This window comes from Carassius carassius, chromosome 27, assembly GCF_963082965.1.
Source record: "Carassius carassius chromosome 27, fCarCar2.1, whole genome shotgun sequence".
NCBI lineage: Eukaryota > Metazoa > Chordata > Actinopteri > Cypriniformes > Cyprinidae > Carassius > Carassius carassius.
This window is the reverse complement of record NC_081781.1, coordinates 17,506,432-17,578,520: the sequence shown is the minus strand read 5'-3', so window position 1 is coordinate 17,578,520 and position 72,089 is coordinate 17,506,432. Positions and strand designations below refer to the sequence as shown.

The 72,089-nt window shown below is 37.5% G+C and overlaps 3 protein-coding genes across 4 annotated transcripts; 2 read left to right on the top strand and 1 right to left on the bottom strand.

The window, feature by feature from the left end:
• Positions 1-16,259: 16,259 nt before the first annotated feature.
• Positions 16,260-24,990, top strand: si:ch211-142k18.1 (uncharacterized). Its single transcript, XM_059513004.1, has 3 exons — positions 16,260-16,442; positions 20,225-20,890; positions 24,154-24,990. Exons 2-3 carry the CDS (start codon positions 20,379-20,381, stop codon positions 24,299-24,301), a joined length of 660 nt encoding a protein of 219 aa, XP_059368987.1. The 5' UTR covers positions 16,260-16,442; positions 20,225-20,378; the 3' UTR covers positions 24,302-24,990.
• A 662-nt stretch (positions 24,991-25,652) lies between these two features.
• Positions 25,653-37,630, top strand: chrna2b (cholinergic receptor, nicotinic, alpha 2b (neuronal)). Of its 2 annotated transcripts, none has more exons than XM_059513003.1 (6): positions 25,653-26,192; positions 31,792-31,943; positions 32,691-32,735; positions 32,937-33,046; positions 34,900-36,043; positions 37,042-37,630. In XM_059513003.1, exons 1-6 carry the CDS (start codon positions 26,126-26,128, stop codon positions 37,165-37,167), a joined length of 1,644 nt encoding a protein of 547 aa, XP_059368986.1. In that variant the 5' UTR covers positions 25,653-26,125; the 3' UTR covers positions 37,168-37,630. The 2 variants fall into 2 exon arrangements, with proteins under 2 accessions (XP_059368986.1, XP_059368985.1); XM_059513002.1 differs by having other exon boundaries at positions 25,653-26,201.
• Positions 37,631-38,447: 817 nt separating this feature from the next.
• On the bottom strand, positions 38,448-61,626 carry ptk2bb (protein tyrosine kinase 2 beta, b). The gene is made up of 31 exons (XM_059513001.1): positions 61,506-61,626; positions 57,895-58,127; positions 57,204-57,382; positions 57,019-57,106; positions 56,856-56,935; positions 56,547-56,609; positions 55,046-55,100; positions 48,943-49,083; positions 48,768-48,842; positions 48,558-48,659; positions 48,326-48,458; positions 47,994-48,033; positions 47,791-47,819; positions 47,630-47,677; positions 47,447-47,541; positions 47,188-47,269; positions 44,854-44,954; positions 44,144-44,259; positions 43,256-43,356; positions 42,968-43,057; positions 41,839-42,043; positions 41,502-41,610; positions 41,345-41,404; positions 41,001-41,123; positions 40,668-40,817; positions 40,547-40,579; positions 40,392-40,416; positions 40,197-40,243; positions 39,589-39,723; positions 39,421-39,501; positions 38,448-39,236 (listed from the first exon to the last, which is right to left on the bottom strand). Exons 2-31 carry the CDS (start codon positions 58,084-58,086, stop codon positions 39,000-39,002), a joined length of 3,015 nt encoding a protein of 1,004 aa, XP_059368984.1. The 5' UTR covers positions 58,087-58,127; positions 61,506-61,626; the 3' UTR covers positions 38,448-38,999.
• Positions 61,627-72,089: the final 10,463 nt, after the last annotated feature.

Here is a 72,089-nt window from a genome sequence, read left to right as displayed (position 1 = left end):
GTGGGAGAGCTTTCCCTAGGTAGAGCCTGATTAAGCGAAACAGAAAAGTCATTGTTTTTAGAGGAAATCCTATAAAAGCTAACTGCTTTAATGTAGTGTAGTCAATTTTAAGTTAATATCTTCAACCCTATTGGAAAAAAAAACTTACATTGCCACAGTAGTGTGTTATATGTATACATGTGAGTGACTTGAGAAACAATTGAATCCCCAGTGTAAGCAAACACACAGAACATGCAATAAAAAATAAAGCCTAAAAACAATGACTTTTGGACTTAAGCTGCATGGTTTTAAGTTGAGTTTCTTTAATTCTCTTTAACAGTAAAGGATGGATCTCATTTACAAAAGATTTATGCTTTTCTTGACACACTCATTAGATTTCGTTGAGGATTTCGACCCTGATTTTGACACAAAGTGATATAGAGTACTCTATAAAACCTTGTATCGTACTGACACTCAAAAGATGAACAGTTAAAATTACTGCAAACTCTCAAACTGCCCTTGAAATGTGATAAGTGAAAATGGCGGTACCAGAAAGCATTGACTATTGTGGCTCTCACTGGTGGAAGAGGAGAGAATAATTTTAATTGCAGTTGTAAAAGTCATGTCACATGCAATCAGGGAGCTGACGGGTCAATATAAATCATCCTGGATTCCTCATTAATTTTCCCACGCAGGGACAGTAAAACATCTTCATTCTATCACTTTCTGTGATGAGGATGGATTAAAGGCATGCTTGAATATGTGAAATCAATGGCACCTAAACAGCATGTAGCATGAAGCAATCAACCAGTTTGCAACACAAATGACACAACATCTGCAGTACATCTGTAAAGCAGCCTGTCTGTGTCTTCACATTGTGTGGGCTGTTTGCTAGTGTCAATAAATTGATTTCAAAATTAAACTCAATTTCAGGTCAGGATTAATATATTCGAATGGTGAAATTCACAAAGTCCTTGATCCAGAATTCATCGACCTGTCAATCAATGAAGGCTGTTAACCAGTGGTCATGATGTACACTGTAAAGATTTTTTACATTTAAGGAACTATTTTTGTACCTTTTCTGGGTTACATACACTGAACAAAATTATAAACACAACACTTTTGTTTTTGCCCCCATTTTTCATGAGCTGAACTCAAAGATCTAAAACTTTTTCTATGTACACAAAAGGCCTATTTCTCTCAAATATTGTTCACAAATCTGTCTAAATCTGTGTTAGTGAGCACTTCTCCTTTGCCGAGATAATCCATCCACCTCACAGGTGTGGCATATCAAGATGCTGATTAGACAGCATGATTATTGTACAGGTGTGCTTTAGACTGGCCACAATAAAAGTCCATTCTAAAAAGTCTTACTATATTGGGGGGTCCGAAAACCAGTTAGTATCTGGTGTGACCACCATTTGCCTCACGCAGTGCAACACTTCACATAGAGTTGATCAGGTTGTTGATTGTGGTCTGTGGCATGTTGGTCCACTTCTCTTCAATGGCTGTGTGAAGTTGCTAGATATTGGCCTGAACTGGAACACGCTGTCGTATATGCCAATCCAGAGCATCTCAAACATGCTCAATCTGTGACATGTCCGGTGAGTATGCTGGCCATGCAAGAACAAGGATGTTTTCAGCTTTCAGGAATTGTGTACAGATCCTTGTAACATGGGGGCGTGCATTATGAGGTGATGGTCGTGGATGAATGGCACAACAATGGGCCTCAGGATCTCGTCAAGGTATCTCTGTGCATTCAAAATGCCATCAATAAAATGCACCTGTGTTCATTGTCCATAGCATACACCTGCCCATACCATAACCCCACCGCCACCATGGGCCACTCGATCCACAACGTTGACATCAGCAAACCCATCACCCACACGCCGCTCTGCCATCTGCCCTGTACAGTGAAAACCGGGATTCATCCATGAAGAAAACACCTCTCCAAAGTGCAAGATGCCATCAAATGTCAGCATTTGCCCACTCAAGTCATTTACGATGATGAACTGCAGTCAGGTCGAGACCCCGAGGAGGACAATGAAAATGCAGATGAGCTTCCCTGAGACGGTTTCTGACAGTTTGTGCAGAAATTCTTTGGTTATCCAAACCGATTGTTGCAGCAGCTGTCTGGGTGGCTGGTCTCAGACGATCTTGGAGGTGAAGGCCGGTTGGATGTACTGCCAAATTCTCTGAAACACCTTTGGAGGCGGCTTATGGTGGAAAAAATGAACATTCAATTCACAAGAAACATCTCTGGCGTACATTACTGCAGTCACCATGCCAATTGCACGCTCCCTTTAAAACATGAGACATCTGTGGCATTGTGCTGTGTGATAAAACTGCACATTTTAGAGTGGGCTTTTATTGTGGTCAGCCTAAGGCACACCTGTGCAATAACCATGCTGTCTAATCAGCATCTTGATATGCCACACCTGTGAGGTGAATGGATTATCTCAGCAAAAGAGAAGTGCTCACTAACAAATATTTAGACAGAGTTGTAAACAATATTTGAGAGAAGCAGTTGGGGGTTCAATGCCTTGCTCAAGGGCACCTTCAATACCATGACTTAGGTGCCCTTGAGCAAGGCATCGAACCCCCAACTGCTCCCCGGGTGCCGCAGCATAAATGGCTGCCCACTGCTCCGGGTGTGTGCTCACAGTGTGTGTGTGTGTGTGTGTTCACTGCTCTGTGTGTGTGCACTTCGGATGGGTTAAATGCAGAGCACAAATTCTGAGTATGGGTCACCATACTTGGCTGAATGTCACTTCACTTACAATTTCTTTCACATGAAATGGGCTTTTTGTGTACATAGAAAAAGTCATAGATCTTTGAGTTAAGCTCATGAAAAATGGGGGCTAAAACAAAAACTCCTCCGTGGAACTCGAGACTGGTGAATATAGCAGGTGTCACACATTTCCCAATCACTCCTCCGGCCTCGCTCCGTTCCCACGGCTCCCGGCCCCGCCCCACTCGTCACAATTATATATATATATGTAACATTACATGTAACATGGTCACCACTGGTTAAACCGTAACACCGGTGGTATGCCTGCGAGCATGAGCTCTTGAAGCTCCACACTCTTCTGAAAAGGGAGGAGGGACCACCACTTGATTTTCATTTAAAGGAGACAAACACAAAAAAAAAATAGTGTTTTGGCTTATACCCAAAACGTGGCAATTTCAACAAGCTATACAATCTGTGGTGTATTTTGAGATAAAACTTAACATACACACTGTGGGGACATAAGAGAACTATAAATGAACAAATGCCTTAGGCCTACGGGTTTGGAACGACATGAGGGTGAGTAATTAATGACAGAATTTTCATTTTTGGGTGAACTATCACTTTCATTCACATGTTAGCACATATTTTACATTTGTCACAATTAAGACAGCATGTTTGCCAGTTTGCATAAGCGATAGCTCTCTGTCAGGGCTGGATGCCAAACAGCAGTGGTCTAACGCTCATGAGCATCAGCCTGCCTACCGCATTAATCTTGGACTCCATTGTCTGGCAATAAAAAGGTGTGTCTGAACATAAAAGATCCCTTCTATCTATCAGTCTTAGTGCCACTCAATAAACGGCCACAGATTTAAACAATGTACGGCCTCGTGATAAAGCCTTGTTTGTAGACTATCTTTCCATTTGGCAAGCCCAGATAACCATCTAAAGCTTTTTAGACCTGTGGGCTCTGTAAGGGTACCACAGCACACAATAAGATGGTGATAAATTTCAAACTTATCCTCTGTGACACATTTGTCTGATGTTAAGAGAGGTTTCTGGTGAAAATGGAACAAACAATCTGTTGATCCTATATACCGGAGGATATACAAAGAAAATCAATATAAAACTAAATGAGATCTACTGCATTATATTACACTTTTTTATGGCAGCAATGTTACAGATTGGCTGGCTTTGGTGAGGATTGATTGTATTGATGTTCTAATAAACCAAAGCAATGAGTGATTGAACCCAGCTGTGCCAGTCGAAAAATGGTCATCCATCACCAACCAACAACTGAATAAAACATATTTTTGGCAGACCAATATCATAAAAAAAACACATTACTGCTTCCTGCACAAAATATAAAATTCATAGTAGTAGTTTTCAGCATACATGTTTGGGACGGTTTCCTCTGCCAGAGTCCCATATAAACAGAGGAGCGGCAATCAGCCTAATGTACTTGAGTGTGTCCAGGGCACAAAGCCTTCTCACTGAAGTATTAGCTCAGCAATCTCCCAAAGTGAAACACCCCTCGTTAACATGAATGACCAGAATCTATCATCATCAAGACAATGTTATTTGCAGACATTTCTAGAAAAACAGGTTAGGTTGAGTTCTCCTTCAGTCTAACTATATGATTGATATGTCTACTGTCCGTTTTAAATATGCTGGCGTCAGGTGCAAAGTAAAGCCATCTTGATATCCATTCTAATTTTGTTTATGCAAAATGGCTTTTAAGGAAATCAAATGAATCAAGAAATATAAGCCCAGCTCTCTGTTTCAAAGAAATGTTGAAGGAGGTTAAAAATGTCCCTGTTTGATCCTTCCAGTTGAATTAAATGTGTTATGACTATAGCTGTTTTACTGTGACAAGATCACTACCATCAGCTAATTTAGTCCAAGCACAGTAATGTGAGAAGCTTCTATAGACAGCACTGTTCTCTAATGAACCCACAATACCTTTAATTTTAGAGCAAGTGCAGTCTGATAATAGCTGAGCAGACCACACATGCCAAGGTGAACAAGGACACTGTCTGGACATTTACTCCATTGACACTGTACAGACAAAATGCTAAACACAGAAAGTAGTGGACAACGTTTGTTTCCTGTGACAGCACTGTAGAATATACACTGGAGGTGAAATGGACTTGCATAAGCTCTGTAAGCCAGAATTTATTATAGCAGACACAACACAGAACCATCCAAAATGTTGCCCATCTCTGATTCTGGGAATCCTTGTGGTTTTATTATAGAGTTGATCCACTGAAAGGAAACCACGAAGATGTTCTGTTCAAGCTGAGCAGCTGCTCCTCTGTGCTTATGAAATCAAAATTCTGAACAGTTGCCATGGCACTTTAAGTTAAGGGATTTTTAAGTATTTTTAAACTAAACTTATTTCAAAACTACAAATATAAGTAATTTAAAGAGTGTATTTTTACTGGCTACTAAATGGATAATATAATATAATATAATATAATATAATATAATATAATATAATATAATATAATATAATATAATATAATATAATATAATATAATATAATATAATATAATATAATATAATATAATATAATATAATATAATATAATATAATATAATATAATATAATATAATGATTTGAACCTTTCTTTGCACACTGAACAAAAGTGTTCCACAAGTGTTGATACTCATGTAAACATTTGCAGGAAGAGCTCAAGGACAAAACAATAAAATGTGGGTAAAATAAAAGAACTGCTGATAACACAGCTGATAAAAGCATCACCATAATCCACAAGTAATCCACATGGCTCCAGTTCATCAATGGACATCTTGTGAAACTGCGTGTTTGTGTGGAAAACAAATCCATCCTTAAGGAATATTAACCATTGCTTCTGGCCAAAATACCAGTCAATGACCCAGAAGAGTCCACCCCCTGTTGCTCTCTCACATCAAAACCCACCAACATAAATGTTTAGAACCATTCTGGACTGTTTTCACTTGTAAACAATGCTGGATCTGTGCATATTTCTCTCTTGATTCAGATGAGATGACTTTTTTCACTGGAGAAAACAATATTATAGATGGAGGACTAAAGATGTTATTCATAATGTAGCCTGTTTTTCACTGGTCATTTCATATTACAAATGTTACACAGCATCTTTCACCTCCTCCACTGATTAAGGGAGGACATAAATCACTGCCTAAGAAGTTTTATTTCTATTGGCAGACTTATTTTTTCTGCCATATGCAGCCGTTTTATCATGTGAATAACATACTGCGGAATCCTGTCAGCAGCACTCTTCTGGATTTTCTGCCTTTATTGATCCAAAGATTTTGTTCCAAGTAAAAGGTTTAGCTTGGAGAACTCCTTCCAACAGCACATGGGGATTTTAAATGATTTTCTTGTCTTTTAAACATCTTTGATCCTGAACAGCGAGGGGCCAAGGGTAAATGCAATTAATTTGTGTTTACAAAATGAGATGGGATTACCTAACTGTTTGCGCGATCAAGCTCCCATTCAATTTTGCCCACAACATGCTTGTTTTCAATGGCACTGAATTTCAGCTTGAAGTGGTACCGTGGGCCTCTTCAGTCTGGGAATCTTAAAAGAAGAGAGATTGAAAGGAAAATAAATAAATACAATTATTCTTAATGTATAGAGAGAAGCAGCCATGAAATCATGAACAGAAGCCAATCAGCCCATTCAATCTCTTGTGGTTTATGAGGCGTGCAGGTTTTTAGCACTCTGCGCAATGAAGTGGGACACAATTAGCATGCCAGCAATTAGATTTGAAGTTCTTACACTGCATTTAAGCAGCCAGCTCTTTGCTTTAAAGGATTTGGGGCTGCTGGTTTGCAGCATAATTTCTTTCAATTGTGTATCAAGTCAACGTACATGCTTGGTTTGGTCATATTTTCTGCTGCTTGTTAGCTGTCTCTGAGAACCTGTGTGTTTGATTTAGGACCGTCAATTTAATGTGTTAATTTATTTAAATGGATGAATTGCTGTGGACTGCAGGTTTATATTCAATGATATGAAAATAAAACAAAAGCACATTTATAATGTCTGTTCAATGCTTTTGCCCTGCTGTCATAACATAATGTTGTAGAATTATCTTAATTTAGGAGCATACATATATGATTAATTTAGGCTAATTAATCAAAACTCAAATGATTAAGTAATTAGTCAAAGTATTTTATGTAATAAATTCAATTAAATTGTATTTTTAAAATTGTTTTTTTAAGCTCATATTTAAAACATTTAAATATTTATATATTTATTTATTCATTCATTATTCTTACTCTTTATTTAAATTTAATTTAAATGTTTTCATACCATTGGTAAATCTGAATCACAGTTCACAGATGCTTATTTATTTAAGAGTACAGACAAGGACAATTGAATAGTAAACATGTGACTTTTAAAAAACAACCTGTCTCAGTTTAATAAGACAAATGTGAATCATATCTGATGCAGGAATTTATTAGATCCTGTTTGGCTCATGTTCCACCCCCCGACCTCAGCATTAGAGGAGAGGATGCTGACTGGGATGCCCTTTGACTTTGACAGCCGGGGATGTGATACCCATATGTGTGCAAGGAACAATGCTGACCCACTGGATTTTTTACACACCAGAGCAGGCATATGAACTATTTTGGGGTGAGCTGTCTATTTATAATTGAGTCTTAAGAGACATGTTGTCATCAGCTGATGGCATCAGCTGCATGAGAGATTCACTGTAGGACAAAACATAAAAGAATTGTTCACACAACAATGAACATGTGCTGAAAATGTACTCTACCTCAGACCATTCAATATGTAGATGTTTTTTTCTTCATCTTGAAGAAATTTGGAGAAATTTAGCATTACATCACTTGCTCACTAATAAATCATCTGCAGTGAATGGGTGTCGTCACAATGAGATTCCAAACAGCTGATAAAAATCCAGTCAATCAGTAAACATCTTGTGAAGCAAAAAGCTGCATGTTTATGAAAAATTTTAATTTTTAACTAAGATGCAAGTTCTCTGTCCATAAATATAAATTTAGCCAGTGCAAAAGTCATATTGTCTCAATCAGAAGATAAATATACATTGATCATGGATCGCTTAGAAGCCAAAACAGTCTAAAACCGTTCAGAACAGGACTTTGATGTAAATAGAAGAACTTACACTGGAGGAAGTGTTATTATGGAGTATGGACTCCATAATACGTGAACGAGTGTAAAGCTAAATTTCTCCCAAATTTGTTGAATCTGTTCTGATGAAGAAATATCTACACCTTCTCTAAGTCTATTTTTAAAGTCATTTTAATTCAGATCAATAGTTTTCTATTAATGTATTATTTTACTATATATAATTATTATATTTTTTATTTTATATAATTTATTTAATCGTGGGCACAGACTAAATTTAGAAGAAAATAAACATAAGTAATGGTTGTAGATAGATTTGAGGATACGGTTTCTAGATGGAGAGATATGATGAGTCATACTGTACATGCTCTGAGCAGTAAGGACCACCAGCCAATTTTAATTATTCACTGGGCGCTTGGCTGCTTAGTGGGCCAAATTATTATTTCCCAGACAGAGAACAGTGCTCCCAACTGAAATATATGTGGCTTTCAAATTGAATTTGGAGACTGACTAAATTAAATTCTTTTATCTACCTGTGTTTTTCTTTTGTGTGTGTGTTTCTATTGGCCAATTCTAAAAACCTTTCTGTTCTAAATGACTGTCAAAATTATCTTTTTTATTTCAGAAAGATCAGGAACTGATACACTCATGATAGAAGTAGAATCAAAGCTGCTCTGATGTACATCTGTTTGGCTAACTTTAGGGGTCATGACAATTGCATCCTGCAATGGATCTACAAATCAGAAAACATCTGGTTTGTGTACTCTGGTTCTGCTAGTTGCGCCCCTCTGAGGCAAATGGTAAGTAAATTCAATATAAAACTGATTTACACTGAGTTTTAACATTTTAGAGAACAAGAGGGAGAAGGACTGGCTCTTAAATAAAAGAAACCAAGAAACATACAATGGAGTATGTCTGTATAAGAATAACTTACCAGTATATATATATATATATATATATATATATAGAGAGAGAGAGAGAGAGAGAGAGAGAGAGAGAGAGAGAGCATCATAGTAGTAAAATCATAACTATATATAGAACATCATATAAGTAACATAATAGGTTCATATTAGTGACAATAGTAATGACTGGGTACTTCTGGGTACATATTTGTTGTGAGATTTTTGTGTTGTCATAAAAGATACTTCCAAAAAAAAAAAAAAAAAAAAAAAAAAAAAAAAAATATATATATATATATATATATATATATATATATATATATATATTTATTTATATATGGTCAGGGCAGGCAACAAACAATCAAAACATGGAAACAGTCCAAGATTAAACACACGTAGCCAATGTAAGGAAATAAGGGAACAAGGAAACTGGGGAAATGTTACAGGCTTACAATCAACAGCGATGTGAGAGTGTGTGTGTACCATTCTTACAGTGAGACTAATGAGGTAATTAGAGATAGGTGACAGCAACTGATGGTGAGTGCAGATGACTCCGTGCAAAGGATTGTGGAAAACGGAGTCCTTTTTGAATGGTAAAAGTCAAGGATAAAGTGCCAACTGGTGGAGCCTATGGGCACTCCTGTTAGTGATCATGACAGAGCCCCCCCCCCCACCCCCACTCCCAAATAACGCCTTCCAAGTGAGTCCAGGAGGGAGGTGGATTGGAGGCAGAACAAGGGGAGGGATGGAGAGCTAGGTCCATGTGGAAGAGAAGCAACAGGGGACTGAGGCAGAACTGGCAGAGCAGAGAGCCAGGGCTGAGCAGAGGGCCAAGGCTACCAGGGCAAGGCAGAAGACTACCAGGGTGGAACAGGTGGAGCTGATGAGCACTGGAGGTGAGCTGATGGCAACCAGAGCATGGTAGAAGACCACCATGGTGGAACAGATGGGACTGGAACAAAGAACACAGAAAGGTTAACTGCGGCCTCTGCATCTGTAACAGGACAGGCATCTTTGACCTTAACAGGGTGAGCAGAGAGTTAGTAGTAGTAGTAAAGGACTAGAGGGGGTAGTCTTTTTGACCGTGGCTGGACAGTCAGAGAGTGCAGATAAAACCTTCTTGGTCATTACAGGACAAGCAGAGGGTTTGAGACAAGCCTTTTTGGCTAGGAGAGGATGGTCACAGAGGTCATAGATTAACCTCATGGGCATGACAGGGCTAGCTAGAAGTTCATTGATGGTCTCTTCGACCGTGACAGGACAAACTAAGAGTTCAGAAATGGTCTCCCTAGGGCAGGCAAAGCTCAGAAGTGACCTTCATGGCCAGGACAGGACAGGGAGAAATTTCACAGTTCACTTGGGATCAGAAGCCCTCTCTTGGCTAAACCTAGGAGCTGTGGTGGAGTGTGTAGCCCAAACACATTGAATGGCCGTAGCCATTGCAGGCAGGACAGAGAGCATGGAGTCTATCTCAGAATCAGAATCAGAATGAGCTTTATTGCCAGGTATGTTCACACATACGAGGAATTTGTTTTCGTGACAGAGCTCCGCAGTGCAACATAACAGCGACAGAACAAAAAACACAAAAAGGAATAAAAAATACAAAAAAATACAAATAGGTGGGTAAGGATTGACAATATACAAATTGAAAATGTATGGCAGGTATATTAAAATGAGCATTTATGTATGTACATGTATATTATGTGTAAAACTTTTAACTGTACGCTAAGTATGTGTGTTGGATAAATAAGTGTATGTGCATATAAATATAAATATAAGTAGTGTAGTGTGTTCCATGTATGTACATGTATATTATGTGCAAAAGATTTACGTGTACGCTAAGTATGTGTGTTGGATAAAAAGTGTAGTGTATATAAATATAAATAGTGTAGTGTGTCCCACAGTTATTATCAGCTGTTCATAAGATGGATTGCCTGAGGGAAGAAACTGTTCCTGTGTCTGGTCGTTCTGGTGCTCAGTGCTCTGTAGCGTCGACCAGATGGCAACAGTTCAAAGAGGGAGTGTGCTGGATGTGAGGGGTCCAGAGTGATTTTAACAGCCCTTTTGCTCACTCTGGATAAGTACAGTTCTTGAATAGATGGGAGGGTTGTACCAATAATTCGCTCAGCAGTCCGGACTACCCTCTGTAGTCTTCTGAGGTCAGATTTAGAAGCTGAGCTGAACCAGACAGTTACTGAAGTGCAGAGGATGGATTCGATGATGGTGGAGTAGAACTGTTTCAGCAGATCCTGTCGCAGGTTAAACTTCCTCAGCTGGCGAAGGAAGTACAACCTCTGCTGGGCCTTTTTCACAATGGAGTCAATGTGAATGTCCCACTTCAGGTCCTGAGAGATAGTGGTGCCCAGGAACCTGAATGACTCCACTGCAGTCACAGTGCTGTTCATGGTGGTGAGTGGGGGGAGTGCAGGGGGGTTTCTCCTGAAGTCCACAATCATCTCCACTGTTTTGAGCGTGTTAAGCTCCAGGTTGTTGAGACTGCACCAGACAGCCAGCTCTTTAACCTCCTGTCTGTAAGCAGACTCGTCACCATCCTGAATGAGGCCGATGAGTGTGGTGTCATCTGCAAACTTCAGGAGCTTGACAGAGGGGTCCTTAGATGTGCAATCGTTAGTGTACAGGGAGAAGAGCAGTGGGGAGAGAACACAGCCCTGGGGAGCTCCGATGCTGATTGTACGGGTGCTGGATGTGTATTTTCCCAGTCTCACTAGCTGCTGCCTGTCTGTCAGGAAGCTGTTGATCCACTGACAGACCGAGGTGGGCACGGAGAGCTGAGTTAGTTTGGGCAGGAGGAGGTTTGGCATGATCGTGTTAAAAGCCGAGCTGAAGTCCACAAACAGGATCCTCACATAGGTCCCCGGTCTGTCTAGGTGTTGCAGAACATAATGCAGTCCGATGTTTACTGCATCGTCCACAGACCTGTTTGCTCTGTAGGCAAACTGAAGAGGATCTAGCAAGGGTCCAGTGATGTCCTTCAGGTGGGCCAGCACCAGTTTTTCAAATGACTTCATGACTACAGACGTTAGAGCCACAGGCCTGTAGTCATTTAGTCCTGTAATTTTGGATTTCTGTGGGATAGGGATGATGGTGGAGCGTTTGAAGCATGAAGGAACTTCGCACAGCTCCAGCGATCTGTTGAAGATCTGTGTGAAGATGGGGGCCAGCTGGTCAGCACAGGATTTCAGACAGGCTGGTGTAACACAATCTGGGCCTGGTGCTTTTTTCCTTTTCTGCTTCCGGAAGACCTGGCGCACCGCATCCTCGCTCATCTGTATTGCAGGTGTGGGGGAGAGGGGGGATGCAGGAGGTGTGAATGGTGAGAGCGCTTGATCGGAGAGGTGTTCAGGGTGGGTTGCAGGAGTTGTGAGTGGTGTGAACAGTTGTTTGGAGAGGCATTCAGGGTTGGTTGCAGGAGTTGTGAATGGTGAGAGCGATTGATTGGAGAGGTGATCAGGATGGGTTGCAGGAGCTGTGAATGGTGTGAACGGTTGTTTGGAGAGGCATTCAGGGTTGGTTGCAGGAGCTGTTAATGGTGTGAACGGTTGTGTGGAGAGGTGTTCAGGGCAGGTGATGGGTGTTCTTTCAAACCTGCAGTAAAACTCGTTCAGATCGTCTGCCAGTAGTTGATTCTCCACAGTGCTGGGGGGTGGTGTCTTGTAATTGGTGATCTCCTTTAGGCTTTTCCACACTGATGCGGAGTCGTTCAAAGTGAACTGAGTCCTTATTTTTTCAGAATAATTCCTCTTTGCCACTTTGATCTCCTTTTCCAGTGTGTATTTAGCCTGTTTATACACGACATTGTCCCCCTTCACGTAAGCATCTTCTTTGGCCTGACGGAGCTGTCTCTGTGACAGACGACACCGAAACTGCGTAGCTTGTGAGTGCTGAAACTGCAGAGCTTGTGATGACAGCTGTGACGTGAAGAGATTCTGGATAATCAGCTGTGACATGACGAGACTCTGGATGATCAGCTGTGACGTAACAAGACTCTGGACAATCAGCTGTGACGTGACAAGACTCTAAAGGATCAGCTTTGACGTGACGAGACTCCGAAGTATCAGCTGTGAGGTGATGAGACTCTTGAAGATCAGCTGTGACATGACAAGACTCTGGAGGATAAGCTCTGATGTGACAAGACTCTAGACGACCAGCTGTGACGAGACTCTAAAGGATCAATTCTGACGTGACGAGACTCTAAAACAGCGACCCTGGAGTGCCGATGTCCTGCAGAGTTTAGCTCCAACCCTGAAAAAAACTCACTTGTCTGTAGCCTAAGTAATCCTGAAGACATTGACTAGCTTGTTCAGGTGGGTTTGATTAGGGTTAGAGCTAAACTCTTCAGGACAGCAGCACTCCAAGACCATGTTGCCTACCCCTAATCTAAAGGATCAGCTCTGATGTGACTAGACTTTGGAGGATCAGCTCTGATGTTAAGAGACTTTGGACAATCAGCTGTGATGTGACAAAACTCTAGATGATCAGCTGTAATGTGACAAGTCTCTAAAGGATCAGCTCTGACATGACGAGACTCTGGAAGATCAGCTGTGACATGACGAAAAAACAGCTTTGATGTGACTAGGCTCAGGAAAATCAGCTGTGAAGATCAGCTGTGACTTGACTTGCCTTATAGTTTTTTTTATAGAAAGGCCTAGCTGAGCCACTGCATGACCTAAATTGGACTTTGGACATTTATATTTATCTGCCACTGTGATTGAGTGACTCTGCATTTACCGTGGGAGTGGTGGAGAAGGACCGCCACATGGCTGCCACACCACAGACTTCCACTGTCATAGTTAGTTCTCCTGAGTCTCGTCTTGTCATGACCGCCATTTCAGAGTCTGCTCATGTCAAGCCTGCCAAGCCAAAGCCTGCTCAAATCATTTCTGCTAGTCCAGGGCCTACTTATGTCAAGTCTGCTATGCCAAGGTTGGCTCACGTAATGCCTCCTAAGCCTGGACCTGATCACAAGATGGATACCAGCCCAGAATCTCTCCACAAGATGGCTTCCAACCCAAAGACTGTTCACAAAATGTCTGCCAGTCCAGAGACTGTCCCCAAAATGGCTGCCAATGCAGAGACAAATGACAGCAATTGATGATTATTTTAGATTAGTCTGGACAAATTATTATGGGAAATGGAGTCCTGGGTAAATTCTAAAAGTCAGGGATGGAGTGTCCACTGGTGGAGCTCATGGGCACTCCAGCTGGAGGTCGTGAGAGAATCTCACATCAAAGATTTGTGTATTTTTATATCTTTCCAGGTTACACTAATAAACAGATACAGTTGAACTCAAAAAGCTAAACAAACAAAATACAACCTGTAGAAACTTGAGTCACTATCTGTCAACACTTGGATAATAGTATCATCCAAACATGATATATTTAGTTGTTTTGAGCTATGTTTATTATTGTTCATTGAAGGTTGACTATATTATAATTTATACTTTTAGCCATTGTTATTGCTTTATCTCTGCAGTCTTTGTCAGTCTGTTGGAAAAAAAATCACAACCTTTCATCAGATCTACCGATGATTCGTTACAGTTTCAAGCAGTTACAGTTTACACTCAAGCTTTGAAGTGTGTGTTGGGGTAAAAAATTTTCCCGATGTTCTCCATCTATCAGGTGTCCTGTTTTTGAACTGCATTAACTGTGTTGAAAGAATGTTGTTTATATAATATAGTTTTTATTTGTTTAATTCTCTGCACTGAGAACATTACTGTATTTAATGACATTCATATGTATTTCACATCCAAATCTAAAGCACACTGGCAAGTTTACACAGTGAATAAACAGTGTACTTCTGAAACTGCCAGAACAACTTTGCAATCAGAGTGATGACAAAATATAAACCATGAGGAGAAGAAGAACATGATTCTGTCCTGTTCCCATTCTTCATAGGCCCAGCGAGGTAGTTCGTTATTCTAATGGACTTTCATATTTGTTTGTTCTTTTCTCTCTGTATAATACATGTGAGTGCAGATAGATGTGGCAGGTCTGTCATTGTGTTTGACAGTAAACACCATTACACAGTCACTTGGGTATTTTAAATGATTTTTGATATAGAAGTGAATTAAGTTGTCAAGATCCTTAAACAGAACTTACACAATATCATTCAAAGGTTTGCGGTTGTAATATTTAAAACAAATCTCTCTGAAAGAAGTGTCATGCTCACCAAGACTGCATTTATTTGTTCAAAATACAGTAAAAAATAATATTGTGAAATATTTTTATAAAGTAAAATAGCAGCTTTTCATTTGAATAAAATGTAATTTATTCCTGTGATGACTAAATTGAATTTTCAGCATCATAACTCCAGTCTTCAGTGTCACATAATCCTTCAGATATCATTCTGATATGCTGATTTTCTGCTCAGACACCACCTATTCAAAACACCTAATAAGAAACACTATCAATTTTTGAAATGGGTTGTGCTGTGTAATATTTTTGTAGAAAACATGATTATTATTCCAGGATTCTTTAATTAACAGAAAGTAAAAAATAAAAATAAAAATAAAAAATGAGAGAGATGTTCAAAAGAACATTTATTTGAAATAGAAATCTTTTGCAACATTTTAATTGTCCATTTCTAAAAGTCAGTTTCGATCAGTTTAATGCATCTTTGTGGGAAAAAGATTTTAACTTCTTATTTCATATTTTATTCATAAATCAAAAGGAAAAAATTAAAAGAAAAAACTGGTGTCATGACTGAGCAGCTCTACTGATTCTACGGAGTGAAATCTATGGCAGGAATAATATTATAATACATCCACAAGACACTTTGCTCTGTAAAGATGCTTCATCCAGTCTGTTTTCTTGTTTTTCATAGATAAGCTCTTTGGGTCCTGTCTCCAGTCCAAGCTGTGAGAGTGGAAGAATAAGCTACAAGCTGGGAAAATGCATGGTGAGTTTTCAGGAGCTACTTACTGGAATTTGCTGATGCCATTTTACGTCATAAATAACATAAAAGTAGATATACAAGTAAAACAAAGTGATTGGTTTTGTAAGTTTAATTTCAGGGGGGTATAACATCGGACTAGCACCTGAATAAGTGTTAAAGCCCTTCATTGTGGTTTTGTTCTTCATATCTTTTGATAGTTAATGATGGATAAAAAAAAAGCTCACGTGATATTTTTATTGCTGGTTTTCACCAGCTATAATAAAATGTTTTGTATATTTTAGAGCTTTGGTTTGCTTTAACAGCTTTCTTTCCCTTCATTCATTCATATCTTGTAGCATCTATAAAATGAATGGAGTGAAAATCTGGTATGGTCATGAAAAGACCCTTTTCTGCGAAACTCTTGTACATTATCAGACATCAGGGCACAGATGTGAACTAGATTACCCCACGCTCCCCCAATATTCTTTTCCTGCTCATTCTCTCTCTCTCTCTCTCTCTCTCTCTCTCTCTCTCTCTCCCTCTCTCTCTCTCTCTCTCTCTCTCTCTCCCTCTCTCTCTCTCTCCCTCACTCTCCTGAACACAAAAGAAAGAAATCATTGAGTTTCTCCCTTTTTATAAACACTCCCTCCCCTTCCAGTAGTCTCCAAATAGGGACACAGACTTTCAGGTTCCCAAACTTTGTTGGAAGAAGTGAAAAGAAGTCTAAGGCAGGCTGATTATGTGTGCTCCACTTCTCTTTGAATGGCAAAGCAAAGAACATTTTGACCAGACCATGGCTCTACCTTGTGACATGTCAGAAGATTCTGGTGAGTTCTGTCAGTTTTTTTTGGCTTGAGCGTCTTATTTTATTCATGTTTCTACTTTGCCAAAGATTAATATGGCAGAGCTATTTAATGCCCTGATTTGAGTGCATGACTCATTACTTTAGTGACTGGTGTAAATATATCTTCTGACATTCATTTAATTATAGAAATATCACCTTACATTTCATAAATATGCAGCAATAATTTTTAAGACACACCACACTCAACCAACTACACTTTCTTTTTTGCTGCACATGAAATTCTCTTTTAATGTAAGTATGACTAAATTAAACCCAAAACTGGAACAGCGACTGTACTTTCCATTCAAAAAGACTTGTGGCCTATTTGCATAGTCTTCCAATATTACAAATGTGTTCTGAAGGTTGAGTTACAGCATAAGAGTGAACATCTTATGCTCCAGACACTTGGCATGATTGCTGAAGGTTAATCGTGACTTTTTATCTGAAGTAGGCAGACTTTGTTATCATAAAAAATGATACTGCATTTCCTTAGCTTTGAACTGGTTTGGCATGTATTTTTAGAAATGACACAATGCTTCTAAAAAGGTGCCTGAAGGAAATGTAAAGGTCAAAAGCGCTGTTTGAATGAGCTTTTATAGTTCCAATAATATCATTTATGTGTCTAAAAGGTTTAATGGTTTTCTCCGTTGTAAAACATTACAAGCTCTGGATTGGCAGTGTGAGCAGTTGTGAGGGATCAAAATGGAGCGACTAATCAAATCAAGACTTTTGTGCCATTGTTCATTTACAATGTTGATCAGTAAATCTAAAAATACTGTTCGCATATGACAGCATTTTGCTCTGCTCGGTTAAGGAACAATATGCATCATTCCGAGACATGAAATAATTTTCAATATTTTTTTTTCTCATCTCAATACATTTGACACTTTCAGACTTAATTAAAAAATTAAACACCTTGCAAAAACATTTCAGTATTTAATTTTAACTGTGAAAAAAAAATTATAATAAAAGAGATTCATTCATTTTCTCAAAGTGCTTCAGGACTAAGTGAGAAATAAATCACTGCTTTCATCATTGCATGCACAGCAGAGCAGAAGTTCATTACAGGCTGAGTCGGTCTGTTGAGTTACAGATATTATCCTTACTCCATGAGGCACAAATGTCAATCAGCAAGCATGAACAACAAATTACTGCTGTAGAGAGGCAAAGATGCTCTTGATGGTACTCCTTTACTAAAATGGATGGTTCTTTACTAAAAGAGCTTGTTTGTGATTTATAGTGGGGTTTTTTTTAATACCTACAGATTAGACAGGTAAAAAAAAAACTGGAGGCAACCCCACAGGTCAAACCTTTAAAAAAGATGACTGCAATTAACCAACAGATTTGATATTCTATTACACTAATGCAAAAAATATGAATGCATAAGCAGAAAAAATTATTTTTCATGCTGCCTAGAACATGCACAGGAAGAAATTTTTTTTAGGCAAAGTCTGCTGAACTACCGCAGAATCCAAAAGTGCTCACACTGTGGAAAAGAAAGCCGTCTTCCCTTGAAGACATATATCGCATTTCACATTTCCAGATGTTGAGAGGAGTGTTGGGACACCCTGGAGTAAAACAAGACATTGAAAGTGACTGTGTAAGTTGAGTTGATTCAGAGAGCAGGAGATAGAAAGAAAAAAAAACTTGTATGAAAACATCCTTTAAGGGATAGTTCACCCAAAAATGTAATTCCAAACCCGTAAGACCTCTGTTCATCTTCAGGACACAAATCAAGATGTTTTTTATTCATTCTGAGAGCTCTTTGACCCTCCCATAGACAGCAAGGGTACTACCATGATCAAGGTCCAGAGTAAGGACATCAGTAAAATAATCCATGTGACATCAGTAGTTCAACCATAATTTTACGAAGCAACAAACATACTTTTTGTGTGCTAAGGAAACAAAAATAACAACTTTATTCAACAATTTTTCTCCTCCTCATTCAGTCTGCAGTGGCTTGCCTTGATTTTGGGTAGTATATTCCTGAAGCTTTGTACAATTACAGTTTGAATTACTTATGTCACATGGATTATTTTACTGATGTCCTTACTATGTTTCTGGACCTTGATCGTGGTAGTACCCTTGCTGTCTATGGGAGGGTCTTGGAATGTATCAAAAACTTCTGAACTTGTGTTCTAAAGATAAACAAAGGTCTTACGGGTTTGGAACGACTTTAGGATGAGTAATAAGTGACAGATTTTTTTTTTTTTTTTTGGGTGAACTATCTCTTTAAAGTAACCTATGTTGCAAAATTCATTGTTTTCTTTGGCCATTTAATAATTTAATTCTTCCCTTTTTTTCAAGAAAACACAAACTTCTCGACAAATTGTTATGCATAAAACTCAAATTCTCAAAAACTAAATTTTTCAGTTTACCTATTGTCATATTAATTTTATTATTCAACATACAATTTGTAAAACAATTTAAAGCACTTAGGAACATCCAAGAATAATATAAGATTATGCTTTTTTACCCCAGGGGCACAATGCAGAAACTGTAAAAAGGAAAGAGTCTTAATACTGTGTGATTGTATTATCTAAGATGGGGCTCACACTTTTTCTTTGAAAGAGTGAAAAAAGAGAGAGAGAGGGTTGAAGGGCACTCATCCTTGTACATGGAAGACTAAACAAACAGTCTCCCCTTCCAGAGAGGTCATGTGCTACACCTCAGGGCCCTCACATAAATGAATGTGCTCACTACACACACCAGCAGGAAGCCCTCCTCCACATGCTCCGGAAAACCCTGTAAAAGTCTACTGCTTCATTTAGCTTTCACAGTACAGTTGGCAGACAGTATAGTTTCACAAATACAGCAACTTCTTTAATCCTCTGACCTCTCATTATCTTTCATATTTGACCGTAAGTTTCACGAAATTACTTAAAAAGATATGTGTATTTTTCTAGATTAGTTTAATTCAGTTTGGTATCTAGAGAATGTATACATAACATAACATAACATAACATAACATAACATAACATAACATAACATAACATAACATAACATAACATATAACATAACATAACATAACATAACATAACATAACATAAAATTGTAACAATTTTACGCACACCCACAGAGTTCTCAAGTTTGGGGTCCGTAAGTTTGTAAATATTTTTATTCCCTAAGGACATACTAATTTGATTACACATGACAGTTAAGACTTTTACATTGTTACAAAATTTTTAATATTCTTACTATTCTTTATTTTTTCTTTAACTCTGTATTAAAAAAAATAAAAAACATTGTCACCATTTCCACAAAAATATTAAGCAGCACAAATGTTTTCTTTGGAAGCTTGTTTCTGTCATGGGAAGAAACTAAATAAATAAAGGCAATTCTGGCTCTTTTACTAATGATTCTGGTTTTATATGTGATAATTACAACTTTTTTCTTGTAATTATAAGAATTTTTCTCAGAAATGCAAGTTATAAACTCAAAAAGGTCCCAATTGTAGATATACACACTGAATAGAAAAGTTGTGATATACAAACTAACACTTGCAAGAACAAATAATTCAAAACTGAGAAATAAAAAAGTTGCAATTACCAGTTATATTTCTTACAAGTTATTTTAAATTGTAATAATATTTCACAATATAACTGTTTTACTCTATATTTATCAAATACGTAGCCTTGGCGAGCATGAGAGTCTTTCAAAAACATTACCGACTTTTGAACAATACTGAATACTTTCCATTGAAGAAAAGTTTTGGTCTGTTCTCAAAGCAAAACATTATTTAAGCATCTGTTTATTTCTTCACAGATGAGGTCAGAGCTTTGCAACAGTGGTGATTGTGTGGAAAAGCTGTGTCCAGCTTTGAGGGGCTCAGGAGGGACCTCACGTTTGTCATTGCTTGAGTTCTCATCCATCACTCCGTCAAGTCCCAGGTCATAGAGGTTCCTCCCTCTTCTGGGTCATGATGAGGCTTCACTCTACTCTGGGCACTTGGCTCTTCACACTCCTAGTGATGCCAGTCTACTGCCAGAGTGGTGATGATGGAGATTGGGGATCAGGTGACGTCTCTGGGACTGTGGTCACTGGCAACTCCTCCGCTTCAGTCTTTCATGCAGTCGGGGATGAGCCAGACAGGACCAGGCCAGTTTTTCAGAGCCTGTCAGAGACAGAAGGCGGCGACTGTTATGTCAACTTTCACACCAGCCAAGTTATGACAAGGCGGTTACGAGCTTTCAGAGAGGAAGTTGCTTATCTAAAGGCCATTCAACATGGGAACCAGGCAGTGATGGAGAATCTGGTCCAGTATGTAGGAGCAGAGATGGGAGATCAACGCTACGAGGAGGTGATCCAAGAGAACATTGTTGGAATCAGAGATGATCACGTGAGCTGTGAGAGTGTGGTGACAAAAGCAGCAGAGGAGTTGGAGAGTCAGCTGGAGGGAGACGCTCAAGCCACTTTGGCTGGAATTCAGAAGTGAGATGAGTTGAATCATAATAAGGCAGTCTTGTCTCTTGTCTACAAGGCAAAAATCCATGGTTTTTAACAATTTAAGATGCTAAGGCAACAAACCTGAATGATAAAGAGGAGGGAGGAAAGTCTAACACGTGTAAAATATTTAGTATCAAAATTGTACAATTTGCTGTTTACATATGAGAAATGACGATGGAAGATCAGAGGTGAAAATGTCTATATTTTTCTAAGTACACTGGTATACTGTACATCCCAAATAAACAAATAAAACTAACAGAATTGCATTTATTTGACCATAATTACATTATATATATTATATTATGAAACATTATTACAGTTTAAAATAACTGTGTTCTATTTGAATATATTTTGAAATCCAGTCTCCAGTCTTCAATGTCACATGATCCTTCAGAAATCATTCTCATATGCTGAATTGCTTTATTATCAATGTTGAAAATGTTGTGCTGCTTAAAGTTTTTGTGAAAGCATTTTTTAGGATTCTTAGATGAACATAAAATCTAAAAGAAAATAATTTATGTAAAATAGAAATCTTGCTGTCACTTTGATTAATGTAATTGCTTTAATTGCTGAAATTCCTATAAAAAATAGTTAATTCTTATATATATATATATATATATATATATATATATATATATATATATATATATATATATATATATATATATATATATATATATATATATATATATATATATATATATATATATATATATATATATATATATATATATATATATATATATATATATATATGTGTGTGTGTGTGTGTGTGTGTGTGTGTGTGTGTGTGTATATATATATATATATATATATATATATATATATATATATATATATATATATATATATACAGTACAGACCAAAAGTTTGGAAACATTACTATTTTTAATGTTTTTGAAAGAAGTTAAGTTTCTTCTGTTCATCAACCCTGCATTTATTTGATCAAAAATACAGAACAAAAAGTAATATTGTGAAATATTATCACAACTTAAAATAATAGTTTTCTATTTGAATATACTTTAAAAAAAATTTTTATTCCTGTGATGCAAAGCTGAATTTTCAGCATCATTACTCCAGGCTTCAGTGTCACATGTAACATCCAGTCTATCACATGATCATTTAGAAATCATTCTAATATTCTGATTTATTATGAGTGTTGGAAAGAACTGCATTTATTAAAAATTAAAAAAAATTCTAATAATATATTTTCTTTAATATCACTTTTTATCCTTGCTGAATAAAAGTATTGATTTTATTTAAAAAAAATAAAGAAAAAAAATTACTGACCCCAAATTACTGACCAGTAGTGTATATTGTTATTACAAAATATTTATATTTTAAAAACATAGCTTCTTTTTTTTTCTTTTTTTTCTTTTTATTCATCAAAGTATCCTAAAAAGTATCACATGTTCTGAAAAAATATTAAGCAGCAGAACTGTTTCCAACTTTGATAATGAATCATCATATTAGAATGATTTCTAAAGGATCATGTGATAATGATCCTAAAAATTCAGCTTTGCATCACACAAATAAATGATAATTTAAAGTATAATAAATTTAAAAACAATTATTTTAAGTTGTGATAATATTTCACAATATTAAATTTTTTTCTGTATTTTTGATCAAATAAATGCAGGCTTGATGAGCATTAGAAACTTCTTTCAAAAACATTAAAAATAGTAATGTTTCCAAACTTTTGGTCTGTACTGTATATATATATGTAGTATGTATATGTAGTATAATTAGTTTAATTTATATATTTATTTAATCATTTATTTATTATAGATTTTTTTAGATGTATTTTATTTTTGTTTCCCAATATACAGAGAGTTCATTTATAGACCTTAAAGAGTTCACCCAAAAATACAAAAATTTACGCCCATAAATTACTCACCCTCAAGGCATCCTAGGTGTATATGACTTTCTTCTTTCAAACAAATCCAGTCTGAGTTATATAAAAAAACTTTATTTGATCTTTCAAGCTATTTAATGCCACTAAACAGCTGTGTTGCAGCGCATCAGTCCAAAAGAAGTGAAATAAAAAGCACCCATCAATTTAAAAAAGTGTCTCACGTGGCTCCGGGGGGTGAACAATGGTCTCCTATAGCAAATCTTTGTGTTTTTATAAGAAAAATATCCATATTCAAAACGTAACAATCACTTTAATGTAGCCTGCGCCAACAGTTGTACACAGAAGCAGCTCCAGACTGATGAGGTATGAGGTCAGCGTTGCACATGCGCTGGTGAGTCTTGTGAAAACCAACATTTGTTACCAGGAGGAAAGGAAGCAAAGTTTCCTTACTTTAGCAAATGAAAACCAGTCTCCTCTTAGCTCATATCAAAATCCTCCGATATTCTTCTTTACAAATCCTCGTTTGGACTTCTAATTAGTGACCGTTGTTTTGTTTTGATCTCTTCCCTGCAATTCCGTGTTCGTCACATCTGAGTGGCACATGCGCAAAGCTGACCGCATACATCAATCCCCCGGAATGCTTCCATTTACAACAGTGAGTACAAGCTAGATCAAAGTAATAATTATTTTTTAAATATGGTAGATTTTTTATTAACAAAAACAAATTGATTCACTACAGGAGGTCTTTGTTCACCCCCCGGAGCCATGTGAGACACTTTTTTTGTTTTTTAATAGATGGGTACTTTTTATTTAACTTCTTTTGGACTGAGGCATGCAACACCCGCTGAGTGCCAGTAAACAGCTTGAAAGATCACAGACAATTTTTAATATAATTCCGACTTTGTCTGAAAGAAGAAAGTCATATACACCTAGGATGCCTTGAGGAAGAGGGATTTTTGGCCTAATTTTCATTTTTGGGTGAACTAAACCTTTAATATTTGAAACTGCCAGTTCAAGAGTGTTTTAAGGCTGCATACATAAAAGTAACACTTCCAAGGTAAAAGATAAAATAATAAAAGTAAAATTATAAAAGTAAATCCTAAACAAGAAATAAATGCTTATAGACACAGTGATGTGAAAAAAAGCTTGTAGCTCGTAGAGCCTCAGACTAACCACAATAACACGACTGATTCTGGTCTCTGGGTTTTCCATCACCAGTCTGGACAGTTGGAAGGAATGTGAATTTCAGCCCCTTTGAGGCCCCTACTTCAAGAAATACTATGCTGAGGCCCTAAGAAGGCCCCTGTTCATTTCCTTCTTCTCCTCTCTCTCTCTCTCTCTCTCTCTGTCTCTCTATTTCTGATGTTGTGTCTACTTTATGTCTTTATCTAAGAATAAAAGAGGAGTCCCTTGCCTTTGAAGAAATGCTGCGTACCGCGACGGACATCGCCACTCGACTGGAGAGCTCCTCACGAACCCTGCATGTGGAGATGATCAAACAGCTGAGGAAGAACATGAGACAGCCGCGTAAAACTAAATGATTCAGTGGGAAGCCCTCCAACCTGAAAAAAAAAATGATAAAAGTGATATACGGCATGTCACATCAATATTATCCACAATGTTTTAATAACAATAAAACAATGTTGTCACCTTAAACAGTCCATATGTGGACCAATTGCATTTTTTTTATATTTTATCTTACTTGCTTACTATGTTTTAAAAAGCATATTGTCAGAGAATAGACTGAAACGCTATACTATATTTTTCTCTCTTGTTCAGTGTTTATTTGTGAGCCATGATGAAAACATAATAGCTTTGTGTACAAGGAAATTGTAAAAATTATCTTGGCAGTGAGGTGACATCTTAAAAGAATATTCTCTTTCCAAGTACAGACAACCCTGCAGCTATGGTCTAGATGTCTTGGCGCTAGGGAGCAGATGGTGAAAAGACTGTAAGAGGGTCTGGAAATCAGCAAGCATGAACTCTTGTACGTTGGAGAGAGAGAGAGAAAGATGGAAATGAAAAAAGAAAGAAAGAAGGAAAGAAAAAACATGGCAGTGATGTCACTGAGAAATAAAAATGTTACTTGGCAGCTTGAAGCCAGAATCTAAAAGAATCAGAAGAAAGAATCAGACATTTTTTTGACTAAAGAATGTTATTTTAAAATATATTGTGATTACTCGAGTATGATTAAATATACTGTAAGTATAACTATTAAAATATAAGTGTATTACTCTTGTCAGTTGTGGTCACTTTTGCTATTTTTGAAGGGATTTGTGTGTGCATGCTGGCAGGGTTCATAGATACAGGTTGTGTGAAAGAATGAATTTCAGTGACAAACTAAATACAATACTGAGTGTTGAATATTTATATACTGTTTATGGGGGTTATAGTCATTCTTTATGTGGCATTGCTGAATATGATTTTCACTAAAAGTATATATCAGGGTTTTCAATTTTAAAAATGTACAATTAGAGAAGGTATTTTTCCAAGCCATCCCTTTGCCAGAAATTGTTTGTTGAGAGTGTGAACTCTTTAAATTGATTAAAAATAAAAGCCCCACAAACGCCCCTTCAGCATTTATTCAGCTACACTGACCTCTAGCGGAAGTTAATTGCAAGAACAAATCAATCACTTGATGCAATAATAGGTTTGGCCCTGATTTGACAAGGACTGTCTCCATACGAGTTCGGGAACGTATCCAATAAACGTGAATTAATTATGTTGTTTTTATTTGAAAAAGAAAATTCGTTCAGATTTGTTGAAAACAAACATCGGTCAACTTGGAATGTGGTCAAGCTCGTGAATTTGTGATGTGTTCGCTCCCTCCCTTTCTGTCTGACATGAAAGTGGGTAGGCGGACTGAGATGCTCAGTCTGGAGTAAACCCTGGAAACAGCAGGAGCCAGGTCATGAGTGCATCTATACACTGTGTGGCACGAATGGAGTTACTCTGGGATATATCTGCTTCTAAAAATACTTCTTTTTTGGATGCATATGGAGATAAATAGTCTTATACTTTTGCAGCACGGAATCTGATCTTCCGCTGAACAGGTGCGCAAAACTTAAACTCATCATCGTGCTTTTTCACTTAGAGAGAAATAAACTTAAGGGTTGGATAAATATGGATAAACACTGGATTTATGCTACTTAATTTGAAACATTTTTACGAAAAACTGATTTTTGCCAACCCTTATAATACATGTGATTAAAAAAATTGACGAGAACATCTAACCCTAAATACAACCAGCAGAGGATGCAGAGTATGACACCACAACAGAAAACACAGAAGCCACTGAATTATACGGAAACTGTCGCGTGGAATGCAGATGAAAATATAGAAATGTATTGAAAGTAATCGGCTGTATGATGGAGCGCTTTCTTCAGAATCAGCGGTTCTTCCTGAGGATTTCACTTCTCTGCACTATCCTATGTGAGTCAAGTAAGTTTCACTTCTGAATAATTTTTTTTTTTTTTTTTTTACATTTTTACAATATTACTTAAGAATAGTCCAAACTGATTATATAATTGTAGCTATAAACTTATTTTGACTGCACATTTCCAAAAACCATGACCACTTTAATGTGGTTAGCGGCTTTGATGCTAGTTTAACTTGAACCAGCTTTGGTCACCCTAAGCCAGAATCTTTTCTACAAAGGAGCCTTAAAAATAAGACAACGTTTATTTGATTGTTTTACCTGTGTATTAGGCATTTCCAACGTGCATTGATTAATATGATCGATTTGATTCATTGTCAACTAAGAATCTCAAAAATCTCAAAACATCCAGCTTAATCTGGTTTTCAACTGGTCACAATGGAAACCAGCAAACCACCATGAGCTGGTTTAAGATGCAAATGCTTTCACATATCCACAGTCAGAGATGTGTAAGCATTAGAATGGCACGCACGATTGCCAGTAAAATTAAGTGTCCTTTCCACGGCCAAGCTGGCGCTTAAATCAAGGCAGATTTATTGGGCTTGCTCATCACTCTGCGTTTACGCTCGCACTCTCCACGAGCGCCGCTCGCTGTCAGCAGCCTCTGGACTCCTGATGAATGAATATCACTGCGGGCATCTGACGAGCTTGCAGCTGGATGCACTTTACCGACGCTATTTGCATCGGATTTCCTTAAGGACACTTGAAAGTTTCCAGAGTTGAACGGAGATACAAGAAGAAGAAGGTCGCCAGCCAATTTCAGGTCCGAGGCTTTGATCTAACAACCTATAAGTTTGTTTAGTAAAATCCGTCCACCTGCTCTGCTCCTCACAGACTGGAGAACAGATGCGCTGTTATCGCTGTTTGAGCGGCTGCAGAACTGACGCAGACTTCACCGTTGCAAACTGGAATTGAGAACGAGCCTCCGATGTTCTTTTACGTTACATACAAAAATTATCACGGTGATCACGGTTTAGTAGCCAATTGCTACTTGAGAAAATTCAATTTTAATTAATATGTAATTAATATGATTTAAAATATAGGCCTAAACCTTTTAGTTATAGGATACATGTACCAAATTAAAGATTTTTAGAATAAAAATATAAAATAATATAAAATATAAAATTTATATAAAAGAATATTTTAAAGTAAAATTGTGGTGCAACAGTTATATTTACAGTATAAGTTTGCTGCACTTTGAATTAAATTACTGATGAAGGCAATTAGACAGTCACCTTAAAAACTCAAATGAAAACATGTTAGCATTGTAAAATAAGGTTTATCAACCTTTCATCATTTTGTTTATTTTTTTAAAAAAAAAGATGAAAATACCAAGTTAACACAGTTTAACTTATTTTAGTTAAAACTAAAACTCCACATTTGTGCCAAATAATTGTTAATTTTGTGTTTTATTAAACATTTTATTAAAGTGAAAAGTTTAATTAATAAAATAATAATTTATTGTGAAGAAATTGACAAAACACATATTCTCCAATTAAACCATATTGCCGGTTGGTTTATGAACACTTTTTCCTTTATTCTCAGCTATAAATTACTATACATTACATCATCACACATATATATATATATATATATATATATATATATATATATATATATATATATTGTAATGATGAGCCAGAGACGTTCGGATTCAAATGCAGCGCTTTATTAAAGAATGGTCAAAGCAGAGTAATCAGGCCAAAGATCAAACACGGGAATGACAAACACAGGTAGAAACGCTCGGAAATGTTAGACAGGCAAAACAAGACTTCACAGTGAGTGAGAGTGATTGTGCTGCTTTTATGTGTGTGTAAATGAGGTGCAGGTGTGGCAAGGAAATTGGCTGATGAATGAGGTGCAGGTGTGGCAAGGTGATTGTGATGCAGTGACTCATGGGGAATGTAGTTCGGGTGTGGTGCAACAGTATGAAAGGTGCTAGTGTCCAAGTGACATCTGGTGGTTGATGGGTGGAATGGTCCTGAGTGGAGTGCCCTCTACTGAAGTTCATGGGCACTCCATCTAATGATCCTGACATATATATATATATATATATATATATATATATATATATATATATATATATATATATATATATATATATATATATATATACACACACACACACAATCAGTACTGGTTTTACCCCCAGTCCAACCTAGTACCGGGTCGGACCCCCTGTTGCCTTCTGATATGCCTCAATTCTTTGTGGCATAGATTCAACAAGGTGTTGGAAACATTCCTTAGAAATTTTGGTCCAAACTGACATGATAGCATCACGTAGTTGCTGGAGATTTGTCGGCTGCACATCCACGATGCAAATCTCTCGTTCCACCTCTTACCAAAGCTCTATTGGATTGAGATCTGGTGACTGTGGAGGCCATTTGAGTAAAGTGAACTCTTTGTCATGTTCAAGAAAGTAGTCTGAGATGATTTGAGCTTTGTGACATGGTGCATTATCCTGCTGGAAGTAGCCATCAGAAAATGGGTACACTGTAGTCATAAAGGCATGGAGAAGGTCAGCAACAATACTCAGGTAGACTGTGGTGTTTAAACCATTCTCAATTGGTACAAAGGGGCCCAAAGTGTGCCAAGAAAATATCCCCCACACCATTACACCACCAGCAGCCTGAACCGTTGAGACAAGGCAAGATGGATCCATGCTTTCATGTTCTTTACACCAAATTCTGACCCTATCATCTGAATGTCACAGCAGAAATTGAGACTCATCAGACCAGGCAACGTTTTTCCAATCTTCTATTGTCCAATTTTGGTGAGTCTGTGTGAATTGTAGCCTCCGTTTCCTGTTCTTAGCTGATGGGAGCGGCACCCAGTGTGGTTTTCTGTTGCTTTGGCCCATCTACTTCAGAGTTCAACCTGTTGTGCATTCAGAGATGGTATTCTGCATACATTGGTTGTAATGAGTATTTATTTGAGTTACTGTTGCCTTTCTATCATCTCTAACCAGTCTTCCTATTCTCCTTTGACCTCTGACATCAACAAGGCATTTTCATCCACACAACTGCCGCTCACTGGATATTTTCTCTTTTTCAAGCCATTATCTGTAAACCCTAGAGATGGCTGTGCTCGAAAATCCCAGAAATCAGCAGTTTTTGAAATACTCAGACCAGTATTTGGCACCAACAACCATTCCATGTTTAAAGTCACTTAAAAACCCTTTCTTCTACATTTTGATGCTCGGTTTGAACTTCAGCAAGTCGTCTTCACCACATCTAGATGCATAAATGCAATACCAAATACCAAATTCCTAGCCTCAGAATAATAATAACTTCAAAATGCATCATTATATGCTTAAAAAAGCAAGAAATGTGCCAGAGGTGAAAAAATATTTTCCTCCGCTGGCTGTAGTCGGTGCTGTGCTTGGGTTTCATACCATGTCCCACTGTACTGATGCCCTGTGGTGCAGACCCTAAATCTGACTTGTTAATGACATGTTGTCACTTGCCCAGAGTGTGACTCGTTGTGCCAGCATGACCCAAGGGAGCTCAGTTCTTCACACAGCAAATGACTGCTCTCAGAGAGCAACTACAGCCATGCTACAGCACTCAAATAGCAGGCCTGACACATACTATGTGCAAACACTTTCCTCGGGGTTCTGTTTTAATGCCTCCTCAGCTCAGAGATGAGACCGGAGTGGGCCATCTTAATGGTGTATAGCCTCTGTCCTGCAAAGGTGACAACCTGAGGTGCAAAGATTACAGAACATATCCTCTTGAAAAAAGCAGAGAATCAGTCATCATTCAGGTAGCCTCACTGGCCCACGTATCATTAAAATTTGTCGGCTTCACACATATCAGGTGTTTGAAGCAATGTTTTTAAGAGCATTTTTCCTCACTATATACAGGTAGGTCCAAATGAAAACTTAAATAGAAAACATATTATTAGTAGTATTAATAAAAATCAAAGTACTATATTCTTCATGTGGTCACTGCCTCATGATTTCAGACATACTACTCATTGAATCTATATATGCCTACTTCAATTCAATATAGTACAGTATATGAAAAACAGTATGTCAAAAGAAAAGATGGCATAGGCCTGCTCTAACCCAAGCTCATGAATGTGCGTTTCAATGGGACAATTTTCTGTTTCTATTTGGCATACTATTTATATGCAAAAATGGACTTTGACGTGCATATGATATGCAATAGGTAGGTTTAGGGGTGTGGGGTAGGTACGTATTTTATGTACGCCAGAAATGCATATAATATAGACCCCAACAAAGTGCATATCATATGCGTGCAAAAACTGCACACTATATGCACGTAAAACGTGCGTATCATATGCACAGTCTCTGCATATAAATAGCATGTAAAATAAAATAAAATAAATTAAAACATGCAACTGATAGCATATGCATTTTCATGACTTTGGGCTCGCCAGTCAGTCAGTGAAAAAAGGTCTAGATTTATTTATTTATTTTGGAAAATAAACTACTTTTAAAGACAAAATCTAAATTGACAATAATTTTAAAAATATTTATTTATTTTTTATTTTATGGAATACTGTGTAATTTATTTATTTCATTTATCCACACATCTTTTTTTTGTGCTCTTTAATCAAAGTAAATAGACTGGCGTTCTGAATTATTTATAATATTTTTTTAGTTGTTCACTGTTTGTGACAAACTTTCAGTTTTTTTTTTTTTGTAATGGGAAATAAAATTAAGAGTTATAGGCCTTTGTTTTTAGGGAGTGTAATATTTCAAATTCAGCGATTTTTGGAAACATAACACTCTGCTCACGTGATATTGCTGAAGTTTATTTGTGTGGAATAGTTTTGCCTGGAAACATTTTTGAGCCATTACAATCTACAAATGAGAAGTGATGAAGTGATGATGCGTGTAATCATATATGATTAAAGAAATGAATGGGAGTTAATCCCCTGATAAAGCGCTTTAATACTATATGTTTTAGTTATTTAACATGCAAATAGTGTGGTCAGGGAGCCCTAGATAAATTAATAGGTTCTCCTTCCCATTAGCTCATTGAAGTATTTAATCTCTAGCTCTGTAATTTCACACACTTGTTCAATAATTTGTCATGCTTCACTCAAATCTATAAGAGAACTTTCAAAATAAGCAGAGCTTGTGAAACTGCTTCTCTAGCAATCTGAATGTTTGGCACTTCAGTAATGAACCAAGCTCACTATAAGATGATGTAATGTACTTTATGACTGCAATTTAAATGCCAAGTCGTAGACAGCACAATAGAACAAAAATAATTTGCCTCCACTTTCTCATTTTCATATTTTTTATTGTGAAAGGAGCTTTGTAGAAGTTGAAATAGACTGTATATGCAGGATGTAAAATTCTTTCCGTATGTTAAGTCTAAGCATATAAAATAGTCTATGTGTTTTGTTCACCAAACAGTAGCAGCATTAGATGATCAAAAATCTTACTAGGCTTATATATATATATATATATATATACATACATACATACACACATATATATATGCTTGTCTTATTATATCTTATATATATCTTTTTATTTATATTTTCTTTTGAAACATTTGATTAAATCTAGTACAAGTATTAGCTGTTCGAATGTAATGTCTTCTCTTCCACTTGCAGTCTCTTGTTGTGAGAAGACTCATTCACACGCTGAAGATGAACTCTTCAAAAAGCTCTTTGATGGCTACAACAAGTGGTCAAGGCCTGTACCAAACACCTCTGATGTTGTCATTGTCAAGTTTGGTTTATCTATTGCCCAGCTGATTGATGTGGTAAGTTAAATTAACTATTTTCGATTTAAATATAGTTTAAGATGTAATATATTCCGGCAAAGCTAAATTTTCAGCATCATTACTCCAATTTTCAGTGTCACATTATCCTTCAGAAATCATTCTAATATGCTGATTTGCTCAATAAACATTCATTATTATTATTATTATTATTATTATTATAAATGTTGAAAACAGTTGTGCTGCTTAATATTTTTTGTGGCAATATCCTTTAATAATTTATTTTAAAATCTTTCTAACCACAAACTTTTGAATGGTAGGAAACATATTACATTTTTTTGTGCTCTTACTGTTACTGCTGTTATAAAACTAATACCTTGTCAGATTGCAATGGAGATAAACCTTAAAAAAAATAAAATCAACCTAAACCTCACATGCATCCAGAGTCTGTTTTGGCCCAAGGTTATCTAAAGCTTAGTATTCTTACAATAACAATAAATAACAAATGCTAATAATTATTTTTACAATTTTGTTTACAGATATGCTGAAATATTCATTTCACAAGGCAGTAACATCAACCTCCTACTGTATATTGCCATATTAAGAGCCCTAAAACCTTAGAATATTGATGAATTTAGGTTCATGCTCCTTTAAGGCTCCAAGTCCATCGGAAGATTAAAATTATAAGGTGTTTGTGATCTTTCTGAACCAAAAGCTTTCTGCTGGAGCAAACCCAGCATTCTGACTCATCTAATACTCACTGTCCTTCCTTCTTTTTCTCCTCCACAGGACGAGAAGAATCAGATGATGACAACAAATGTCTGGCTAAAGCAGGTGTGTGCAGCAGAAAGTTAATATGTAGAATGGAGAATTTTTTTAATGATCTGGCACCATAAATTAGAACAAAGTTGGCTAAAGAGTAAAATGATTTAATGATAACAATCAAAATAAAATTGTCAGATAAGTATAATGGTAGCCGCTTTTTTGTAGTGATTTAGTTTTTAATTTCCTGAACATTTGTGGCCTCTCGCTCAGGAGTGGAATGACTATAAACTACGCTGGAAGCCTTCAGACTACGACAATGTGACTTCTATCAGGGTTCCGTCAGAACTAATCTGGGTCCCGGATATAGTTTTGTACAACAAGTGAGTAACAATTTATCTGAGCTAAACAACACTCATAAATCCCCACAAGTTAAATGCAAAGAAATCAAGACAGAGCGTAAGATGTTAACTGTGTAGTGCTGTGTAGACTGTTTTAAATGCAGAGTTGGTTCTCAGAAGCGCACAAGCAGTGACATGATCTATAAGGTGTACTGTATGCAATTAGCCTGACTACATCAGACTTCATACTTCCGCTCAATTTCATTTCAGCGAAGTAGCAGAGTTTGATATTACCAGGCTAGTATGCAATACCATGCCATTGGAAATGCACGGAAATGAACTCACACACTTCGTTAGACTGCCACCCACTGTTTGAATGTGGTGCTACACCAGCCTAGATACCAAGAACTCTCCAAAGGCAGTTCTTCCACTGTTTAACTGCCGAATCATTATTAAAACAAATATGTCCTGTCTGAAAGACTTAAAATATCCAAGAAACTCCATGTAGAAGGCATCATTTAATGATGATGACAGCTTATAAATAATTACCCACGTATCGATCTTATCTACCACATACATTTATTTGTTAATTTGTTAATTTATAATCTTTTTTTTAATGCTTCATTTATCCAATTACTTATTTAAATGTACATTTGCATTTTTTTTTTAAAGTATTGCAGTTTAAAAACACTTGTATGTGTCAGATGCCGTCTTTGTAAGTATCCTCCTAAACACAGTAATTCAGGTCTTAAGTGAAAGCAAACAGCTGAGAAAGAAAACACTTTGTACAACAGTATATTGGATCCGGGCAGCTCTGAAAGTGACAGCAGTCTAATATTCCTCCCGTCTGTCATTCATGTTAATCAAACAGAAAAGAGAAAAATCTCACTGCTTTTGACTAAATCACTTTTGTATCCATAATAAGAAGAAATATATTACACAATAAAGAATATGCAGTGTTTTTATTCATTTGATTACTTTATTCAATGTATGTAGCATATTATTTATTTGATCTAACGTAGTACCCCCCCCCCCTAGCTTTTGAATAGTTTCTTGCTATTATTTAATCACTGACTGTTTTACTGGTCTTCAGTGAGCTTGAGGTTTTTAATTTTTTAGGCTAGTATGACATTTTTGTGATACTGACACTGGTGAAAAATAATTAGAATTTTCTATGGTATCATGCATAATTTCTATGGTATATATTTTTCATATAATGACTTTATTTTAAGCAAAAATAACTAAATTTTTTGTGATATATATTGTTACCGTGAAATAAAATTACTCATATTGTGATACGAGATTTTTATCATATCGCCAACTCCTAAGGCTTCGTTAATATGTTTATTTATCTTGTGTACATATAACTTTATATTAGGGGAAGTTGTGGCCTAGAGGTTAGAGAGTATGACTCCTAACCCTAAGGTTGTGGGTTTGAGTCTCGGGCCGGCAATTCCACAACTTAGGTGCCCTTGAGCAAGGCACTGAACCCCAAAACTGCTCCACAGGTGCCGCCGCATAAATGGCTGCCCACTGCTCCTGGTTTGTGTTCACAGTGTGTTGTGTTCACTGCTCTGTGTGTGTGCACTTTGGATAGGTTAAATGCAGAGCTCTGAGTATGGGTCACCATACTTGGCTGTATGTCACTTTCACTTTACATCCACACTTGTATAACCAAACTATGCTCATTTTATGTAACATTAAAATATAAATCATCATCATCTTCATTGTTACAGTCATTGTAACAGCAAACATGCAAGTTTTATTTGCTTTGAAGCAAATATTAAAATGTGTGAAAATGTATTTTGCTGAATTGTATGATGCATGAAACCATTTCACTGCTTTTCCTCTAGTAAAGTGACATCTAATCAAATTAATGTTGTTGTCCCCTTCAGTGCAGATGGGGAGTTTGCGGTGACCCACATGACCAAAGCCCACCTCTTCCACACAGGTAAAGTGCTCTGGGTTCCACCTGCCATCTACAAGAGCTCATGCAGCATAGATGTCACCTTCTTCCCCTTTGACCAGCAGAACTGCAAGATGAAATTCGGTTCGTGGACTTACGACAAAGCCAAGATTGACTTAGAGCGCATCGAGAACACGGTCGACCTGAAAGATTACTGGGAGAGCGGCGAGTGGGCCATCATCAATGCTGTCGGCACCTACAACACCAAGAAGTACGACTGCTGCCATGAGATATACCCAGACATCACCTACTTCTTCATAATCCGCCGTCTGCCGCTCTTCTACACCATAAACCTCATCATCCCCTGCCTGCTCATCTCCTGCCTGACCGTCCTGGTCTTTTATCTCCCGTCAGATTGTGGTGAGAAGATCACGCTGTGTATCTCAGTCCTCCTCTCGCTCACCGTCTTCCTGCTGCTCATCACAGAAATCATCCCCTCTACCTCGCTTGTGATCCCGCTCATTGGCGAATACCTTCTCTTCACTATGATCTTCGTCACCTTGTCCATCGTCATCACCGTCTTCGTGCTTAACGTCCACCACCGCTCACCCAGCACTCATAAGATGCCCCATTGGGTTCACTCAGTCTTCTTGGATTTGATCCCACGGTGCTTGTTTATGCGTAGACCTGCACCGGACAGCCGTCGCAGGCAGAAACTCCTCCTCCTGCAGCGGCAGGGCCAAGGAATGACATCACGGGTTCTTGGACCGGCAAACGCAACCCTCAGTACAGCTACTAGCTGGTTCAGAGGAGAGGATGAGTCCCGCAGACGCTTCGGTTATAAGGATTTAGAACTGGGAACGCTGTCCTCGGCAATCTCGCTTTCACTCCAGACCCCTTCGCCCTGCCCTCTCATCTCGACTCCACCTCCTCTACAGAAATTTGGCCCCTCCTCAAGACTGGAGTTGGGCCTGGCTTCCAGGCAGCTTGGTGGAAGAGTTAATGTCACAAAGCGGCCTGAAAACATGATGCCAGACACCCCAGGGTTCCCTCTGTCCCCCAGTGTCCTGCAAGCTCTGGAGGGGGTTCACTACATAGCAGACCACCTGAGAGCAGAAGATGCTGACTTTAGTGTAAGTTTCTTTTAATTAATTTTACACTACTGTTCCAAAAGTTTAGTGTCATTTTCCCCAATTTTTTTTGGAATAAGCACACAGCATTTATTTGATCAAAACACAGTGAAAACTGCAATTTTCTCAAATAAATTCCCATTTAAAATATATTTCTATTTTAATATATTTTAAAATGTTGTTTATTCCAGTGATGGCGAAATTCAATTTAAAGCATTGATCCAGTCTTCAGTGTCACATGATTCTTCAGAAATCACACTTATATGCTCATCTTATGCTCAACAAACACGTTTATTATCAAAGCTGAAAACAATTGTGCAGCTTAATATTTTTGTGGAAAATGATATTTCAGGAATCTTTGATGAATATAAGCTATTTGAAATAGAAATATTTTGTAACATTCTAAATGTCTTTACTGACATGTTTAATCCATTTAATGCGACTTTGATGAATTTAATTACTTTGAAAAAGAAAAACATACTGACTCCAAGGTTTTAAACAATATAATATACAATTTTAATTTAAATAATTGTATATGTAAGATTTTTTGATTTACTATTTATTTATAAAATAATTGTAACTTCTATGGTGTTTAAGCTACAGTAGATCTATCAAATTGCCTGTTAAAACAATTTTAAACCTTTGAGTAATGATTTTTCAAGCCAATGTCAAAGTCTATGACAAACTTTTATTAAAAACTAAGAAGAGTGCCACAAATTAAAGAAGTTTTTCAATGACAATTACCCTTGTATTTGAATGTATAACCATAGATATTATTGTGAAAATTAAAAGTGTCAACTGGAAAAGAGACACAGTGACTTTCTGTAACTGACTGCACACTAAAGAGCTAGAGACAAAATGGTTTGTGGGTATATATATTTGAATCTGTCTTGGTACCACCCTTCAGATATGGCTTAAACGGATGGTTTTGTTATAAACTTTACTTTTTCTAGTTACATGTTGTTTTATAATCCACTCGATTCTCTTATCTCTTCACACAGGTAAAAGAGGACTGGAAGTATGTTGCTATGGTAATAGACAGAATCTTCCTATGGATGTTCATCATAGTTTGTTTGCTGGGCACAATCGGACTCTTTCTCCCGCCCTGGCTTGCAGGCATGATCTAGGAAACACACTAGTGAGTATATTATATGAACAATAAGGACTTCTAATGTTTAGGCTTCCACAGGAAGAACCAGCATGGGGACACAACACCCCTTCTAGCAGGGAACATCACGCATGAGATCGCGTGCTGAGATTTCCCCTGTATGGGGTCAGATGCATGTTTGACATCAGGAATGTGGCATCAAATACCTGACATTTGCTTAGGTCAGATATTGAGAGGAAAGCCACAAATTAAAGAAGCTTGTCTATGAAAACGCTTGTATTTGAATGTATAACCTTAAATAGTATTGTAAAAAATAAACATGCAAACTGGAAATTACTACACAAATAAAAGCACTGAGGTTGCGATTTCTCATGACTTGTTACTCTTCATATCAAAGAGTGCACACTTAAGAGATGAGACAAAGTGGTTTGTGGGCATACAGTATATGTGTGTTGAGTCTGTCTTGGTACCAACCTCCCGAAATAATTTATGATCGAATGATATATCATCATTTATATGATATAATTTATATAATATATTTAAGAGGGATATTTTACAAAAAAAAAATAATAATTCTGTCATTTACAATACTGTACTTGTGTCTTTACAGTCTTCTGTAAAACATGAACAATATGTTTTCAGATTTTATTTTATTTTTTTCATACAGTAAAGTCACCAAAACCAATGTCTTTCAAAACCTCTTTTATGTCCCAAAGAATAAAATCATTCATACAGGAATGTAATTGCATGAGGGCGACTAAATGATGACAGAATATTCATTTTGGAGGAAGTTTTCCCTTTAATAAAGACTTATATCCGTTATCTTATGTCTCTCTTGTTCTGCGGTGTATTTGGAAGTTTACAAGTGTCAACAACTTTATTGTTGTTTGCAAGCATAAAAAAGCATATTTGTGCATTATGTGAATCCCTTACATTGTTTTGGTCGATATAAACACATTTAATAAGATGAGATGTCCAGATGAATGTTGGGTCATTATTACCATTTGAACAAGACTTTTCTCAAAAGAAAATCTAGAATCAAAGTAAACAAAAATGCTTTGGGGGCATTCCAGAAAGTAGGTTAAGTATAGTTCATGGATAAGTACATGCATAACCTTAACTTTACGTTCCAAAACTAGGTAGCTTTCAGGTTAAGTAGCTACTTTATAACAACAAATTCTCTGAACATAATCTTCTGTGGAGCTTATTATATAATATTTTAATTTCAGAGGTATTCAGCACTTAAGTTCACTATTGATGAGGCTCCAGTGAAACATATTTTAAATAACTATTAAAACATAAATCAACGTTTATTTTATTTTACTCAAATTTATTCCCATCACACACAATGTGAATATGCATTCAGAATGTTTTTTTTTTCTACAGGACATTTTTACAATGTATTTTTATTATAAAAATACCAAACATTACATCAAATGTTGAAGGAAACAGCAAGCACAATTTTGTTTTTGTTCATTGAATCTTACATACACCAATTTTTGTATTTTTATTTTTCACAGTATTAAAAATGCTGACTAAATATTAAAAGATAGATACATTTTTGGAACATATTTCTTTGGGTTAATCAACTAGTTCTGGGTATATGTGACCGTAAGTTAACCCTGATTTCTGGAATTCCTCTATGGCTTGCCTGGTTTTCTCAATCATAAATGTTTACATGAAACACTTAACATGATATGACAGCAGTACAACAGTTGCCTGAATTTCTATTGGCTGTTTCATGTACCACACTAGTGTTGTTTTTGCCCAATTACTGCACTGCAGTCTTATACAGATGAATCAGTCTGTTTTGTACTCAAGCTGTGAGTCAGCATGTCCCAAGCTGCTCTTCTAGTCTGTCTGTGAATTTGGGTCCTCAGGTCTGGGTTTGGCCAAGTTTGAGCGCACTCGGGCCTGGTCTACAGCATCTAACAGGTTCTTGGCATCCATGGCCAAAGTGTGGGCCGCTGCCAGCAACTGTTTCTTGCACTCTTCCTTCAGAGAGGTGATGGCATTCTGCTGGGCCAGACGCATTTTACTGATGAGCTCAGCCAAGTCCTTATTCAACAACTTCTGAGTGCCTTCGATCTGACAGAAACATTTATACTCTTATTAAAATCTCAGTTGGAATGGAGAAGATTAAACTCACTTTTAACAGCACATTTAACTGCATTGCTTTGAACCAAGTACCTGTATTTAAAGTTTTTCAAAAACTTGCAGACATGATATGAAATCGGATTGCAGAAACAGTTTCAAACAGTACAAATAGTACCTCTGTTTTACAGGAAACGTGCAGAGTTGGTAGTACATCATCCACACTGTTGATCAGATTTCTTAACGACAGTCCAACAGTCTGTAGACAAAAACATTAAAATGACTATTAATGGAAATGTTCACCAAAAACGGCATCAGATTTAAATCAATGCTTTTGTTTTGCCACCTTGACTGGAGAAATGTAATCAGTAGACGGCAGTGTGTTGATGTCGTTTTTCAGCTGCACTACCACTTTCACTACATCCATGACACATTGGTACACACTGTCCTCTGAGCGGTCCAGCTCGGCTGTAGGTGCAGGCTGAAGGCACATGAAACTGAATTATGTTTCCCATCATTGTTCCACGAAAGTAAAGTCAAATATTTAACATGTACAACCTGCATCAACTAATGTGGCTCACTCTGTTAAGGCACTGGTTCTGAACCATTTGAGGCTGTGGGTTCGAATCCAGGGTGGTTAATGTTATTTTTAAGGGAAGTCGTGGCCTAGTGGTTAGAGAGTTTGACTCCTAACCCTAGGGTTGTGGGTTCGAATCTCGGGCTGGCAATACCACGACTTAGGTGCCCTTGAGCAAGGCATCGAACCCAACTGCTCCCCGGGTGCCGCAGCAAAAAATGGCTGCCCACTGCTCCGGGTGTGTGTTAACAGTGTGTGTGTGCACTTTAGTTGGGTTAAATGCAGAGCATGCATTCTGAGTATGGGTCACCATACTTGGCTGAATGTCACTACATTCACTCACTCATACAGTACATGCATGTAAAACAAGTCCTTACCTGCACTGTAGTTCTGGGTGGTTTTGAAGGAGGTTGACGAAGCTCAGCTTTAAGTGACACAGGATACAGTCAGTATAGCAGGAAACATTAATATGGCACAAGAATTAAGGTTTTTTTTTTTAGTTTTTTTTATAAAATGTGATTAATTCTTTAAAATCTTTTCTAATTATCACCTGTAGAATGCAGAAGACTTACCATAACTAATTGGCGGTTCAGGTGTCTGATAATAAATAAATAAAATAATTATTGGGGTTGTATATGACCATTAAATTTTACAAATTAAAAAAAAATACATTAGATGTATAAAATGAAAATGTTACTGATGAAATGTATGTAATAAAAATACAAACCTCAATAGCTGTGTATTCATGAACCATTGGGTCCTGAGAAAGAACAGCAAGCTTGCAATGTATATTATAACTAATATTAAAGGCATACATACGAGACTGGTAAATAATCTTTCCTTCTTACCAGAAGCTTCTCCTCCTCCTTTAACCATTTTGTGTCCTCCTCCATCTGTTCTTTCTGCATCATCAAAGTATCCTGCATGCGCTCCTTCTCTTCCTGCCACAGCTGCTGAGCATCTTCCTTACTGGTCGGCCTGAAACTAAACTCACCCTCCTACCCCATGCACACACAGAAACTTAGATAGCTTCTAATAAAATTTTATTAATTATTAAAACAATAAAAAAAAACTAATGTGTAAGCCAAATATTTTATGATAAAAAAAATGAAATAATGAAAATGCATTAAAAAATACAATAACAGTGAAAGCAGAACATTTGATAACAGGCCTAATTGTACCCCAAGACTGCGGCGACGGGGTGGGGATGTGGTTACGGAGAGGATGTTAGTTGAGTCCACAGGTGACTGGTAATCACACGGGCTGGCCAGGTCTGGTGAACTGGCACATAAAGCCTCATTAAGCTGGTGAAAATAAAAGCAGAACATATCCAATTAATACAACATATACCTAAAAAAAATGACTTGAATTAATTATGTATATTCATATTTATTCAATTCTATTTAGAAAACATATTTATAAATGAAAATACAATTAAATATTCAAGTATTCAAGGATTCTATATTTACAAAAACAATTTAGTGCTTAGTGTCTTTATATTTCAACAAAATGAACATGACCTAACCTGAAGATGTAGCCCGACACCAAGGGTATTTCCGAAGCGGCTAGTATTGACTCTGGAAGGCTGGAGGTGTAAACAAAACACACTGACCGTTAGGCCAAATGTGCTGCTGTAACTGAGTGAAAGAGCAAACAAACAGCATATGAAAGCTGACAGCTACTTTTGGTGGAGGTTCACTAATGTTAAGCTTGGGCTCCAGGATCCGGGTGTTACGAGCTTTGTCTCTCTCTCTCTCCACCTCTAACTCCTTCTCCATTTGGTGGACATCACTGTTAAAAAGAACATGTTGGTTCAAATTAATCTTTTTGACCAAATAAATAACATTTCAGTCACTTCAGTTCTCTCATGAGTAAAAAAAGATTCAATATTAAAAACATTGATTGCACCACTGTGTTATTTTTAACTCAGGATCATCAAATGACAGTAGGTAATTTTAGGCTTTTTTATGAATGCACAAGATACAGAGCTATATTATTATAGGGCATGAAGGGAGAAACCTGATGTTGCATGCTAGCTCGGTGAAGGTGGGTCTCTCGCGGGGGTCGTAGCTCCAGCAGCGGGTCATGAGAGAGTACAGGGCAGGAGGGCACTGCTCAGGTTTGGGCAGCCTGTTGCCCTGTTCCAGCTGGTTAATCACATCACGGTTGTCCAGCCAGTGGAACGGCTGTTTACCTCGGCTCATAATCTCCCACACGCACACAGCTGGACGAGAGCAACACGAGAGGATAAAATGGAAGTGAGGGGGAAATCACATGGAAGGTTTGATAGACTTTTGTGCATTTTACACCTCCAGTGTTTAGGAATATCATAATATCCCATAAAGATAAGTAAATGTTAAAAGGATAGTTCACCCAAAAATGAAAATTGTCATCATGTACTCGCTTTCAGGTCATTTCAAACTTCTTTTTTTCTGAGGAACACAAAAGATCAAAGAGTTTCCCACTGACTTCCATTTTATTTCTTATGTCTATACCATTCTTCAAAATATCTTTCCACAGAATAAAGAAAGTCATACGGGTTTGGAATGACATGAGGGTGAATAATAATTCAGTTGCTCTTTTCTGAAAAAAAAAGGCTAAAGCTTAAGTAACTGTGTTGGGATCATCTGTCCATGGTTTTCTCCTTGCTCCTTGCATCTGGAGGAGCAGCACTCTTATGTGAAGCCATCAATCAGAGAAACTGAGTGAAAGCAGCTGAGCTCCAGAAACAGAGGGCTCTCTGTCTGTCTAGTCATGTTATTTAACCAGTGTTTTACTGAGAGTCTTCAGAAATAAAGTCTCAAGCCCAGTATTAAGAATAATATTAATTGAAAACAAATATAAATTGCAGTACAGAAGCTTTTACAGTTGTGTTATATATCAACAGAATTCTTGCACCAAGAAATTAGATTAAAATGAATTGGCAAATTGTAAAAAGTTGTGATGGAAATTAAAGTCAGTTATTGTAACACAATTTGTATATATTAAGTTTAATAGTGGCCCTGGAGCACTGAATAATGTTTCAGCTCAAAATTTTGTCAATATTAATTAATAAAACAAGTGAGTGTCCGGCTAAATGAATGTAACAGTGTCATTGTTTGGTACAATAGACATGTCGAACTCTGTCAACTTTCTTCTATTCACTCACCGAACATCCACACATCACTGGCCGCGGTGAAGCGTCTGAAGTTAATAGATTCAGGAGCCATCCATTTGATCGGTAAACGAGTAACAGATGCTGCAGACATAATGCAAGGTAATGAGAAGTTGCTTGTTAAATGGAATATAAAAAACCCCAACAAAGAATATTTTAGAAGATTTTATAACGTGACAGAGGAGTTAAAATGATTATAGTTGCAACAGAGAATGGAATGATGAATCATAAAATGATTAAACAAATCATAATTTTTATGAGTTTTAAAACAGCTGAGGTAACCTTTGTAATATTCTTCTTCCTCTATGTATCTGGAAAGGCCAAAGTCACCCAGCTTCACCGACTCAGGTGTGGCAACAAGCACATTTCGTACAGCTATGTCTCTGTCAAGCCAACACACACAACAAATGAAAAATTAAAAAAAAAAAACAATGAAAATTTCCATTCATTAGACCACTAGTGAAAATGATTCTGTTTTGTAGCTTTGTCCATAATAAATTATATTATCAGCATAAGAAAGTGAGTGAAAAGATCATTTTACATCATAATCGGAAAAAATCATAAAAACGTCATGGTCTCAGACTGTTACGCCCACTGTAAGCACGTACTATAGACAATTTCAGTGACATTTCCAAGAATGCTTTGTGTTAAAAATTCAAAAACATTACTATACATACACTAACCATTAAAACATTTGAGGTCGGTAATATTTTATTTAATAACAAATTAATATTTTTATTCAATTGATCAAAAGTTACACTAAAGACATTTTTAATTTTACAAAATGTCAATGTAATGCTATTCTTTTGAACTTTCTGTTCAAAGAATCCTGCAAAAATGTATCAGTGTTTCCACAAGTATATTAAGCAGCACAACTGCTTTCAACATTATAATAATAAGAAATGTTTCAGGAGCAGCAAATTAGCATATTAGAATGAGTTCTAAAGGATCATGTGATACTGAAGACTGGAGTAATGATGCTGAAAATTCAGCTTTGCCATAATTGCATTTGAAAATATATTACAATACAAAACAGTTATTTAAATTGTAATAATATTTCACTATCAAATAAACAGCCTTGGTGTACATGTATTGTACCATCCACAAACTTTTGAATTGTAGTATATACCAGATAATAAAGAATAGGAAATATTGAAGTTCATGTCTAACCTGTGGACCATGTTCATTCCCTGTAGGTAAACAAGAGCTTTGCAGATCTGTAGGCTGAAGAGTACCAGAGTTACGCTGGTCAAACTCGGCTGATTTTTTGTGAAGTACTTTCCCAGCTGTAAAATCAAAACAAGTATTTTTTTAATACCAGCACAGCAAAAAAAAAAAGCCACTTTATTAAAGTGAAGCATTACACATACAGGCAATAAAGCTAGGCTTTGCGTTGCCCTGATATTTTTCTTTTTCAGAACCTACAGTATGGTGGTTTCTCAAGTTGTTTTTTAAATCATGCACATGTTTGAGTTCACCATTAACTGACTGCTCAGGCCAGTTATTCTGTACTTGACAAGACGTAGTGTTGTTGATTCATTCAGTACTGAACTTCCTGTGAGTTTGTAAACAGTTTATGACAGTTTTACAGATCCTGTAAATGTTAATAGAGCCATATCTATGGCATTCTCTTAATTGAGTTGGCTATATCAATCACAGCGGTTCTGGCCATTTGAATTACACTATGGATTGAAAGGGAATTTTATAGATTTAATCTAAAAGTTATGTAAACCCCTCTATCTCATATAATATATTACCACCCTCCCCAAAATAATCACTCATAGTGACAACATTATTGGTCCTGTAATTTTCCAAAAGACGTGTTTTGGCATATAATACAAATAAGAGTGATAACATCCAGCATCTGGGCTGTTGTTTACCTCCCCATGCTGACACAGCTCCATGACAATCCACACAGGGTCTTCCTCAATCACTCCAATCAGTCGCACTATGTGTGGATGGTCCAGGTTCTTCATGATGACTGAATTCAGATAAAAGATAAAAAACAGTTACTCATTATTATATTTGTATATTTTATTGTTTATTTTTGTACATTTCAAATGTCTAACATACTGTAGATTGTTTCAAAACCGGTGACCCAGATTTTCTTAAAATATGAAAACTCATCATAAAAAAAAGGTAATAAATAAAACTTCGAAATTTATTATGTGAAAACTATGTATTAGTATATTATTGCATATTACATTTATTGCATATTATTTCCACAGCCAATTTTTTTTCAAGTTTTTCAAAAGTTAATTCCCAGAGACAACAGCAGTAGTTCTCAATCTTTTTGACCAACTGTCCACAAATATATTTAATCCCATGACATTAACGGTTGATTATTTATGAGTGTCATTTATTTGATAAGGATAAAAAATATAATACTTTTTCTCACAATTTCTACACAATAAAATATATTAGCTGCACCTGGAACATCTAAAAAAATGTATATTCTTTATAAAAATCACCATGGTGTTTTCAGATTTTATTCACTCACTTTTTCAAGTAGCAATCAACCTTTTAAATTTAGGCTTCCTCATCAGTGTTGCCAGATTGGGCGGCTTCCCGCCCAATTGGGCAGTTTTGAATTTGATTGTGCGGGTAAAAATTGTCTTGGGCGGGTGGACAAAATTTGGGCTGGTTTGGGGTCAATTTGGCGGTTTTCAAAAATATAAATTGTATAGGCTAATTGGCTAACAAAAAGCGCAAAAGTGTGCATATACTGCATCCGAACAGTCATCACGTTGTTATAAACTGCAGTGCAGAGGTGCTGATGCTGATGTGAACGTCGCGGCCGTACTTTTAGCCAATCACTAGTGATCTACAGACACACGTGATGATTCATGAGCAATAACGGATCTAATTTTAAATGTATGAACTGTATGAGTGATCATAATGCCTAAATATATGTTACATGGATGGTAAAGAGTGGGAGAGTGTTTTAACACTCAAAACGTGAATTACACCTGTTGAGGGAAAGATGACACCAAGACTCTAATATTACTGCAACTCCTAAAATAGAGCACAGTTAAATTATTTAATTTATAACATAATCTATTTATATATAATCTATATCTAAACGATCTTGTCTTTTATCTTTTAAACAGTACAGATTGGTATATCTTCTTAGTTTTGACTGTGCAAATGTAATGTTCTACAATATGAACTTCACAAAAGACTAAAGACCCTATTAGGGCGGTATTGTTTCTCATGTGGACCGCTGTGAAAATACCTTTACATACCACCTCAGTGATAAACTCATGGATTCGGATGGCGATTATTGTTGTTGTTGTTATTTTTCATACAGTATTTATCAATGAATGACAACACAGTTTTGACTGTTATATGTGTGCATAAACAAGTGTGAAATACCTAATTACGTTGCTTTTTCCTATCACTTATACTTATTCTGGACACTTATGCATTTAAAATCTGACTGGTGACATTGAAAATGATGCATATGTTTTTGCAAGGGTATCGGTAAATCAATTGTAAATCAATCAAATGTTTTGACGGTGACTGCTTGCATAACCTATTTTAATCATATTCGGTAATTGTCTTTAATGTATTTGCCACCATTTGATCCATGGGAAATTTATCTAACGTTATTATTTAGTTTTAAGGAGTTAAAATGGCTCTTAACACCTTTGACTGACATGTTGTATCACATTATTTTGTTAGTTAAAGTTTTGGGCGGTTTTTTGTTGGAGTGGGCGGGTTTTTGAGAGCTTTTGGGCTGGAAATCGTCCATCCAATCTGGCAACACTGTTCCTCATATATATCATATAATATAATGCTGTGGGAATCTTGATTTTCTGTGCACGTAATTTCTAATTGAGTTGTAATTTTGTCAAATTATGCATTCATATTTATTGTGTTTATGTAAAAAATGCAAAATTTTAGCTATAATTTTAGCCTTAGCAAGTGAAAGAAGTCCAAGAATACTGAAAATGTTATTTCCACCACAGAATGTTATTAAACCCAATACATCATTTGAGATATGCTAAAAAAAAAAAGAAAAACTGACAGTTTGGTTAAAAAAAAGGCTCTCTGGTGATTGATGAGTATACACACACGTTGTATAAACAAATTTAATATGTTGTGATGATTTATAATCTAAAAGTCCACAATTCCAAAAGTGGCCATAGTTGAAGAAACATCTGTTGACTTTAATAGGCTATAAAAATTACCCAGAAGTTTCATTTACATACCAGCTTCACCCATGAACTTCTCTCTGACATCAGGCGCACAATCCTTACAGGTCTTCACCGCAACACTAATATTCTCCCCATTCTAACCAAGACAATTAAAAATAATCTATTAAAAAATTTAACTAATCATACTGTATTAGCTAATTCACCAATGATGAGATTTGCTAATGTTATTGTAAGACATCCAACACTATTACGCTAAATCCATAATCCAGATCTGACCTGCAAAAACATTTTAGCTGTCACTAGTACTGCTTGCCTTTTTCTGGTAAACTCCTTCATGAACCTCCCCAAAGAAGCCTTCACCCAGCATACGTTTCAGGTTGATATCTTTTCTGGAAAGTCCAACCTTTGCTATTGTGAAACACATGAAGAGCACATCAGTACAAGCAATAATGAATAAGTGTACGATTTACTGAAACTGAACAATTCCCATACATACCAGGTGGTGGCGGCTTTTCATCTGGGATTTCACAGTATATATCAGAGTCTGAAAGACAGATTTGAAGTTATCACATTATCGTGAACTTGTTATCATAATACAGCAAATATCAAGCTGAGTGTTACAATTGCATTGTAACTAAAGGAGGGTCTGATACTCACTGCTGTATCTGAAGCTTTCTGTCTTCTTCCTAACAGCAGGAAAGAGCGAACAGCAATAAGGACAGTGAAATAAAGCACAAATCCATTTCACTTTGTGAATTATTCCATAAGAGATCACTTTAGAGTTATAACAATTAATATTCATTCTGTGTTGTAGTCCTGAGGAGAAGAAAACAGATATAGAGGAATGTTGATGTACTCACCCAGAGGGAATTTCAGGAAGAGAGTTGCGCAACTGTACACCTAAGACAGCGAAGATAAATCTCAGTTTGCAATAAAGAGAAATATGGCAATCCCCAAACCCACATTAATCACAAAAGACATGATTCAAAATGCACAACATTCAGAGGGGAGCTGCCATAAACTCTCAGCATTTCAGTAAATGTCTAGTCATTTATCTCAGACTTTTTCCAGATGACAAGAATTTAGAAAATATCAATCCCCTGGAAGTAGTCCGCACAAGCTCCAACTCTTTTAAATGACTCTTTGTAAAATGACTATTGACATTCACAGACATACATTAATTGAGGCTTACCTTTAGGAGATTTTATTTTATTTGGACCAACTATCAAAGATGAGTCTGTGTGGTTAAGCAACCGACAGTAGCCATCGATCAGATCAGCCATGTTCTCCGCAATGGCCAAAGAAGCCACACTGATGGAAAGAGGCTAGGGATGGGAAAAAAAGGCTTACGGCTAGTTTACCACAAGAGTGGCATTGTGCATATGAAGTTTAACAACCTAATACTGAAGTGAGAACATTCTCACCTGTTTGGCACCCTCAATTTCAATAAGTAATAATGTTCTGCCATCACTCTGTGTGTTATACTTGATACTTCGGATCTGTTTAAATTCAGCAAGGCGAACAGCCTGGGGAGAGTAAACGAGCATGAACTTGAAACAACATTTGGACAATGACAACTGGCATGAAAATAAGGAATAAAAACTTGATTGGAAATTAAATATGAAGTTGTTCACGGTGGAGTCTGCTTTGGTACGCTGCCGAATGCCTTTGGGACCAATGACTAAATCCACAGCTAAACTCCAACCTTGCTGTGTAGATTAAGAGGGACTTTAGTCAATTCAATTTAGCACATTAAATCTTCCACTTTGAAAAAAAAAAAACTTTTAACACCTTATTTGAAGAACTTACCACTAGCTCACAAGGAAATATTTCCTCGTCAAAGTTGGAGAATTCCCCATAGGTCTCGAAGAACTTGATCATACTCTCGTCCTCTTTAAGTAATGCATATTGCTGAAATGTTTGCTGGATGAGCTTCCTGAGTAGTTTGGGCTGTTAAAACCAAAATGTAACATTTTAGAGGTAAAAATTTCAGTGTGCTAAGCTCTTTTAAGCTGCCACTTGTTTATTTTTTCAGTTTATTTTATCAGGGTCCTGATTTATTTTAGGGTTTATTTCGATTGGCTAGCTGCATATTATCCCAATTTTTTTTCCTTACATTAAAAAAAAAGACTACATATGAACAAATCTAAATTTATGCTGAATTTAAATATCTTTTGCAGTTGAAACATCAAACATCAAACATTGAACCCACACAATTTACTGCTTAACTTTTAACTATGAAAATGGCCTGTTAAAGGAGAAGTTCATTTCCAGAATGAATATTTCCTGATGATTTACTCTCTCAAATGTCATCCAAGATGTTCATGTCTTTTTTTTTTTTTTTTTTTGAGAAAAACATTCCAGGAATATTATGGACTTGAATGTAAGCCAATGGGTTGAAGGTCCAAATTGCAGATTCAATGCAGCTTCAAATTGCTCTACACGATCCCAGCTGAGGAATAAGGGTCTTATCCAGCAAAATGATCTGTCATTTTCTTAAAAAATACAAATGTATAGACTTTTTGACCACAAATGCTGATCTTTCATTAGCTATGCAATGCACATCCACGTCTTCACACATTACGCAATAACGTTGGAAACGTCACACACGGTTAGATCTTCAGTTCAAAAAGGTTGGATATGGCAAAAACTTGATCTCGTTATCTCCTCCAATTTATGAAAATGTGACCCTGGACCACAAAACCAGTCTTAAGTGTCAATTTTTCCGAAATTGAGATGTATACATCATCTGAAAGCAGACTAAATAAGCTTTCCATTGATGTATTGTTTGTTATACAAATAGACAATATTTGCCGGAGATACAACTACTTGAAAATCTGGAATCTGAGGGTGCAAAAAAAATCTAAATACTGAGAAAATCGCCTTTAAAGTTGTCCAAATGAATTCTTGTGACGATCGCGACCAGTGAAACACAGGGAGAGAGAGTGATCCAATTGCAGGTATTTATTTAATATAGGGTAATCCAAATCGTTGTCGAACACAGCCAAGGTCAAAACCAAAAAGGCAGTCCAAAACAAATAAACAAAGGAAAGGGACAGGAAGGGAACTCGGAAAACGAGGGGTCTCGGAGGGAGAGAAGACAATGAGGAATCTCGGAGGACGAGAAGACTGGAAACACGAAAGGTAAAGACTCCATACAGACAACATGGAAAGACAGGTATTTATAGGGAGGCTAATGACAATTAAGTGAATGCACCTGGTCCAATTAGCAGGAGTGCAATTACTGTGATGACAGGACAAGACTAGTGGAATACTAGTGCCTATGGTGAAGTGCCTAAGGGGAAGTGAGCCCAATAGTGGACACCAAGGGAAACAGAGACTAGACAGCGTGACATTACCCCCTTCTCCACGGAGCAGCTGTCAGATGCTCCACCTGAACCCAAGGGAAGACCAAAAACACAAAGAGACCAGGAGGGAAGGTGGAGCGGCGGAGGACCAGGGGGAGGGATGGAGGGCCAGGTAAAATGGGGAAAACAAAGACAAGGGGACCAGGTAAAAATGGGGAAACAGAGACAAGACAACCAGGTAAAATGGGGAAACAGAGACAAGAATACCAGGTAAAATGGGGAAACAAAGACAAGACGACCAGGTAAACCCAGGGAAAAAGAGACAAGAGAAGTACAACACAAAACAAGGAGTCCAGGAGGGAGGTGGACCGGCGGAGGATCAAGGGGAGGGACGGAGGGCCAGGTCCAAGAGGGAAACAGAAAGAAAGACACAGACAAGAAACCCAGGAGGGAGGTGGACCGGCGGAGGATCAGGGGGAGGGACGGAGGGCCAAGTCCAAAGGTGGAAAACAGGCAGAGGAGAAAAACAAACAAAAAACACAAGTCCAGGAAGGACATAGCGTGGCGCCCACCAGGGAGGAGCAGAAGACCACCACATCCGTTCGGTCAGAACAGCAGGCCCCAAGGGCGGAGCAGAAGACCACCACAACCGTGTGGTCGGGACGGGAACCCCACAGGGCGGAGCAGAAGACCACCATGTCCGTGGGGTCGAGGCTGGAGCCTCCCAGGGCGGAGCAGAAGACTACCACAACCGTGTGGTCAGGACAGAAGCCCCCCAGGGCGGAGCAGAAGACCACCACAACCGTGTGGTCGGGACGGAAGCCCCCCAGGGCAGAGCAGAAGACCACCACGTCCATGTGGTCGCAACCGAAGCCCACCAGGGCGGCGCCGAAGACCCCCACAGTGGGATCGGACTGGCAGAAGAGCAAGTCGGGTAGGACAAGTCTGAAACAAAGAACATGAACATGTTAAGGGTAGCCTCCGTGGCCACAACAGGAACAGTCGGGCACTCAGAGAGTTCGACTGAGACGTGACGAGCCTCTGGAAGTTCCGCAGAGGCGAGGAGAGATTCTGGTAGTTCACCAGAGACATGGAGAGGCTCTGGTAGTACATCAGAGACGTGGAGAGGCTCTGGTAGTTCCACAGAGAAGTGACGAGACTCTGGTAATCCCATGGTGTTTATACTGTATTCCAGAAGATTGGTGCTGACTTGACTCTGCTCATGAAGATTATTGGTGACTTGCATTTGTTCATGAAGATCATTGGTGACTTGTATTTGTTCATGAAGATCAATGGTGACTTGCCTTTGTTCATGAAGATCACTGGTGACTTGAATTCTCCCATGAAGAAGCCCGGTGACTTGACTCTGTCCTTGAAGATCACCAGTGACTTGACTCTGTCCTTGAAGATCACCCGTGACTTGACTCTGTCCTTGAAGATCACCAGTGACCTGACTTGACTCTGGAAGGTCAACGGTAACTAGTCCAGACTCTGGAGGGTCAACGGTGACTAGCCCTGACTCTGGAAGGTCAATGGTGACTAGTTCTGACTCTGGAAGGTCAACGGTGACTAACCCTGACTCTGGAGGGTCAATGGTAACTAGTCCTGACTCAGGAAGGTCAACGGTGACTAGCCCTGATTCTGGAAGGTCGACGGTGACTAACCCTGACTCTGGAAGGTCGATGGTGACTAACCCTGACTCTGGAGGGTCAAAGGTGACTAACCCTGACTCTGGAAGGTCGACGGTGACTAACCCTGACTCTGGAGGCTCCACGAGCACCTGACTCGACTCTGGAGGGTTCACGAGCACCTGACTCGACTCTGGAGGGTCCACAAGCACCTGACTTGACTCTGGAGGGTCAACCAGAACCTGACTCAACTCTGGAAAGTCAACTGGCACCTGACTCGACTCTGGAAGGTCAACACGAACTAGCCCTGACTCTGGAAGGTCAACGATGACTGACTCTGACTCTGGAAGGTCGACGTGACTAACCCTGACTCTGGAAGGTCAACAGTGACTAACCCTGACTCTGGAGGTTCCATGAGCACCTGACTCGACTCTGGAGGGTCCACAAGCACCTGACTCGACTCTGGAGGGTCAACTGGAACCTGACTCGACTCTGGAGGGTCAACTGGAACCTGACTCGACTCAGGAAGGTCAACTGGAACCTGACTCGACTCTGGAGGATCAACGAGAATATGACTCGAATCTGGAGGGTCAACCGGAATCTGACTTAACTCTGGAGGGTCAACGGAAACCTGACTCAACTCTGGAGGGTCAACAGGAACATGACTCGACTCTGGAAGGTCAACCGGAACCTGACTCAACTCTGGAGGGTCACCGGAAACCTGACTCAACTCTGGAGGGTCAATGGGAACCTGACTCGACTCTGGAGGGTCCACAAGCACCTGACTTGACTCTGGAGGGTCAACTGGAACCTGACTCGACTCTGGAGGGTCAACTGGAACCTGACTCGACTCAGGAAGGTCAACTGGAACCTGACTCGACTCTGGAGGATCAACGAGAATATGACTCGAATCTGGAGGGTCAACCGGAATCTGACTTAACTCTGGAGGGTCAACGGAAACCTGACTCAACTCTGGAGGGTCAACAGGAACATGACTCGACTCTGGAAGGTCAACCGGAACCTGACTCAACTCTGGAGGGTCAACGGAAACCTGACTCGACTCTGGAGGGTCAACGGTAACCTGACTCAACTCAGGAAAGCCTACTGTAGCTGCCATCCTCTGCAGTGGCTCCGGGCTGGCGGCCGCCTTGTGCAGTGGCGCTGGGTTGGTGGCCATCTTGTACTGTGGCACTGGCTCAGCAGACGTGACGTGAACACTCCTGGGAATCTCTAGGATTTTGGACAGCATGGAGAAATAATCCAAAAATGTCTCAGTGGCCATTCTGGGCGTTGGCGCTGGACTGGCGGCCGTCTTGCATCATGGGACGGGGCTGGCGACCACTCTTTGCTGCGGCGCTGGGGTGGCGTCCATCTTGCCTCGTGACGCTGAGTTGGCGGCCATCTTGGGCTGTGGCGCTGGGCTGGCGGCCATCCTGGGCAGCGGCGCTGAGCCGGCGGCCATTCTGCGCAGCGGCGCTGGGCTGGCGGCCATCCTGCGCAGCGGCACTCGGCTGGCGGCCATCCTGTGCAACGGCACTGGGTTGGCGGCCATCTCGTGCCGTGGCGTTGGATCGGCAGACGTACGCTTCCTTTCTCCTTTCCGTCCGCCATGGTGAGACGGCGGCTCCGATCCGTTCCACACGAGCCCAGGGTTGAAGGGGGGCCATGGTTGAGAGCGATGCCGAACCTCCTCTCTACCACTAACTCCCTTGCGACCTCCCCTAGTCCCACGGAAAACCACCAGGCGGGTTCCCTCAAAACCATTCCTCTCCCGCTCGGTGGCTGGGGAGGAAACATGAACAGACATACCGCTGGATCTCAGGTATGGAGTCCTTCTATGACGATCACGACCAGTGAAACACAGGGAGAGAGAGAGATCCAATTGCAGGTATTTATTTGATATAGGGTAATCCAAATCGTTGTCGAACACAGCCAAGGTCAAAACCAAAAAGGCAGTCCAAAACAAATAAACAAAGGAAAGGGACAGGAAGGGAAGTCGGAAAACGAGGGGTCTCGAAGGGCGAGAAGACAATGAGGAATCTCGGAGGACGAGAAGACTGGAAACACGAAAGGTAAGGACTCCATACAGACAACATGGAAAGACAGGTATTTATAGGGAGGCTAATGACAATTAAGTAAATGTACCTGGTGCAATTAGCAGGAGTGCAATTACTGTGATGACAGGAAAAGACTAGTGGAATACTAGTGCCTATGGTGAAGTGCCTAAGGGGAAGTGAGCCCACTAGTGGACACCCAGGGAAACAGAGACTAGACAGCGTGACAATTCTTAGCAATGCATATTACTAATCCAAAAAGTTTTGATATATTTACGGTAGGAAATTTATAAAATATCTTCATGGAACATGATCTTTACTTAATATCCTAATGATTTTTGGCATAAAAGAAAATCAATAATTTTGACCCATACAATGTTTTTTTGGCTATTGCTAAAAATATACCCCAGCAACTTAAGACTGGTTTTGTGCTCCAGGGTCACAAACTGTCCGACATAATAGTTTTTTTTTTTTTTTAAATGCCGTTTGATTTTCTTTGCACTTCGTTTGTAAACACTGGGTTGGTACTTCTGCCTGTGTCACACATGCGTGATAAACTAACATGTGAGGTCAAGCTAGTGCAAAATGAACATTTGTGGTTAAAAATATATACGTTTGCATTTTCTTAGAAAATGGAAAAAAAATGTTTTGCTAGATATAAGACCCTTATTTCTTGGCTGAGATGATGTAGAGCAATTTGGACCTTCAACCCATTGGCCACCACTGAAGACCACTATATGGGGTAAAATACAGGAATGTTTTCCTCAAAAACCTTCATTTCTTTTTCGACTGAAGAAAGAAAGACATTAACATTTTGGATCACATGGCGTTGAGTAAATTATCAGGACATTTCTCATTCTGGGAGTGCACTTCTTCTTTAATACAATAATGGCACCACAGAAAAGTGGAAAACAACTCTAACCTTCATACTGTCAATAAGTCCCTTAGGAAAGAACAGGTCCAGACCAACATCTTTTCTAAAGAAGAAAGCACCATATTAGCAAACTAGACTAGACCGGTATTCGGTAATGCGATATATTGCGGTGATTAATATGCACGATATTGTTATCGTGGGCACTTCTAAATACCGTGAATAAATATACATTACAAATTATTCAGAATTTGGAAGGCATTTTAAGAATATTATTCCCATCAGCTGCTTAAAATGCAAAACATCGCTGTATGCTGCTTGAAAGAGCGCATGCGCTCTGATGTGAACAAGCGCGCATGAGAAGCACATGGAGGAACACGTGAGAGATGCACTGAATGAAAGCACATTCACTCTCTGACAGCAGATGGCGCTAAATGCAGCCCTTAACCTGTAAACATAAACATAATCTTAAATAACCATTCAGATTTGTGTTTTCCCTATGGTGTTTATTACAGTGCCAACTACTGAAATATTTAGACTTAATAGGCTATTTATCTTCAAACATTCATTTTTTTTTTAAATCTTGACTACAAATGCCCTAGATATTGTCACAGTTTTCTGTCTTTCTGTCACTGTCTTCTGTGAGTGTTGTGTTTGTTTGGTGCAACACAGAGTGATATTGTTTGAAAGTGTTGATCTTTTATTGTTCATTCACACTTTACATTATGGCTTCATTAGTTAACATAAACTGCCAATGAAAAAATTATTCTGAACATTCATTAATCTTAGGTATTCCAATATTTAATAACACATTGTAAAAAATTAAGAGTTGCAACTGTGTTATTTAATGAGCTAACATGAACTAAGACTTAAGATTTTTTTAACAAAGATTAATAACGTCTATATCCAAATGTAGCTATTGCTCATTGTTTAGCTGTGCATTTATTGAATGAGCACTATGCGATGGCCGAACTGATTACACTATATTTTATGTATTGCACAGTATTTTATGTAAAATCATTTTCTATTTTTAAACTGTCTTAAATTCATTTTAAGTAAATTTTTAAATCATTTTCATTTTCAAGTTCTTAAATTGCTTGTTTTATTTTTGTAATTATTTTTCTTCATGACTTTTTTTTTTTACTTTCTTTTGAATTACCATTGTGTACAAAATGTGCTATATAAATAAACTTGCCTTGCCTTGAATGTTAATGCATTACCTAAGGTTAACTAATGAGGTATTATTGTAAAGTGATACCTATTGGTTTTTATAGTTCTTTGCACTTAAATGTGTAAAACATTTAACTGCATTTTATATATTTTTCTGTATTGCTTTATTGTTTTAAGTCTTTAGTTATTTTTGTTCTAAGAAAAAAAAGTTATGACCTGTATTATGTATTTCAATACCGTGATAATACCGTATACCGTGATAAAAGCATTATCAATTAACTGCAACAGGAAAATTTGATACCGGCATACCCCTATAGCAAACATTTTTTTAAAAATCACCTTTTTAAAATTACTTAAGTACAAATGAAAAATATGAACTTACTCTAGCAGGTCAAAGTTGGACTTTTTCTCTAGACCTTTGGCATTCATGTCTTTATAAAACCTCCTGAAAGACAGAACAAACCATATATGTGATGCAGTGCTCTGAAATTACCTCACAATTCAATAATATTTTGTATACAGTAAAAATACAGTGATGTAAATTATTTAATGATCAAACATTGCTCATTTTAGTTCTGTGAAAACTCTGTTTATAGCATTGGAAATATGTACTCTGTTGCTGGTCATGAAGTCCTGCAGTTACACTGGATAATCAGACAATATCAAAAAAAAAGACTATGCTTTTTGTTACCTGATCTCCAAACATCCCAGCTGAAGTGCCATGCCGTCGCTAACTTTGCTAGCATGATGCTGCATGTAGTCACAACGCACCTGCCAGAAGAGTAACAGTATTTACATGAACTGACTTTTCAAAACATACCACTTACAACCAGGAAGCAAATCTGTTTGCTTACCTGTTGATAGAAATACAAAAGGAACGTCCTGTCCTCTTTTAACCTCTTCATGAAATCAGTGGGAATGTAGCGAATCCTAAGATCATATCTGAAATTAAACACACACACACATTTATTAAAAGGTCAAATAATGGCCAGCATACTGGTGATACGAGTAAAGAGTGACCACTTTCATTCTCCCTCACTTCCATTCGGCCTCTGCGTGATGGCTCTCGTAGCATTGCTGAACCTCTCCTACAGTCAGGTCTGGATGAAGCCAGTGGACCTCCTCAGATTTGAGGTGTTTGAGCCTCAGCCCAAAGCATCCTGGGTTTTGCACATTTGGGCCCAAACGCCCACTGATCAGAATAGACTGGATAATTGTCTGATGGATAAGCAAAACACGAGTGTTCAGACACGGTATTCCAACATTTGGCATAATATTACTAGAAATACCATCAGTTTTTCTAGTTATACAGATTAATATTCAAACATTTGGGGGCAGTAAGATTTTGTATTTTTATTCAGCAAGGACACATTTAAAATGACAGCAAAGGGCATTAATAATGTTACAAAAGATTCACTTAAATGTTGTTCTTTTGAACTCAACACAAAAATATTAAGCGTCATATCTGTGTTGATAATGTGCTGACACTGATAATATTTTAAAAAAGTTTAATGAGCACCAAATGCATATGAGAATGATTTCTGAAAGACTATGCGACATTGAAGACTGGAGTAATGACATCATAAGAATAAACCACATTTTGAAATATATTAAAATTGACAAGAGTTCCTTTAGATTTTAATAATATTTCACATTATGATATAAATTTTTGATAAATATAATGTGAACATAAGACACTTCTTTCAAAAACAGCAGTAGTGTATGTATACCTTGATCTGCCATGAGCTGTCACATTTGACCAGTTTGAAGTTTTTGCTGAGATTGTTGCTGCTGCTGAAGCACACTTTGATGATTTTTACAGGAACACCATCACCAACAGGACCCAGGTCAGGGCTTTTGATGCCTCCATCCCAGTCCTGGGTGGGTACCTTCCAGGAAAGGGTGCTTGCATCACTCGCCATGTCTTCAAAGATATCCACACACCATTACACAGTCATCTCATCTGGTAGTAAGGCCAGTTTGGAAACACAAGAACAGGGTTTATAGTTAATTGAACCATGTGTGACATGTGCTAAGGCATTTACCATTAATAGCAACATACATAATACTTGTATACACTAAAACAAAAAGCAGTCATTTTAAAAGCAAAAAATGAATTTATGCATCACAACATTATAATTTATAGCATGAAACTAGATATTCATTTTGAGATTTGTTAAAGATTATTATTTAATAATTACTAGAGTTTTTAAAGATTAACTTTAAATGAGCGTTAGATGATGGCAGGTCTACACATAAAAATAAGGTAACTCAGCGTGACATACTATATCTATATAGGCTATATATACAATATCAATAGATACAATACATTTAAACACTCTAAACTCATATAATGTGCATAGCTATTAAGACAACCTAAAACTTTACCAGATTTAAAAAGCCTTTACATACCATTTACCTACTTCAATGCATCCATTAGACCAAAGTTTACACTGTGTTTGCTCAAAGTGGCTGTGTTTCTGTGCTCAAATAATTATATCTCTCACACCCATGTGATTGTATTTACTGGAATGCAAAGCTGATACAGTATTGACTGGTTTGCAGTGTGGTGTCATATTGTTCAGATGCTGTCTGACATAAAATCTAAAGGCACAGTAAGACGCAATGAATGTATGCATGCATGTATGTGAGTGCATGTTTCTGTGAATGTATTCCCTTTTAGGGCCTGTCTTGCTGTGTTATTTGCCTGAGGCAATGAATTCCTAGAAGTAAGGCTACATGCCTTTTTTTAATTTACGCAAGCATCTACCTATATCTGTGCACAGACAACTGAAACAGTCTTGTTCAATGTCTGCATATGACAAAACCTTTGTGTTAAATAATGTGAGATTTTTTTATATGTGTAATTATTATAATCCCTTATTGTTACTATTTTAAATGTGTCACGAATGCCAAGAATAAATGTCTCAGTTTTATTTGGTTTTGGTTTTAAGTCTTCTTTTAAGTGACTAATCATTTGATTACACAGGGCTAAAGTTACAGTGTCACACTTGAGTAAAGATGGCTTTGTTTTTGAAGTTTGGTTAGTTTAAAAAAAAATCACCAATGTAGCAACCAGAATGACTTGACTTTTTCTGAAATAGTTAATCTAGCACAGAAAACAAGTACAGGTATGTGGGATTTGACCTCTAGAGGCTATAGTTTTTGCAAGCTTACACCAGCTCCGAGCTACATTGCACAAAGAGAATACAGGACCAGCTCAAGGGAAGAGCCCTACATATGAATATGTACCTGGAGGAAGGGAAAAAAAGTAATTCAATATTAGATTCTAAAGCAACAAAGATGCTACAGATTTTTAGTAGTAAGTTTTATATGTCTTACATTTTTATTAGACATTTATAAGTAATTCAATTGTATATAGTTCTATGCTTTTTTGTTTAAAATGCCCTGACTGAGAGCAGGAAGCAAATAAATAAATAAACACGTCTACTCTAGTGTTCTATTATTCATATATTGTTTTATATAAGTTGATGTTCTTGTTGATTTTCCCTTGGGAATAAAGTACCCATGCACCTATATAATGCTTAGCTTTTAATGATATAATTGCATCAAATCAGACCAAATAAAGTTTGCCTTGTAGTTATGGTTTATCAAAGGGTGAAACTGACAACATTTAACCCTTTTAAAGACGAAATAAACACTAAGTTAAGGCAGACCACACTATTAAATCCTCGATAGCAGGTTTCATGGACAGTGTAGGGGAGAACCGGGGCAAAAGTAACGCGGGACGAAAGTAACAAAGCGATTTTCTCAGAGCCTATTACTGCATTTGCATTCCCAGCTATGACGTTATATTCACCATTCAATCCTTGATGGAGCTGAGAAATATCACGTGAATTCCTCATCATTTCCCGCAGTTAGGTCGGTAAAACTGTTTTAGAGAACAAAAAGTAAATTATTGAAGCGGTAATTTTTTTTTATTAGTTGTGTTGTTTTTTTTGTTTCATGTGTCACAGTAATGATCAATCTACAGGTTATTTAATGCTTTAACACATCCTAAAGTTTGCATTATCAAAGTTTTTTAGTATAAAAGTAAATCAGGTTTAAATGCCAGGAGTTCCTGTCGGGACAAAAGTAACAGTTGTTACTTTTGTCCTGCTACAGAGACAAGAAGTATTTATTTTGTTCCGGTACATACTATTCTGTGAATTTCTGTCTCTTGCATCATTTATTAAAATGTTTATGTCATATTATACCAAAAGAATATGTCTGAGTGAGGGTCAGAAAGACAAACAGTGGTCTGGTTTTATCCAGATGTTTATGAGAGAGCGTTTCTGGACATAGCATCTGGGCAGCTCCTACCTCGCATTTACCTTAGTTATATTTAGGTTTTAGCCATACCTTAGCTTTTACACCTCCAGCTATGAATTTGCAGTGTTTCCAGATGTTTTAATGCACATTTTGAATTTATGCATAAAAACAACTGGATGGAAACATGAATAGGCCTACTGTTACGTTTAGAATGTATATTATGCCAATGTAATTTAATTATTATATAGTTCATTCTGTTGAAAAAATGTTTTATAAAAATACACTGAAATAAAAAAATACAAAATAAAGTTTGTACAGTCGGGTTTTGAGACATTTGATGAAACTTAAATTTAAAATAAAAATATAAATATAAATATGTAATTTAAATTTTTTTTGCAAAAATAAAAGACACAATATGTTTGCAGTTACATATTAACAAGGTCATAGTCAGGTATACTTAATAAAAATAATAGTAACAGAAAATAAATCTAGCTTATATTATTGTGTTACTTTTAACCCACCTGTGTGTTACTTTCGTCCCAACCGATGGGGTCAAAAGTAACAATGTGCAACTTATGTTCAAATTGAAATTATACTGAAGCCTTTTTACATTTTTACAAAATACCACCTGGTATTGATAGACCACACTTCTGAGTTACTGGCCACAGCAGAAATATATCTCTGTCTACAACATTATCTTTTAAAATGATGTTTTTCTGAAAAATGGCACTTTCGCCCCTGCTCTCCCCTACTCACACGTTCAATGGAGACAGTGGAATGCGCGTGCACATAACTGTACCTGCGCAGACTTGCCCTCCCAAAACACACATATAGCTTTACATGATGCATATAAACACATGAAAGAGTTTTTTTAATATACAATTGGCCTATGTCTTTTAAATCATATCATATCCATGTATTACGACGATATACATACACTGCAAGTTTTATAATTTTATGTTTTAATGAGTTATTAACAATTTGGTGTGACTGTTCTAGTAAAATAATAGCTAGTGTGATGTTTCGCCCTCCGCCATCAACACTGTATTCATTTAAATTGCTCACTAACCTTGTGAAGTTGTGTTTTAGTTTTTTCCTGTTTCCTCCAAGTTCTCCAGTCAAAGTCCAGCTCTCAGACTCAGGTACAGAGAGACTCTGCTAAAGCCACGCCCTTCGGCTTGAGGGCAGTTCCTGGTTTGACACTGCCGTTATAGATGAGAGCAAACGGTCACCAAAAACAAGCTGTCATATAGTAATTAATATACACACATTTGATTTGATATATATATATATATATTTGTCTACACTCGCCTTCATTTATTCGTTGTTGTTTTTTAGACACGACTGACATCTAGTGGCCAACTATAGGAACAACTATTTTGGACTGTCCTTCAATTGTAAGGTGATGCAAAAACTATGGGGTGAGGATTGTTGCTTTATTCCAAATAAATAGATTATGATCCACAAATAAATGTAACAAGATTCACAAAAATATATCAAATTCACAAATAAATGTACAGAGTTTCACAAAAAAATATAAAACTCACAAATAAATAAAATGAGATTTGCAAATAAAAATATATATATTTACAAATGTGTTTAATGTCACAAACACAACTCTACCTGGTATTTATTTGTGAACCGCTGTCTGTGCATTTGTAAATCACTGCACGCATTTGTGGATCGGTTCCTGTGCATTTGTGGATTTGAAACACTTCTAGCGTCGACGTGCAGATAAATCCACAAATAAGTGGACTCCACCCACCGTTTACTCAAGCCAATCAAATAACGGCCACATTGAGCTGACCAATCGTAGCACGTTATCGCTTCAACCAATCACGTTTTGGCTTACAGCCAGGGGGGGGGGGCGTCTTGCCTGATCGGCCATGTTGTGCGTACTTGTCTGTAACGTTACTTGTGGACTTGTGAAATGTCATCAGTCGCTGCCCAAGTACTGTTTCCCTTTTCAAAGTTCACATCTAGCCAAGTCCAGTTCAAATCCCCGGATGTGTTCTTGCTCCGCTCCTTTTACCGAGGATGCATGGAGAGGTGACTTGTGCGGACTTGATACGGGCCATAACCCAGAATTCAGCTCGAACCAGGTTAGCATCAATGGCGGAGGAGAAAACTCACAACTGTAAGTTATACATTTCGAAATACTATTGTTGTTTTATCACAAAATGTAACGTAGTTCTAAGAGTTTTGATGCCAGAATGTTGAAAATTTGCTCAGACTATTTCGTTACGAGTTGAAAAGTAGCCTAACCCTCGGCAAGTCCTCCTAAAAAGTAGCTAGGCCCTGTAACATTTTGTAAAATATGGGGCTGCCTGTGTTGATTCTGTAGTGGATAAACATTTGATATATTTTGCTTTGGGTATATCTAATGGGCAATTGTTTTGCCTGAGGGAAAAGTTTCCTAACTAACGTTTGCCTAACGATACTTATATCAAATGCAAACCTTATTTTAGAGTGCTCTTGTCATTTTAACCAAATAGTTTGCTTGTCTTTATTTAAAATTTTTTTACAAATTCTTTTATAATTGTATTATTTTTCATCAACTTAAATTAAGCATTATTTTTTATCAAGGGACTGCTGAGGAAACTCGGGCCTTGATAGAGTGGCGGGCGGCCAACGAAAGGCTTTTCACCGGGAGGCGCAATTCCTCCAAAAGTTGATGGGAGTGAGTATTCATTTTGAGTGCTTGTATAATTCCCTGCATGTCTGAAGGTTTGGAGCTAGATTTGGACAGTCTTCATCCATAAAAATGAATACGTTATTGAAGTGGAATCATGTAAATCTTTATGGTTTTGTTTTGCCTATAGGCATTTTGTTCCACTTCTGGTTTGGCCATAACTGCCAAACAGGCAAAGAAAAAATTGAATAACCTAAAAGATAAATACAAGGTAATCTGCCTGTTTCTCTACTTTCTGTTACTGAAAGAGGCTTACCAAGATGTGTGTAAAGACTTTCCGGTCATATTTGAAACCTAACATAGATGCATTGGCCCTTACATTTTATTTTGTAAAATGTAGTTTACTCCGTTTACATTGTTTACTCTGAGACTGTAAAAAGAATAGTTCACCCCAAAATGAACATTCTGCCATTCACCTACAATTTTAAGTTGTTTCACACCTGTATACACTCTTTATTTATTCTTTTTTTTTTTTTTTTGCTTTACACAAAGGAAGAATATTTGTAACCTAAGAGTTCTGGGGCACCACTGACATGTGTAATTTTTTGGTGCCTCAAACTGTTAGGTTACAAAAATTCTTAAGAATATCTTCCTCTGTGTAGAGCAAAAATAAAAAATGTCTAAAAGTGTGGAACAACGTGAGGTGAGAACATGACAGCATTTTGCTTTATTTCAGGAGCTTAGGGACCCACCCACAGGAAAAGGGGTAGAGGCCGGTAGTGTGACTGCTGCCACCTGGCAGTGGTACACTGCAATGGATGCTGCACTCCAGGGGCAGCACTCGAGTTGTTGCATCAAACCCACTGCCACTACAGGTGGCTCAGTCAGCACACCAGGTTCAGCCCCTTCTGTGGAAGCCAGGAGTAGCCAGCAGTCAAGAAAGAGGCGACGGGACAGCCAGGCTCTTCTTTAGTTTCTAAAAGAACAGGCAGAGAGGGAAGAGGAGAGGGAGAGAGAAGCATTGGCGAGAGTAGAGGAGAGAGAGAGGGCAGCAACAGCCAGAGCAGAGACATATGGCTCTTTTTGAAAAACTTAATAAATTCTAAATTAATGTTGTATTTAATGATAAATGATTTTATATAGATTATTTGAATAAAAAATAAAAAAATGAATGTTTCAATTTCAACCCTGGCAAATCATTGTTATAGCAACAGTGTATTCTTTATATTTACAACAAAAACACAAATAATATAAAATAATGTAATATCCAATGTCTATAGTGGTATACAATTATTTACAATCATGCAGTTAAATCTCAAGAAGAACATACCAACATTAAGAAAACGTATAAATGTATCTATACCCATCTACTTGCACATTTATTCATACCTATCTTTCTAATCAATGTCATAGCTATTTCAACTGTTTATGTTGCTCTTTTAATGAACATGACAACATCTGGAAAGGTTTACTGTCTAGATGTAGTACTGTTCAGTTAGACACCCAGGCAGTTCCACGGGAGAAGAAAGCTGAGCAGCCAGACGTCCTCGGAGATGGTTCCCTGATAGGTCCCTCTCACCCACTGCTGCATTCTCACCATCCTCGCGGCCTTCTTGTCCTTGGCTTTCCTCCTCCTCCTCCTCCTCCAAGAGATCACCTCCCATCACACAGATGTTGTGGAGGATACAACAGGCACCAATCACCTTTGGGGCGAACAGTGGCCTGATCTCTAGGGCCCGCAAGAAAATTGCACGCCAGTGAGTTTTTAACATCCCAAAAGTGCGCTCGATGATGTTCCGTGCTTGTGCATAATGCCTGTTGTATCGGGCTTCAACTTGGCCTGTTAATCAAAAATCGTGTAGAAAATGTGTAGTGTATTGCAAATTCATAACAGTACAAATTTGGTTTATCGTGTGTGTGTGTCTGTCTGTCTGACATAAAAAAAGTGTTCTTACTTGCGACAGGCTGGCGGTATGGGGTCATGATTGCAATAGGATGCTGCAAGCAAGGGTATCCCCCATCTCCCAAAAGATAGTATCCAGCTGGTGAATACAAAGCCTGCTGGTACATTGGTGATCTGCGCAGCACAAGGGCATCCTGTACAGAGCCTGGATTGCCAATATACACATCTATAAATATGCCTTTAGCATCACAGGTGCCCTGTAGAATGATGGAAGGGAAGATCTTTCTATTTATGTAGCATCTTTTTTGTGGCATTGCAGGAGGAACAATCCTGATGTGGCACCAGCAGCACAGCGGAATGCCTCATGGCCAGCAAGGCCCCCCACCTCATCCATTTCCTCTGCTTTTGGAAAATGAATAATTTTGTGGAGGATGGTCATCATCTCCTCCACAACATTGTGAACAGTCCTACAAACTGTTGAAAGTGGCATGCTGAAGTCATCTGATGTGACCCTGTAGGATGCTCAACAGGCAAGCCAATAAACCGTAACAAGTACTTCAATTTCACGGCTCCATCCATGGGCTTTTTGACGGGGCAGCATCTGTACCAGCATGTTGATGCTGTTCCTGGAGAGCCTGAAAGCTGGCTTTAAATCCTCTCCAGAAAAAAACTTGACCAGGATTGGTACCTGGTCATTGATCTGTGAATACCTGCGAGTGGGACTTTGTTCCTGTTAAAATATATAGATAATATATTAAGAATGTTTTTACTTTTGTTGTATTATGTATTTGTTATATGTATTGCTTTTAAAAAGTTGTTACTATATGTACTGTCGTTGCATTGTATTTATTATATTTTTGGATTTAATATAAGCTATATACTCAGTTGTTTTAAGGATTTTGTCTAAAATTTACTAAAATCTGCCATAATTAAATCTCCCTCTAACATTTGCTCTTTTCGTGAAGTATTTCTTTATACTCTATTTCGGTTTCATTCATTTATTGATAAGCTCTAGCACAACATTCATCCCAGAGTCTAAAAGTTGTAGCCTATATGATTATTATAGATATTAAATTGTCCTGTTTGTGTTAATGCAGTAATATGATGTGCACCTAGCTATATAAAGATGATAAACTATAAACTTATTTGAGCACCACAAAGACAAATAAAAGGTGTGTGAAGTGTAAGCTAGTTAATTTAAATGTTATCAACTGTCAAACCTATTGTACTTGTCAGTTTATTTGGTATACTGAAAAATCTAATGTTGTCTCATTACATCCCTGCAATAGTTTACATAACTTTTTGTGAGATAGTACTTTGTAGTCTGTTGATAGGGTGCCTATATGATACATTATAATAAATTTTTATTATGACTTTTCATTTGGATATACCTAACTAAGTCCACATAAGTATATGGGCAGTTTATGAAGAAAGAATAATTAGAAAAACGTACAATGCTAGAGAGACATGCTAATATGGCACGTCTCTTCGCCATCCTCCGCTGCATCCTGGCTTTTCTTTGAAGGATTCGTCTCCTCCGTTCGGCAGCCTCCTCTTCAGCATCTTGATAAATAGCAATTGCAATGGCAATCCTAAGCTGTTCCATTTTGATTTACACTTATTTACAATTGATTTACACTTTTCAACCGTATTATTTAAATTGTAGCTGAGTGGGTTTATTGCTAGATTGTTCTTAATGAAAAGAGGCAGTTGTTTCCACATATTTTATTTATTTTGAACGACGTAAATATAATCACAGTATTAATGTTACCTGAACCACATATTAATGTTTAATAGTTTTTAAAATAAAAAAGAGACAGTCGTTTAATATTATATTCAATTTCATTATAAATATAAAGTGAAAATAATCAGAGTAGGTAAATATTAGTTTTTTAATACTAATATATTTAATATATTGAAAATAAAAAAGAAGTTAATTCAAGTAAAACATGCATGCTGAGTGAAGCTATCAAGTACGCTGCCGTTCCATTTGTAGAATGACTGGACTCGCGTCCTCCCGTCCTCGAGAGTTCGTTCTTCTGAGTCCAACTTGGCATGTCCAAACTCGGAAGGACGGAAGTCCAGACTCTGCGAACTTGGTATTGAGAAATGCCCTGACTGTCTGTTGTTGGTCTCAAGTTCGGTGTCTATTCCCGCAGTTCCCTTGGCTGTAAGCCAAAACGTGATTGGTTGAAGCGATAACGTGCTACGATTGGTCAGCTCAATGTGGCCGTTATTTGATTGGCTTGAGTAAACGGTGGGTGGAGTCCACTTATTTGTGGATTTATCTGCACGTCGACGCTAGAAGTGTTTCAAATCCACAAATGCACAGGAACCGATCCACAAATGCGTGCAGTGATTTACAAATGCACAGACAGCGGTTCACAAATAAATACCAGGTAGAGTTGTGTTTGTGACATTAAACACATTTGTAAATATATATATTTTTATTTGCAAATCTCATTTTATTTATTTGTGAGTTTTATATTTTTTTGTGAAACTCTGTACATTTATTTGTGAATTTGATATATTTTTGTGAATCTTGTTACATTTATTTGTGGATCATAATCTATTTATTTGGAATAAAGCAACAATTCTCACCCCATAAAAAACTCAGTAGGCTAATTGGATCTGTCATAAACAATAATTCGGCTACTTAATGTTACTTTATGATGTTTACATTGTTAACTAATCAAATAATCAATAGTGATGTGCATTGCAATTTTACGTGACACATTTGAATAAGTGAGGGACAATGAGGTACAATGAACTTGTACAATGAATTTATTAGCTTTGATTGACGTTAAATTAACAGTTTTTTCCTCAGTTAGATTCAGATGAATGATTGCTGCTGTTGTGCAGTGTTGTTACTGATAACTAAAACGAAAACTACCTTTGCTATATGAAATAATTTATAAAATATTATGTTGAAAAAAAAATCTAAAAATGAAAAATGTTGTATTGGCAGGTTAGTGAAAAAAAATAAGATTAAGTACCAAGAATTCACCAAAGTTAATTAAACTTAAAATTAAAGTTAAAATTAAAATTAAACAAAATGACAAAAGCACATAACAAAATGAGCAAAAATGAAACAAAAATCAAAGCTAAAAAATGAAAACTAATTCAAAATATTAATAAATAGTTTATAATACTTAAACAGCACTGCCATGGCCCTGCTCTATATTAGCATTATTCTTAGATTAAAGAACGGGTTAAAGCACCGGAACTGTTAGGGGTCACATGTTAGTTTATTACTGTCTAATGTCTGTGAAGAACACCACAAAAGTTCTGCAACAAATTTGAAATAGTCATTGAACCCTAAACTGTCTACCTCTGTAGATGGCAGTATATTCACAACAACACAGGAAAAACAGCCCTTCATCCTGTGATGAAAAAAAAACAGCTAAATGTAATTCTTTGTGCACTTGAAAATGACAATATGGTTGATTTCCTGGACACATACATTGCATGGACCTTAAACTTATTTCTGACAGCTTGACGCCTTCAGGGTGAACAAAGCATGTGTGAGGGACTCCAGTGGTGTGGGCAGATTGAAGTCACACTGATCAGTCATTAATAATCAGACTGTTTAATGTCCAGAAGAATCACAATGTAGACACTCACATCAAGAGCAGACTCATTTGTCCTACAAATATAAAAGTATAGGCTATCATCTGACAGTTTCATTCTTGTATCTTTGATTTGTGTCCGACTATATAATGAATATGAAATTAGAGCTGTTCCTGCATCAGAGGTTGTGCCTGTTCTGTTCTGAGGTAACTCAACCAAGAAGAATTCCAACTGTTGGACTTTAATGGGACACGTTTAAATGCTCATTATATTGATGGTCACACCTTTTGCTCTTTTTGCTGTCATTCTGTCACAACATTGGCAGAAAAGGGTCTAGAAGTCATTTAACTGTGCAAACACTCTCTTTCTCAAGGTGGCACATTGTAAAAACTTATGACATGGATTTACAGTATAAACCTTTTTTAGTGATGGATTTTTAGTTTTTTAGTATTATAGTAGTTCTACAGTTTACTACAGACAGCTGCATAATAACGTCATAGTGAACACACTTTTAGAAAAATAATCTAACAAGTAGGGACCAGAGTGTTAATATTAAAGCATTTTCTGCATAGTTTTTTACAGGTGTTTTGAATTATGCGTTGCATAGTGTTGTGTTTTAAAGTTAAAGGAAATGTCCGTAAAATTAGCAGATGTCCAGCAGAAAATTACCAATACTATTCTTTTTTCAATTGAATTTGTGTGTGCGTGTGTTTATTTTGTGCTGCAGGATTTTTGTTGCTATTGATTTTGCTTTCGGTATTATATCATATTATATTATAAATACCTAACCTGAATTGATTGCACTGTAAACTCCTAAATTAATTTTATCGTAACATATTACTGTTAAATAATGTAAAATCCGGCAGTTTGTTTTTACAGCTTAATGTCTATGATTATGATTGGTGTTATTTTAGTATTATTTAGATAATTTTATAGTATTTTGAGAGTTTTTATTGCTAGTATAGTAGTATTTTTAGTAAAATAGAATAGCAATTTCATTGTGTGTCATAATTATATTATTATTATTATTATTATTATTATTATTTTAAATGTTTATAAAGTTTTTATTAGTTTTATTTCAGTTATTATATATTAGTTTAATATAACCAGTTTTATTTTATATCAAGTAAAGCTATATGAACTGAACTTAACTAGAAAATAAAAAAATGTTGCAACTATAGGTGGAATTAAAAAGTTAAATATTTTATTTAGAAAAATAAAAACTTTTTTAATGGTTTTAGTTTTAGTTCATTATAATAACCCTTTTTGGGATCAAGAACATAAAATGTTGAACAAAGACATATTGACACATGAATGTACATTAGATACTGTATGTGTAAAAGTAGTAAATGTACCTGTTTACATGCAAACTAATGAGCTCGTCCTGAGTGGTTCATTTTATTTAGTCATGTAGCTCTTCTCAGAGAATCATGTGGGAGGACATCACACCTATGGCTCATGACACCCCAGTCACTGCTTTGCTGCTTATCAGAGTGCAGGCCAGCTATTACTGCTGCTTCTCACTGTACCATGAGGGCAAAGTGTGCTGTGCTGGGTCTTATATGTCATAATTAAATTATTACAATCACATTGAGCTTGTGAGCAAACACACATATACACATGCAAGTAAATGTCGAGCATCAAAGGAATAATGAGAGCTGTACAATCACATCTGCCATCTGTGTTGTTATGTATAAACCTCCCTAAAATAGTGATGGTTAATATTCATAATTATGTATAATATTAATTAGATCATATTAATGAAAATGTTTTTAAAGAAGTTATTATTATTATTATTTTTACTCTTTTGTTAAATTCTTTATCTGATGTACTGAACCCGAGGTCACATCTATAGAATTTCCAGAAGAAAAATCTGAGATGTGTGTAAAACCCTATCTTTATCTTTATATGCAAAAATATATATATATGTTTTTCAACAAGTATACATAATATATACTTACCCCAAACCTTGTCTAATAGTTGTGTATCACAGTTTTTTTTTCATTATGCAGCACAACAATTGATATTAATTGATATTAATAATTAATGCTTTTTGAGCACCTAATCAGCATATTGGAATGATTTCTAAGGGATCATTTGACACTGAAGACTGGAGTAATGACTGATGAAAATTTAGCTTTGACTTCACATGGATAAATTACATTTTGAAATATATGATTCAAACAGGAAACAGTTATTTGTAATAACATTTCATATTATTACTAATTTTACTGTTTTTTAACAAATAATTGCTTGGTCATGGGGAGAATTCTATTAAAAATATTGAAATATTAGTCCTGGGATTTAGTAGGTCAATGGATAAATGCATTTATTAACAAGTATGTGGCAACTCTTTTTCTTTCAGTATGAGTGGTTCTGGGTTTCTGAAATTCCAGCACATGCTCACCATTACACCACCCACAAACAAAACAGAAAAACTCTGCTCAACAGTTTCTTCTATTTGCCATAAGTGAGGGGGCAAAACCAGTCATGGTAAAATGAGGTGTTGACAGGTAGCCATAATTAATGATGCCTATGGACACACAGTTCACACTTAAATAGGATAGTTTATAGCGCAGGTATCCGAGCTCACCCAACAACTCCAACATCTGAGAAGCCCCGCTGCGCCACCCCCACCGCCAGTTCTACCAGTTTCCCCCGAGCCACCTCATCAACACGAGCCCCGTTCACCCACACCAGAGGGATACTCAGGTGAGCCCGAGTATTGCAGAGCATTCCTTACCCGTTGCTCAATGTATTTGTCACTGCAGCCACAGACGTTTCGTCAAGAGCAAACCAAGGTGGTGTTTGTCCTCACCCTTCTGTTGAGCAAGGCGGCTCTTTGGGGTACGGCAGTGTGGGGAAATCAGGATCCATGCTGCACCTAGTTCCAGGCACTCTCAGAGGAGATAAGGAGGGTTTTCGATTGTGCGGCGGTGGGTATGGAGGCAGCCAGACTACTCGCCGATCTCCACCAGTGGGAGCGCTTGGTGTCGGAGTACTCCATCCAGTTCCGCACCCTGGCCGCAGAGTGCTATTGGAACGAGGAGGCGCAGTGGGACCGGTTCCTGCATGGGTTGGCTGACCGTGTCCAGAGGGAGATTTAAATGCTGGACCTTCCTCCCAAGCTTAACGTTCTCATCAAACTGGCATTAAGGGTCGACGCTCACTTGAGTCGTATGGGCCGATTTCAAGAGAGACATCAGTTTCGCAGCCCAGAGGAGTCTCACACGGACAGAGAGGACAAGGTCAGTCCCGTCTCCGATCCCGAGCCCATGCAGGTGGGTAGAGCTCGGCTTTCCCAGGAGGAGAGAGAGAGGCGGAGGTCCCCTGGAGGGCGGGCCACTTCATCCACGCCTACCCGGTAAAAGATCAGGCCCGGTAGTAACTATGAGGCTACTATTTGGTGGGATCTCCACCGAAAATACCTCATCTACACGCCTCCCGTGTAGAATACTTGGTCATGCCCTTCGGGCTGTCCAACTCCCCAGTGGTCTTCCAAGCACTCGTCAATGATGTGCTGAGAGATATGACCAGTCCATATATGT

Coding starts and splice junctions, on each gene's coding strand:
- si:ch211-142k18.1 (XM_059513004.1), top strand. CDS start 20,379: ATGATGAGGCTTCACTCTACTCTGGGCACTTGGCTCTTCACACTCCTA. Junction 20,891..24,153: donor ACTTTGGCTGGAATTCAGAA/GTGAGATGAGTT, acceptor TCTTTATCTAAG/AATAAAAGAGGAGTCCCTTG.
- chrna2b (XM_059513002.1), top strand. CDS start 26,126: ATGATGGAGCGCTTTCTTCAGAATCAGCGGTTCTTCCTGAGGATTTCA. Junction 26,202..31,791: donor CACTATCCTATGTGAGTCAA/GTAAGTTTCACT, acceptor TTCCACTTGCAG/TCTCTTGTTGTGAGAAGACT. Junction 36,044..37,041: donor CAGAAGATGCTGACTTTAGT/GTAAGTTTCTTT, acceptor CTCTTCACACAG/GTAAAAGAGGACTGGAAGTA.
- ptk2bb (XM_059513001.1), bottom strand. CDS start 58,086: ATGGCGAGTGATGCAAGCACCCTTTCCTGGAAGGTACCCACCCAGGAC. Junction 57,383..57,894: donor ACAGCTCATGGCAGATCAAG/GTATACATACAC, acceptor CTTATCCATCAG/ACAATTATCCAGTCTATTCT. Junction 39,502..39,588: donor ATTACATTTCTCCAGTCAAG/GTGGCAAAACAA, acceptor TTTTGTCTACAG/ACTGTTGGACTGTCGTTAAG.